The sequence below is a fragment of the Lactuca serriola genome, chromosome 1, assembly GCF_051521515.1.
Source record: "Lactuca serriola cultivar US96UC23 chromosome 1, Lser_US96UC23_V15, whole genome shotgun sequence".
Classification (NCBI taxonomy): domain Eukaryota; kingdom Viridiplantae; phylum Streptophyta; class Magnoliopsida; order Asterales; family Asteraceae; genus Lactuca; species Lactuca serriola.
This window is the reverse complement of record NC_136408.1, coordinates 241,552,833-241,624,921: the sequence shown is the minus strand read 5'-3', so window position 1 is coordinate 241,624,921 and position 72,089 is coordinate 241,552,833. Positions and strand designations below refer to the sequence as shown.

The 72,089-nt window shown below is 36.4% G+C and overlaps 2 protein-coding genes across 2 annotated transcripts; one reads left to right on the top strand and one right to left on the bottom strand.

Moving 5' to 3' along the window:
- The first annotated feature begins 39,835 nt into the window (after positions 1–39,835).
- On the top strand, positions 39,836–42,754 carry XTH8 (xyloglucan endotransglucosylase/hydrolase 8). The gene is made up of 4 exons (XM_078998440.1): positions 39,836–40,113; positions 40,961–41,061; positions 41,737–41,939; positions 42,203–42,754. Exons 1-4 carry the CDS (start codon positions 39,864–39,866, stop codon positions 42,603–42,605), a joined length of 957 nt encoding a protein of 318 aa, XP_078854566.1. The 5' UTR covers positions 39,836–39,863; the 3' UTR covers positions 42,606–42,754.
- A 610-nt stretch (positions 42,755–43,364) lies between these two features.
- On the bottom strand, positions 43,365–46,340 carry LOC145050136 (protein translation factor SUI1 homolog). Its single transcript, XM_078998435.1, has 5 exons — positions 46,184–46,340; positions 45,695–45,816; positions 44,264–44,469; positions 43,705–43,758; positions 43,365–43,602 (listed from the first exon to the last, which is right to left on the bottom strand). The coding sequence occupies exons 2-5, from the start codon at positions 45,729–45,731 to the stop codon at positions 43,558–43,560; spliced, it is 342 nt and encodes a 113-aa protein (XP_078854561.1). The 5' UTR covers positions 45,732–45,816; positions 46,184–46,340; the 3' UTR covers positions 43,365–43,557.
- Positions 46,341–72,089: the final 25,749 nt, after the last annotated feature.

Here is a 72,089-nt window from a genome sequence, read left to right as displayed (position 1 = left end):
ATGTTGTTTCTTGTTTACTATTATTAATTGTTTGTGATACTGTAGATGACGTCCTCCGCCCTAGAATGTTTCCGCCATTCATGGTTTTGGGGTGTGACAGCAGTCTCTAAGCCATACCCCCAAAATGAGATTGGAAGTGAAGCTCGACTCATTATGGAACGAACCAAGTCCAACAAGATTCAATTATGCCTCTCAGCCACACCATTCAGTTGTGGTGTTGATGAGTGTAAAATGCACTGGTTTTATTCCTACTTTGAAAATATAGATTTAGCACACAAAGGCAGTGAACCTATCTTTTAGTGGTATAGTTGGATAAGTAGGGTGTCGAACTCAGGGAACGGAGATTAAACTAATAACTAATTTTAACTAAACAAATAATAAAAGTAAAGGGTTTTTCTCTAGTTTTACAAGACTAGAAACTTAAACACACCACCTAACAAGTAATTAACTAATCAACTAAAACAAGTAAAAATTCACCAAATTTAATAAAGGGTTTCTATTTAGGTCCAACCAATTCACTCTTATGGTTAATTTTATGATAAAGTGATAAATTAATTGTTATTGGTTACCAACTATAGTGGTTAGATTCGCATTCACTATTACTAACCCTTAGAAAATTAATCAATTCAAGTAGTGGCCAATTGTTTAAACTAATTAACTCCCTAGTTCAATTATTTGGATTAAATAAGATTTGTAATTGGTTAATCAAATTAGTAATTCAACTAACCTCTTGTTTGTTGGTTTCTCAAACAAGCTCACACATTAATTTACCTATTCTCTAGTTAATCCTAGTTTCATATTCACTAATCCTAGGCATATAATGAAGTGTGCACATAAATCATATGAGGTTAACAATTAAGAGATGTTCATGCAGCCTAATTGTCTTCCAATTGAAAGATAATAGTTATGGTTAATGCATAAGGTTATTTAACAAACTTAAGTTAATAAAATTACCAATAATCAATCAATAAAAGTATAAATCAAACCATAGGAGTAACTTGGTTTTTCCTAAACAGAAACTACGAAAATTCTGCTCATGATTACAGTAAGAACAAGCTCAAAAGCGAATTTAGTTAATCTAAACATGATTCACTTCTAAGATTAAGTGGAAAATTTAACCTAATTCGCATTGAGTCTTCAAAAGATCAAAGATTAGGGTTCTTCAGGTCTCCAAAGGTTTCTTTAATCGCAGGTTATACTCCCAAAAAGCTAGAAAAGTCCCCCAATTCGGAATAAGATCCTTTATTTATACTTATCTCAAAACAGGGGCAACTCGGCGAGTAGCTCTCCAACACGCCGAGTACCTTTGTTAAATCCATGTGCGGTAAGGATTCTGGACATTACTTCGTGAACATTCTTTGGAACTCGCCGAGTATCTCCTGGTTTTCTCTTCTTTCTTCATTCTCCAGCTTCTAATTGTTGGATAAGGTGTCTAAGTCCATAACTTATTTGGTATATACTTGACCTGACCCGGCATGGTCCATTTGGGTTGCATTTCATCCAAACTATTTGTGGATAATTTTATGAGAGTTATACACATATGATTATTAATATACTATAAGTTATAATATATTAATATGAAGTCATGTTATTTAATTAGTCTTAGTCTTAAATTAATTATGAATTAATTTAGAGATTAAAAGGAAGACTAATTAAATTGTGGGCTATTGTTTTATATGGTGTGGGCTAATACTCATTTGTTAATGGGCTAGGCTTATATGGAAGTCCATGGATGATCCATGGAGCTTTTAACCCATGGATCCTTGGAAAAGGAAAGGTCATGGGTTATTAGGGTTTCACCCTAATCATGTACACTATATAAGCATGCTTATGTTGCATGAAATGGCCACTAGTGTGACTAGTGTGTGTGTTTTGTGTGTGACCGATTTTATGTGTGTGTATACACTCTCTCTAAAGTTTTTCAAGAGTTTGTGGTGATTTGTGATTCCATTTGAGGCATTCACACTATTGGTGCTTGGCCCTCAAACTCCTTAGGAATTGAACTCATCATCAAAAGGTATGTAATCTCATCTAATTCTTTTATGTTTAAAAGTACCCCATGCCATGTTAGATAGGTTATGAACCTTGGAAAAATTATTATTTTGCATGTATTTAGACAAACATAGATCCAAGGTTTATTAGGGTTGCATGCACACTTAGGAAGTGTTAGATTGCTCAAAACCCAACAGTGGTATCAGAGCCTAGGCTTGCTTGTTTGAATACTTGACGCAAATTGCTGAAAATCGAAGATTTTATGCTGTCTGCACAGCTGACTCGCCGAGTCCATGAAGGGACTCGACGAGTCCAAGGCAAAACTCATCCAACTCGGCGAGTTGGTTCATGCACTCGACGAGTTGGACCCCCAGACAGCATATCTTCGAGTTTTGGTGCTGGAATTGGTCTAGAATCATTACCTTAAACTGTTTTGGACTCATAAAACCTGTTTTTGATGTGGTGATGATGATGGTGGACCAATTTCAAAGTTATAATCAAAATTCCATGATTTTATGTGTTCATATAATTCTTGAAATTTTGATGATCATGTTCATGTTCTTATGAATTTAGAAGATGATAGGAATTATTTGCTTAATTGTTTAGAATTAATTCTTGATCATTTATGTGTTTTAATGGAGTCCATAATTTGTCCTCAAGTTATGGATATCCAAAGGTCACTTTTATTTAACACACACTTAAAACACATAAGTTACATGAAAATGAAGAGTCTTCATTTTTATGAACCTTTAATTCATAAGTTATGAAATGAAAAGTCTTGGATGGTTACAAAAGATGAAGAGTCTTGTCCTTAAGTTATGGAGGTTCAAGAGTCACTTCATTAATAAATATATAAATAAAGTGTAACCTTAATTAATTCCATAAGTTATAAAAATAAAGAAAAGTAATTCTTTTATTAGTTTAAAGTCTTCCATAACTTGTCCTCAAGTTATGGAACTTGAAGAGTTTTTGGATTAAAACTACTTTAAACACATAAATCATGGAATTAATTAGTTTTGAATAGTTTCAAAACTTGCCCTCAAGTTTTGGAATTTGGAAAAGTTTCACACACTTTAATAAACTTTAATTCCAACACTTAGAATTTTAAAAGTTAAAATTCAACACTTATACTATTTATAACATTAATGGTTAATTATTATATATATGTATAAGAACAAGTCGTTTTACCGTTAGTAGGCCTCATTCACGAAGCCGGTCTATAAGGTGGGTATAAGGTTGTTGCCTATAAAATGGCGACTTAATGGGTGTCCACTCTCACCCACCGCTTGCTTGATCGGTGGAGGGTCGTTAGCCGAACGGGTAGGACAATGACTTTAAATTCTCATTAAAAGTATAATGATTATTATAAAGTAACTAAATATTTTTTATTTAATTCCCAATCTTAGTTACTTTAGGAAAAATGTGAATTTGGTGCTAGCCCATGGAATTCACACTTTGTACCTTACCAAGTCGTTGGTGGAGCGTCTGTGGTTAACCGGCACACTAACTTGGACTAGTAAGGATCACGAAGGGTGACTTAATGTTTGTCATAGATCAATGGAGCGTGTGTGGTTAACCGGCACATTGATTAGGTGATAATATTAAGGGTACCAAGTGAATTGGTATGGTTATTCACACCTTGTTTTGTGATCCTCGGCATCCCAGTCACAAAATTTGAGATGGCACACTCGAGATTGAAACATGCCATTGAAAATTTCAATGAATCTCAAAAGATCTAGGAATTTCAACGCCAATTAAAACCTAATAAATTATTTCGTTTTTCATGGTGGAAATTGGTGAATCGTCATTCGCCTACCTTCAAATATTTTATAGCTTGGATTACGGCATCCCTCTTCCAAATTATAAAATATTGTGTTGGGTCCTAGCCTTAATATTTCATATTGGGTGTTATATTAAGGATTTTGAATCAACTAACTTGATTTTCTCCCATTATAGATGTCTGGTTCAGACAACTATGATCTTCCCAAAACTCTTGAAGATGGTGTCCCTCAACATCATGCTTCACTTCCTCCACCTCCTCCAATTATTCTCCCTCACCCACAAGTTCTTGAAAAGTTTAAAGTCACTCAAAACTATTGGCAAGCATAGTCTATGTGTGCTCACATCTTGGAGATAAAGTCACATATTGACAAGCCGGGAGAGTTGGGTGTCAAAGTCTCGTGAAAGTTGGATGTTCAATCACTTTCTTAGCAACATAGTGAGTCTCTTTGGGACTACTATGAGACAGACTATGACATGACCCTTAATGATGTTATCTATTTGCTTGGTGTTGTGGAATCAGCAATGATTTGGAACACCAGTAAAGCAAATTCGATTAAAAGAACAACTTCCCAAGTCTTAAATGGACAATGGAAAGGGATCGGCCATAGTCAACTCGGTTGACCAAATGGTAAAGAGAAAGGCTAAGTCTGAGATATTCTCATGTTCCATTACCAAAGGGTCCATGTGTTTTGTTGCCAAAGGAAGGGGCATTGGTTGCGAAGCTGCCCTATTCACCTGAAAGGTCATAAGGTTGATCAAGTCAAGAGGTTTGACTCTACTTCGGGTAAAGTCCACTGTCTAACTCTATTAAGTTCCTATTTGGAGATTCTTATTACATAATGTGAATGGGTCACATGCTGATGTTTTAAGAATCAATGAAAAGATAGGAAGCTTAAAGTAAGTATATGTTGATTCTGATTGCGAAGGTCGGTTTCAATCGCATGGTTCTGCAATCAAAATTTTGAGATGTTGCTTAAAAGTTATAATATATTGCTTATGAATAGATAACAACAAGGTTTTCATGTGGATTGTAAGGATAAGTTTTTCCGCAAAGTTTTAAAATAAAAGAAAAAAAGGGTTTTAATTTTATTTATTTTAAAAATATCCTGACAATGGCATCTGTGGAAAATTGTTGCTTATATGTTTCCAGTAATAGCAATATTGGAAAGTGGATTTGATTCTTTCATTTGTGGTAGTGTCTGAATTTACCAAATGAAGAAAGTTTTTCATCACCCAAGTTTCAATTGGATAAAAACTTGGAATCATACAAGTTGTATTGTATGATGAATGAGAATTTTCATCTTTGAAAATTAAGACTAATTCTTTGATCACATGTATATGTGAGTCAATTGAAGGACTAAGGAATTAGGTACACTGGGTGTGCGCTGGTCAAGGTCCACCACAAAGATTGATTTGTCATGATTTACTAAAGATTAGTAAATATCATTATACTTATGAGGTTAAGTATAATTCTGTAACATTGGAAAGGTTACAATGTATGACAAAACAAATGAGAAGAATCAAATTAGGCAGAAAGATAAAAGTTTCTCAAATCTGAAAGGATGGGAGAGTACTTTAGTATCGTATTTCATGATCATCTTAATGATTATGAAACCATATCACAAATTCATACTCTAAGGACGTCTTAGTGCATTGTTATGGCTAAGAAGAGAGGTCATGAATTGTTGGATTGGTTAAGATCGAGAAGATGAGTCATACTTCGTTCCAAAACAATTCTTAGAGTCATACTCCAAGATTGTAACCTGCAGTGGCATAAAGTAAGGTTTAAAACACTTATCAAATGTAGTGTAGAATGTTTCTACCCTTGTACATTTGAGATTAGTAAGTTGTGATGTCTTGAATGAGACAAAGACCAACTAAGACCAATTGTGTGAAGTGTTAGTCTTGATAAGAATCCGCACTATCCCTTGAATATTTGTTTTGTCAAGGAATGGTTCTTGACTGGGGAAACTTATATGTCAAGGGGACAGTGGAAGCCTTAAAGATCCTGAAAAAGCTTCAAGATTTAATCAAGAGTAAAACCTGTAATTTATCACTAGCACACAACTTAAGGTTTGCAACCTATCGTGTTGACATAATTCTTATTTCTGTACCTACTTCAAATAAGTTGAATTTGCATGTGAGTTATCAGAGTTCAACTTGGAAGCATTGGTGGGCCTTGTGCTACCAAGGTGACAAGAAACTAAGATTGAACAAGTTTAATCCATGTAAGGCTGAATTTGTCACTAATCTTATCTTGTGATTATGGTTTTGACAAATTCACATGGATAGGAACTCATACACTATAAAATCTAAGTGTCATAAGGTTTCTCTCCGATTCATGAAAATGATGGTGAGGAAACCCTTTCACTAAGTAGATTTTACGTAGATATCAATTGTGTTATTTGCATTTTCAAAAGTCGTTAGTGGAGCGCGTGTGGTTCACCGGCACACTAACATGGACTTGTGAGAAATGGCAACCATCTAAACAATTAAGACTATGATTACGGTATCCCTTTTTCATAGTTCTGAAAATTATTTAGACACACATGTGAGCTATCTAAGAAAGGGTGTATGAATCTAAATTTCAGAAGTCCAGCAGATTTCTGGAAATATGTCAGAGCTAGTGGGAGCATAAGTGTTATGCTGATACTCATCATGTTAGTGGGAGCATGATTATTACGTTTAGTGTTGCAAGTTAGAAATGTTAATTATAGAAAACAAAGTTTCAATTCATGAAGTTGCAGGGGTTGAAAAGTTGTTTTGCTATAATTAAGGGAGAGGAAATTATACTTCATTTCAATTCTAAAGCTTAGATTGAGATTTTAATCATCTTTAGTGAAGAATATATATATATATATATATATATATATATATATATATATATATATATATATATATATATATGAATTTTATGTTGGAATGGTTCAACTTGTATGTTGGAATGGTTCAACTTGAAGAAATTCTATATATACTGCGTTTTCAAATTTTGATTATGATTACGGCATCCCTCTTCATAGTTAAATTTTGAAAACATGGCAAATAAAAAAAATATATTGTAGCAAAAGACTGGTCTAGTATCTTGTCTTTATGTCAAACATCATGAATCGTGTCCCATATGCTTCGGATATAGGATCGATTGCATGTGCTATAATATTCATCTTTTCTAAATTTTCCAAATGCTTAAGGCATTGAGAAGGGAAAAGTCTAGAACTGGATATGACTAAAGTGATTAAGCAATTGTCGAGGACAAATCTGAGGTTCGCCAAAGATTGGTTGCTCAGGGACAGTTGGAAGTATGATGTAAATTGTCGGAAAGGACCGTATTGACATGTTCTGAAAAGAAGTAACTCTTGTTCGGAAGTGATAGTCAAAATGGGACTATGGAAATGTCTCCATAAGTGGAAGTTATTCAATCTATGTAAGATTAGAAAACCTTAATGCAAGAAGGATGTTCAAAGCAATCTACTTTGAAAATGAGACTTCCATTCCATAGAAGTTGACCTTCTTTGGAATACTCTGTAATGACTGGTGACAAGGTTTTGGTGACTTTGTGCATAATCATTACAAGGGGAACATTGCATAAAAGTTTAAAATCTAACAGATTTTTTTGGTAAATGATAGGAATCGGAGATTCTCACATTTACAATAAGGATTTGGGATTATGAAATGAGTATCATTGGAATCATGTTCAATTGATCTACATCACAATGTAAGGATCATAGACAAACATAGTGTGCATACTTGGAGTATGGCATAACTATTGTTTAGAAAAACAAAGTGTACATGCTAGGAGCATGGGACGACTGTTGTTTTTTATTCAAGTCTTAAGTTGATTGTTTGAAACATTATACAATGAATAATGTGTAATCAATATGGTGATAAATAAAAGGTGGTTCTATTTATATTCAAAACGGTTCTGAGACCATATTGGATTCGATTATTATTGTGTTTCACTTTGCATGTTTTGAGTTCCAGAATAGCTAGGTTATTCTTTCCGAATGACTAAGTTATTTAAACACTCCACAGTCGTTCATATGTTGGAAGTAGGTATGAATCAAGACTGTCATGAATCGAGTTTGTAGATGGCTAAATGGGTTTAGTCATAGCAATGGTTGCTACAACATTCATGAGTGCTCATAAGTTATGAGTATTGGAATAAACTCACGCTCACTTGTATCACTTCATGGAATTTATCTCGAGTGATCGTGAGACGGTAATATCATATAATTCTTCAAACCTAGAGATATGAGTTGTTACCTATGAGTTGGTTGTGCATTGATTGCACGTAAACGCATCAGTAACTTGATGTTATAAAACGTGCCTTTGTGTACAATTCAACAAGTAGTAGAATAAGCATATGAGTCAAAGTTTATCTTTTCCTTCTAGAAATAGAAGCGATATCTGGGCCCCTCGATGATTTTGTTGTGACCTATGTACCGGCCGGTCAGAACTAAAATTGATGTGTTCGATTAAGTTCTTTGTCAAACGAATCGGAAATCGGGAAACAAACTGCTGGATAATAAGTACGACGTTGTTCCATGTATTTGTCCGGCTGATATCATGAGAACAGATGATTTTAAGATCACTTATCTAAAATGGCGCTTCATAGTTCAACAGAGTTTTCGAGAGCTACGATTGCTGGTTGGTTCCTGAAGTAACATACGCAAATATAGTTATTAGACTTATCCAAGTGGGAGTCTGTTGGATAAGGTGTCTAAGTCCATAACTTATTTGGTATATACTTGACCCGACCCGGCATGGTCCATTTGGGTTGCATTTCATACAAACTATTTATGGATAATTTTATGAGAGTTATACACATATGATTATTAATATACTATAAGTTATAATATATTAATATGAAGTCATGTTATTTAATTAGTCTTAGTCTTAAATTAATTATGAATTAATTTAGAGATTAAAAGGAAGACTAATTAAATTGTGGGCTATTGTTTTATATGGTGTGGGCTAATACTCATTTGTTAATAGGCTAGGCTTATATGGAAGTCCATGGATGATCCATGGAGCTTTTAACCCATGGATCCTTGGAAAAGGAAAGGTCATGGGTTATTAGGGTTTCACCCTAATCATGTACACTATATAAGCATGCTTATGTTGCATGAAATGGCCACTAGTGTGACTAGTGTGTGTGTTTTGTGTGTGACCGATTTTATGTGTGTGTATACACTCTCTTTAAAGTTTTCCAAGAGTTTGTGGTGATTTGTGATTCCATTTGAGGCATTCACACTATTGGTGCTTGGCCCTCAAACTCCTTAGGAGTTGAACTCATCATCAAAAGGTATGTAATCTCATCTAATTCTTTTATGTATAAAAGTACCCCATGCCATGTTAGATAGGTTATGAACCTTGGAAAAATTATTATTTTGCATGTATTTAGACAAACATAGATCCAAGGTTTATTAGGGTTGCATGCACACTTAGGAAGTGTTAGATTGCTCAAAACCCAACACTAATTGCTTCTCCTTCTTCCCTTTTGCTTCCAAGCATGTCTTCTGGACTGAAAATATAATTTAGACCTTATTAAGTACCTTTTGTCCATATTATGCAAATAATTAGCTAATAATTGATAAAAATCTATACTAAACATATGGCTAATTATGCACATATCAGGTGTCCTAGGATGAGCTTAAAAGGGAAAAATTCTAGCAAAAAATTCAATCTCACGATGTGAGCCTCGAGATTTTAGAAGATAAAATTTGGAGGTCGGAGTTCGTGTTCGAACGGATAACAACCAACTTACGATGTGAGATGCCATATATCACGACGTGAGAAGCATAATTACCAAAAACTATATATTACCCTTAGCACTTACGAATTAAAAGAGACTGGGAAGTAACTAATTTAGCTGTTTGATACGGAATTTAGTTGTTTCTGTTTAGCCAGTTGAAGTAACTAATTTAATTGTGCTGGAGAACATAAACTGTGACCACAATCATGTTTATTTTGATCAATCTTACATAGTCTACAACTTATAATTGATTATGTGTTACTAATGTATGACCATATATAGTTTAAATGAATTAGACTAAACATTAGTAAATTTGCACTTGAATTTCTAATGACATTATAATTGACAACCAACATTAATAATCCATAATTAATAGCTAACCAATGAGGAAAACTAGATTCAAAATAAATGCAAGTGTCTCTAGTAATTGATTGAATTCGTAGTTAGGTGATTAATTTTGTCTGAATTTGTAAAATCAGATAAAAACCAAATTAACTTTTGCTTGTTTTAGATTAATTTGTAGTGATAAGGTTAATTAATTAAATTTGTTCCTTGAGTTCGATACCCGACTGTTTGTGCTATACTATTTGCGAAAATGTCCACTACCTTTAATCGAGTAGCTAGTTAGATAGTTGGTAAAACTAGTAGGTGTAGTGATATCAATTCGACACATCAAGTTTTTGGCACTGTTTCCAGGGAACATCTATTTGTTGGAATAGTGTCTAAGGCTATAACTATATTTGGCAAGTATTTGACCCGATTGAGCATGGTCCTTTTGGGTTGCCTTCACCATAGCAACTTGACAGGATGATTTATAATGAGAGAAGAAATATTATTAATATATTATGAGAATAATATAAGGAATAATAATATTGTTATTTGATTAATATAATTCATAAATTAATTAGGAATTAATTTGGTGACTTAAAGAGGTTAATTGAATAAAAGGGCATAAACTGTCAAATGTGTGATAGTTGTATTTTGGGCTATGAATCTCTATGGATAAGAGGGTGGACGATTTTAGGGTTTGGAGAAACCTAGAAATCGTCCAAGGCCTAGTCTATAGGGATTATTGGATTGCTTAGGGCCTAAGTTATTCAATTAGGGTTTAAGGTGTAACCCTAGTAGCCAATAGTATATATAGACCCTTAGGGTGGAGGAAATCGAAACTCTTGCATCTCAAGAAACCCTAGAGCCGTTTTTCTCACCCTCCTCTCTCTCTATTATCATCCACTTGCTATTTGGTGTTTGTAAGCCATTAGAGGAGTGACAATTGTGACTCTAAGCTCCAAAGACAAGAAGATTCAAGCAAGCAATTCAAGGTATTCCTTTAGATCTAATTTCATATGTTATGATTTGAATGTTTACACTAGATCTATAAATAAAAGTCTTGGATACATTGCATGTTCAATTAGAGAAACCTAGATCCAAGCATTAGGGTTTGCATGTGCACATAGGAAAGTTCTTATGGCTCAAACCCATCAGTGGTATCAGAGCCTTGATTGGTTTCTATTGAATTGATGCATTAATTGATTGCTTGTTGATTGCCAAATTCGATTTTTGTCCTTCTGCCTGATGAACTCGGCGAGTTCCATAGTGGACTCGGCGAGTAGGCCTCAACTCGTCGAGTCCATTGTGGTACTCAACGAGTTCGAGCATCAGAAGGAACCAGTTTCGGGATTTCTTGCTGTTTTTCTTATGGAAACTTGCCTTAATCTTTATGGGTCAATAAAATTCGAATTTTAACATATATGCGAGTATATTCTTGAACTAACAAAAGATATTTACCAATTAGTTGAATAATAATTTCCTTATATGATATTAATTGATTATTTTAATTAAATTGGTAAATTGTTTTGCAAGAAACATTTAAATAAATCAAATATGGATAATTATGAGATTAAATGGTTAATTTAAATTATTTGTTATTTGATCCCTTATGTTTTGAAAAGTTTAAAACTTGTCCTCAAGTTTTTGAAATTTAAGTTTTGTGATTAAAAGATTAATTTAGACAATTTAAATTTCAAACCCTAGAATTTAACAAGTTTAAAATTCAACCCTATACTACTATATGATTACAAGCTTAATATATATATATATATATATATATATATATATATATATATATATATATATATATATATATGTATGTATAATTAAAATGCTAGTCTTACCGTTAGTAGGCCTCATTCACGAATCCGGTCTATAAGGTGGGTATAAGGTTGCTGCCTATAAAATGGCGCTTAATGGGTGTACACTCACACCCACCACTTGCTTGATCGGTGGAGGGTCGTTAGTCGAACGGGTAGGATAGGGCAACCCTATCTCCTCATTAAAAGTATAATATTAAAATACAAAGTAACTACATGTTTTTCAAATTCCCAATCCTAGTTACTTTAGGAAAAGTGAATTGATGCAAACCCATGAAATTACACTTTGCACCCTTACTAAGAAGTTAGTGGAGCGTGTGTGGTTTACCGGCACACTAATTGGTTCTAAGAAATGGTGGCAAAGGGTGATTTATTGTTTATCATAGTTCGGTGGAGCGTGTGTGGTTTACCAGCACATCGAATAGCTGATTGTAACAATGAAGGCACCGTGTAGATTTGCATGGTTATTCACACCCACTTTGTGATCCTCAGCATCCCAGTCACAAACGAGAGGGGCATATCAAGATTTAAACATGCCATTGAAAAGTTCAATGAATCTCATAGAAATCTAGGAATTCTAAATACATTTAAAACTTAAGGTTATGTTTTCATGGTGGAGAATTAGTGAATCGTCATTCACTTACCTTCAAATTGTTTGCATGTAGGATCACGGCATCCCTTTTCTAATATGTAAATAATGTTGTTGGATCCTAGACCTAATTTTTCATATTGGGTGATAATTAGGGATTCAATTCTAATCAAACTTTGTCTTTTCTACTTGTAGATGTCGAATGCAAACAACGCTGCTGCTAGCTCGTTCACGTTAATGAGCCTTTACCAAAAGGTAACTTTCGATGGAACGAACTTTAGCGAATGGATAAGATACATTCACACAATTGCTCGCTATGAGGACAAGGAGTATGTCCTTGACGAGAAGCTCGAAAAGATCAATCCAGAAATCGATACTCCGGCTGAAATGACTGCTTTTGAGACTCATGAGCGTGATGCAACGAAGGTTCATTGCATCATGATAGCCACAATGAACGCCAAATTCCAAAAGTCCTATGAGGACATGTATCCGTACGAGCTGCATCAAGACTTATTGGAGAGATACCATCAAAACGCGAGGCAGGAACATTACGAGATCTTCACTAACAGGATCACTACTAAAATGGGTAATGGAGAATCTCTAACCGTTAACTTGCGAAAGATGCAAATGTATGTCGATCGTCTTCGCAAGTTTAATGTCGACTTTGGGGAAGACTTGGCTATCGACATGGTCCTTCACTCCTTGCCTCCGTGTTACAACCAATTTAGGATGACCTACCACATGAACAAGGAAGAGGTCACCCTAAGTAAGCTCCAAGGGCACCTAAGGGTTGCTGAGAGCAACCTTAAGGACAAGTATGTTGCACAAACTCCCAATCCATCCGCTGCTCCTGTTTTGGCTATAGGGCAGGGAAGGGGCAAAAAGAGGAAGGCTCCGTCAAAGAGCCACCGTAAGGGAAATTCCCGAGATGGTTCCTCTTCTAGTGGGACCAAGGTTGATCCTGCTAAACCCAACCCTAACCCGAAGGAGGTAGAGTGCCACCATTGCCACAAAATAGGGCATTGGAAGAGAAGTTGCCCAGAATATCTGCAAGCCATCAAGTATGGAAAGATCAAGCCGCCTTTCACAGCTATTTACACAATTAAATCTAATGATTCATCTCATGCTATTTCTTGGGTTCTTGATACCGGGTGTGGTTACCACATTTGTTCTGAATTGCAGGGACTAAGAAGAAATAGGGATGTGGAGCATGGAATAATAAATCTAATCAAGGGAAACAGAAGATCGTCGCCTGTGACCAAGATTGGAGTGTATTCTTTAGTGCTTAGTAATGGATTAAGTTTAGATTTAAATAACTGTTGCTACTCGCCAGATATGGCAAGAAACATGATTTCATTTCATGGTTTGTTTAGACAAGGATTTAGATACTCGTTTAATAATGAGAATGGTTAGATTTATGCTTATCTAAATGGTGTTTTATATTTTGAAGCAATGCCTTGTAATGGAATTTATGAGACTGTTATGATTGTAGATAACTTAGGAAATGATGTTTTATGCATGGATTCTTCCAATGGTATGGATAAAGCATGTTTGTGGCATTGTCATCTTGTACACGTCAATAAGAAGCACATAGCCCAACTCCAAAAGGATGGAGTGTTGGAGTCATTCGACCTTAGGGAAGATGACACGTGTGAGTCTTGTTTTCTTGGAAAGATGACCAAGTCACCCTTCAATGGTACTTGTGAGAGGGGTGAGGGTTTATTGGATCTCATACATACCGATGTATGTGGACCATTTAGATCCACCACAAAGGATGCGAACCGCTTTTATGTGACTTTCATCGATGATTATAGTAGATATGGGTATATTTACTAATCAAGCACAAGTCAGAAACATTTGAAAAGTTCAGAGAATTCAAACATGAAGTAGAGAATCAATTGGGTAGGAAAATCAAGATGCTTCGATCCGATCGAGGAGGAGAGTACCTAAGTCTTGAATTCCACGACTATCTCAAAGAATGCGGAATAATTTCGCAATTGACGCCACCTAGGACACCGCAGTTCAATAGTGTGGCAGAAAGGCATAATCGAACCTTGTTAGACATGGTTCGTTCTATGATGAGTCGTGCTTCACTACCTATCTCATTCTGGGGGTATGCCTTAGAGACTGCCGCCCATATCCTTAACCGAGCCCCTACTAAGAAGGTTGCCAAAACACCTCACGAGATGTAGACAGGGAAAGCTCCCTCGTTAGCACATATCAAGGTTTGGGGTTGCGAGGCTTTCGTAAGACGAGATACTCACGACAAGCTCGAACCTCGTAGTGAGCGATGTATTTTCATCGGCTACCCACAGAAATCCTTTGGATATCTCTTCTATAGATCGAATGACAATGTTGTCTTCGTTGCGAGGAGAGGGGTTTTCTGAGAGCGAGAACTCATAAGCCAAGGAGACAGTGGGAGGCAGATCGAACTTGAAGAGATTCAAGAATCGAGTGATGAAGGAACCTCTACCGTTGGCGCTTAACCAGAGGAGGAAACTCCGGTTGAACCAATTGACGAGTCCTTACCTCTTAGACGTTCCGAAAGAGTTAGAGTTCAACCCCAGTTTTATGGTTTTCATATTACTACCGAAGGGGACACGTATATTAGTGATGGTATACTAATAAATCTAGATGAACCTAATAGCTATAAGGAAGCCATAGCAGGCCCGGAGTCTGTAAAATGGAAAGAGGCAATGGACAGCGAGATTCAATCCATGTATGACAACCAAGTTTGGAATTTCGTTGATAATGTACCCGGACGTAAGACCGTCGGGTGCAAATGGATCTTCAAGAAGAAGACCGATGTGGATGGGAATGTACACACATATAAGGCGCGATTGGTTGTGAAGGGCTTTACTCAAACTCCCGGAGTTGACTATGATGAGACCTTCACACCAGTTGCGAAAATAAAGTCTATTAGGGTGATGCTAGCCATAGCTGCAATTCATGATTATGAGATATGGCAAATGGATGTCAAGACCGCTTTCCTTAATGGGAAGTTGGTTGAGGATGTTAACATCGCTCAGCTAGAGGGTTTTGTCAATACAAAGCATCCAAATAGAGTGTGAAAGCTTGAGAAGTCCATTTATGGGCTTAAGCAAGCGTCTCGCAGATGGAATCTTTGCTTCGATGAGAAAGTCAAAGAATTTGGATTTGTACGAAGGGAAGATGAATCATGTGTATATGTCAAAGCCAGTGGGAGTATAGTCAGCTTCCTCATTTTGTATGTTGATGACATACTACTCATAGGAAACGACGTCCCGACACTGCAAGAGGTTAAGTCCTGGCTCGGGAAGTGCTTCGCTATGAAGGACCTCGGAGAGGCTTCCTATATCTTGGGAATAAGGATAGTGAGAGAACGAAGTAAGAGACTAATAGGACTTAGTCAGAACACTTACTTAGATAAAGTACTAAAACGTTTTAGTATGGAGAATTCGAAGAAGGGAGAATTACAGATACAAAGTAATGCCAAGTTGAGTAAGACTCAAAGTCCGAGTACCGAAGCCGAGATAGCAGAGATGATTCGAGTACCTTACGCTTCCACAATTGGCTCAATCATGTATGCTATGACTTGTACTCACCCTGATGTAGCCTTTGCTTTGAGCATGGTCAGTAGATATCAAGGGAACCCTGGCAGAGCCCATTGGATTGCGGTCAAGAATATCCTTAAGTACCTTCGGAGGACCAAGGAATGGTTTTTAGTCCTCGGAGGGAGTGATGACTTAAATGTGCGAGGTTATAGTGACGCCAGCTTTCAGACCGATAGGGACAACTACCGTTCGCAGTCGGGCTAGGTCTTTACCCTTAATGGAGGAGCAGTAACTTGGAAACTTTCCAAGCAAGAAACCGTAGCTGATTCAACGTGCGAATCAGAGTACATTGCAGCGAGCGAAGCGTCGAAGGAGGCAATATGGTTGAAGAACTTCATTGGTGATCTTGGAGTTGTGCCTGCCATAAAGGAGCCTATGGAAATTTTCTGTGATAATGAAGGAGCGGTTGCCTTGACCAAGGAACCAAGGGATCATGGCAGATCTCATCATATCGACAGAAAATATCATTTCATTAGACATCGAGTAGAAGAAGGACACCTCTTGGTCAGGAGGATATCATCAGAAGATAACCTAGTGTGGTAATAGAGTTATGTGACAGAGTACTATAGAGTTATATGCCAGTGTATTTGCATGTTATTTATATGTTGTGATTTATTGTGATATGTGATATGCATGATCCAGAGTTATAGATTTGGGACTTTCGGGTCCCTAGAGTTAGGGCCAGAGAGCCAACAGAGAGTTGGGGCTGGAGGGCCCCACTGAGACACATTGACCAGAGGGTCGACAGAGTTACAGCCTCGAGTGGCTATTATGTGTTAGAGTGGTATTTTGGGGAACTTACTAAGCTTATCCTTACAAGTTACGTGTTATGTGTTTCAGGTACCAGTGATGACCGCGGGAAGGCGCCGATATGATTCGTACACACACATGGGATTTTATGTATTTTGATCTTGGGAGATATTTTGTGAGACAAAGACATGATACTATGACATTTTATGAATGAATGAGTTTGTAAAGATGTGTTTGAAAATGCGAAAAATTGTTTTAATTTTTACGGTGTTACAAGTTGGTATCAGAGCCTTGGTTTGAGGGATTCGGGTGCACTTTCGGGTGTATCTGAACTCAAATTGAGGATTTGATGAAATTTTGATAATAAAATAAGTTTTTAAAAAAAACAAACTTACGAGACAAACAGATCAGAGTCGTGTGTACGAACAGCCAACGCCCGAACGGTGATTTCCCAAAATACCATTACGATAAGTGTTATAAGATATGATGTGATATGTTATATGATGAGCTATGCTATGCATGCTAGAGTAGACTATGTATTCTTATTAGGACTGGAGTGGCCTGATATGTGATGCTTGAGTCTAGGAGTATTGCTGCTAGGAATACTTCGGAGTGTTTAAGTAGCAGCGAGGAGGTTATGAGAGATCTGCTAGCGAGTATCATATGATTAGAGAGAGTAGAGTACTTGTGATTTGGGACTCTGGGAGGAGGACTTGGGGTGAATGTTGATGCGGTGTGGACGGTAGTATTGGGCCCGTACTACTGAAGACACCGGGTCGGTGCACAGTCCAAGTAAGAATCCTAGGAGTACCAAGGGACAAGTAGGGTGGAGTAATCAAGTGTGAGCATACTCGAGCGAGTCCCTGATATTTATTCTTGTGTTGTATTTCAGAGAGAGGGAGATCATGGTTGGGACGCGCCACACACCAGGGACCAGCGGTACGAGTGATGAGGAGATCCGTAGGATCATCCAGGAGGAGGTGGCTGCGGCCATCAGGGTAGAGATACCAGAGATGTTCGGGTCTATCAAGACCACGTTGATAGAGACATTTGATGAGAAGTACGCTGCTCTTTCTGAGGCTGCTGTTGCTGCGGCCACTGCACCTATAGCTGCGACTAAGCCGCAGGGTGGTGATGCGTTGCTGTTCAGAGAGTTCAACAACACAAAACCACCGGAGTTTGATGGGACCCAGGATCCGATTGCGGCGATGAGGTGGATTTCAGACATAGAGGGGTGTTTCTTTACTTGCTCATCTCCAGAGCATTTGAGAGTTCGGTTCGCGTTGAACCAGCCTCGCTTGGGAGTGAAGGATTGGTGGAAGTTTGTGACGGCACACTATACGCCTGTTGAGCTTGCTGCAGTGATCTGGGAGAGGTTCATTGATATGTTCCGAGATGAGTACGTTCCCCAGGTGGAGAGGGAGCGTTTGGCCCAGGAGTTTCTGACCCTCAAGCAAGGTACTGAGTCTGTTACGGTGATTACGAGGATGTTTCATGAGCGGGCGATGTTCTGCCCAGAGCACGTATCCTCCGAGCAGGCACGTATGAGCTGATATCTGAGCATTTTGAGGAGGGATATACGAGAGTTCGTGGCGAAATAGACATACCGGACATTTGCCGAGCTTTAGGCAAATGCCCGAAAGAGGGAGAGGTTCACTGCTATGTTCCGAGATGAGTACGTTCCCCAGGTGGAGAGGGAGCGTTTGGCCCATGAGTTTCTGACCCTCAAGCAGGGTACTGAGTCTGTTACGGTGATTACGAGGATGTTTCATGAGCGGGCGATGTTCTGCCCAGAGCACGTGTCCTCCGAGCAGGCACGTATGAGCTGATATCTGAGCATTTTGAGGAGGGATATACGAGAGTTCGTGGCGAAATCGACGTACCGGACATTTGCCAAGCTTTAGGCAAATTCCCGGAAGAGGGAGATAGAGCTGGAGACCTAAGCTAGGGAGGAGGCTAAGTCTCAAGGGAGGGATCGGCGACCGGTACAGTCTCAGCCGGTAGCCAAGCGGGCTAAGCCCGCTGATTCGAGATCAGGGAACCAGAGGGGTCGCACTTGTGGCAAGTGCGGCAAGAGCCACGATGGGGTATGCAAAGCAGGGTCTTGCTACAAATGTGGCAAGGAGGGGCATATGGCCAAGGATTGCCCCAAGGGGTTTGCAATATCTTTTCACTGCAACCAGACCGGACATCGGAAGGCAGAGTGTCCACAGCTGCGGGGATCAGCACAGGGAGCATCTCGGGGATCTGCCCCTGCTGCCATCAGAGCTACTGAGAGCCGGCCAGTGAAGGCCGAGCCACCGAAGGCATGAGGGAGAGCCTTTCAGTTGACCGCGGAGGAGGTCCGCGCAGCGCCCGATGTCGTGGCTGGTATGTATTCTTTCGTGTCTTTATTTTGATGTTGAGATATTCTGCTTATATTATGTTATGCGTAGGTACTTTTCTTGTGAATTTTGTACCTGCCTTGGTGTTATTTGACTCGGGTGCGAGTCGGTCTTTTGTATCTTTGGCTTTTAGTCAGCACATCAGTGTTAGTCGTGAGGCGTTAAGTCGACCTCTGAGAGTTTCCATAGCTGACGAGAGGGCGGTATATGCCACAGAGGTGATCCGATGGTGTGTACTCGAGATTTTCGGTGTTGGGTTCCCGATTGATTTAGTTCCTATTGCGATGGGAGATGTCTGTGTCATCGTGGGCATGGACTGGTTGAGCAGAATCGGATCGGTTATCGACTGCGAGCGACAGCTGGTGACCATACGATACCCTAGTGGGGGAGTTCTTACGGTGTACGGAGAGGGTACACGTTCTGGGTCAGCATTTTGTTCGGCCGCTAGGGCAAGGCAGTGTCTACAGTAGGGCTTTAGGGGTTTTGTAGCGTATGTGATGGATACGCGGGATGATTCAGAGAGACCGAGGTTAGTTGATGAGGTTCCGATAGTGCGTGAGTTCCCGGACGTATTTCCAGAATAGTTGCCTGGCGTGCCTCCCGTGAGGCAAGTGGAGTTGAGTATCGATTTGGTTCCGGGGGTCGCGCCTATCACCAAGGTGCCCTATCGCCTTGCACCTCCAGAGATGCAGGAGTTATCCTCACAGCTTCAGGAGTTGCTGGGAAAGGGGTTTATTCGGTTGAGCAGCTTGCCGTGGGGAACGCCTATCCTTTTTCTCAAGAAGAAGGATGGTTCACACCGGATGTGCATTGATTACCGGGAGTTGAACAAGCTGACGGTCTATATATTACGGTCTAGCGTTATCGTCGTTGTGGCGCTTGCCGTAGTGGTTGTTGCTAGTAGTTAGGACCACTACGAGTATCGATGATTTGTTCGATCAGTTGTAGGGAGCATCTTGGTTCTCCAAGATCGATTTGAGGTCTGGGTATCATCACGTAAGGGTGTGAGATGAGGACATCCAAAAGACAGCGTTCAAGACTCGTTATGGGCATTACGAGTTTGTGGTGATGCCCTTCGGACTCACCAATGCCCCGGCAGTGTTCATGGATCTCATGAACAGAGTGCGCAGGCCGATGTTGGATCGCTCGGTGATCATATTCATCGATGACATTTTGGTGTATTCGAGATCTAGAGAGCAGCATGAGGAGCATTTGAGGGAGATCCTCGGAGTTCTGAGATCGGAGAGGCTTTATACCAAATTCTCCAAGTGTGATTTCTGGTTGCGAGAGGTCCAATTCCTAGGGCACCTCGTTAACCAGAAAGGGATATTGGTCGACCCGGCCAAAGTTGAGGCAGTGATGAGTTGGGAGGTGCCGAGGTCACCCACCGAGATCAGGAGTTTCCTAGGGCTGGCAGGCTATTATCGGAGATTTATCAGGGATTTCTCCAACATCATCGTGCCACTCACCAGGTTGACCCGGAAGGGTGTCGCTTTTTCATGGAGCCCAGAGCAGCAGGCCTCCTTCAAGACACTTCGCCAGAGGCTATGCGAAGTCCCGGTGTTAGCCCTCCCAGAGGGAATGGAGGACTTTGTGGTGTATTGTGATGCGTCGATCTTGGGGTTGGGAGCGGTGCTGATGTAGAGAGGGCATGTGATAGCATACGCATCGAGGCAGCTGAAGCCTCATGAGACGAGGTATCCCACCCACGATCTAGAGTTAGGGGCAGTGGTGTTCGCCCTCAAGATCTGGCGTCACTACCTGTATGGGGTTCGGTGTACCATATACACAGACCACAAGAGCTTGAAGTACTTGATGGATTAGCCCAACCTGAATATGCGCCAGAGGAGATGGTTGGATGTGGTAAAAGATTACGACTGCGAGATCCTATACCACCCGGGTAAGGCTAATGTTGTAGCCGATGCACTGAGCCAAAGGGCGGAGAGCGCCCCGATGCGAGATGTTTGTTTGAGATTGACCGTGATGGCTCCAGTGTTGGACACCATTCGTGGGGCCCAGGCTGAGGTCGTGAGATCAGAAAACCAGAAGAGAGAGCGAGTTATCGGGTTGGTATCGGAGTTCGTTACCGATGGTCGGGGGCTTATGACATTTCAGGGTCGTATCTGGGTACCGTTTGTGGGTGGGACGCGTACCATTTTGATGGAAGAGACTCATCGGTAGAAGTTCTCGATCCATCCTGGGGCCACTAAGATGTATTTAGATCTGAAGAGGGAGTATTGGTGGCCCTGTATGAAGAGGGATGTCGTGTGGTTTGTTGAGAGGTGCTTAACCTGTCATAGGGTTAAGGCCGAGCACCAGAGACCGCATGGTAATTTGCAGCCGTTGGAGGTTCCCGAGTGGAAGTGGGAACACATTACCATGGATTTTGTCACCAAATTGCCAAGGACTGCTAGGGGAGTCGATGCAATTTGGGTGATTGCGGACAGGTTGAAAAAGAGCGCCCACATCCTTGCTATCAGTGAGAGCTCTTCCGCAGAAAAGTTGGCAGAGATGTACGTGAGGGAAGTGGTATCACGTCATGGAGTGTCGATCTCGATTGTCTCATACCGAGATGTGCATTTCACTTCCAGATTCTGGAAGAAATTTCATGAGGAATTGGGTACTAGGCTGCACTTTAGTACCGCATACCACCCCCAGACTGACGGACAGAGCGAGCGGACGATTCAGACGCTCGAGGATATGCTCTGGGCATGTGTGTTGAATTTCGGTGGGAGTTAGGACACGTATTTTCCCTTGGCAAAGTTTTCCTACAACAACAGCCATCATTCGAGCATTGGTATGCCACCCTTTGAGCTGTTGTCTGGGAGAAAGTGTCGGACCCCCATTTGCTGGGGAGAGGTCGGGAAGCATGTTATGGGTAGTACCGAGATCGTGCTTCAGACGACTGAGCAGATACAGCAGGTCAGGCAGAGGTTATTGACTGCTCAGAGTCGTCAAAAGAGTTATGCGGACAGGCGTCGGTCCGAGCTCGAGTTCCAGGTCGGCGACTTTATACTCCGGAAGGTCTCTCCTTGGAAAGGAGTGATCCGATTCAAGAAGAGGGGCAAGTTGCGGCCCCGATATATCGGTCCTTTTCGGGTGATCGCGAGGGTAGGCAGGGTAGCCTACCGGTTGGAGCTACCTGCAGAGCTAGGTTAGATTCATGACACTTTCCATGTGTCCCAGTTGCGAAACTGTATAGCCGATGAGTCGACAGTAGTGCCATTAGAGGATATTCAGGTGGATGTGGGCCTGAACTACGTTGAGAAACCGGTGGCTATTCGGGATCGAAAGATCAAGGTTCGGAGGAACAAAGAGGTGCCTCTGGTGCAGGTCCAGTGGCAACACCGGAAAGGGTCAAAGCTTACTTGGGAGCCGGAGCGCGAGATGCGTGAGCAGCATCCGAAGTTGATTCCAGAGTGAGACTTCGAGGGCAAAGTCTGATTCTAGTGGTGGAGAATTGTAACATCCTGATTTCCCTGGTATATTATTCTATTTAATTATTTTGGAGTTTGTGGAGGAACTCGGCGAGTTGGAGCCAAGACTCGCCGAGTAGGGTCGCGGATGTTCATCCGGGTTCACGTTTGGACTCGACGAGTCCATTAGTGGACTCAGCGAGTCCACGCTGTTTAATGAAACCCTAATCCCCCGGGTTTGGAGCCTATTTAAGGGCACTTATAGCCTCCCATTGCGGCTACTAGTCCCTTGAGAGAACCCTAAGTGAGCCAAATCGTTGTGAGGGAGAAGAAGTCACTTTTTGATCCTTGTACCTTTGGTTTAGCAAGAAGAAGGTGACAAGAGCAAAGAGGAGGTGCGATTCAAGCAGTTCTAGAGTTCAGAGACTTCATTTTGAGGTAATAGTTCGAACCTCCTTCATTTTTGGTGTTGCTCATTAGAGTTAGGGTTTTCTAACCCCTTTAGAGAGTGATTATGTGGAGCAAATGGTCCCTCTTCGAGTTTGTGCCTTGGATCTGGACTCAAAGAGGTCCAGAGACCTTAACCCTTGGAGCTTTATGGATCAGTTTGGGGTTATTGGACTTAGGTTGCCATTTTTGGGACTAAATCTCCTTTTGATGCCTTGTTGTGTTTATACAAGCATCAAGTTTCGAACTTTACGTGACATTCATGCTTGGGGCCGCCAGATCTATGGTTTAGGGAAACAGATCTAACCTCAGGAGGTCAGTAGAGTATATGTATGGCACGAACTCGCCGAGTTGTTCTTGAGACTCGGCGAGTAGGGTTAGGGTTTCACGTAAATTGCTCAGTGAGTAGACTTGCCGAGTCGGGGGACGACTCAGTGATTCAGGAGGGGGTTAGAGGACTAGAGTTCAAGTCGGGGTGGCCCCGCGATTCATGCCTGGTATGACTCATCGAGCATAGGGAGGGACTTGGCGTGTCAAGCGGGACAAAGAGTTAGAGGAAATGTGTGAACTCACCGAGTCACCAGGGTGCACTCAGCGAGTAGGCTCAAAGTGTGACCGTTGACTTTTGTTGACTTTTAGGGTTTGGTCATCAATGGAGTCCTTGTGGCAAGAGGGGGGTAAAATAGTCTTTTACCCTTCTGAGGGTGCCAATGGCAGGTTGAGACTAGTCTCGAGAGTTATATTTATAAGAGTATCTATTTATGTGAATAGGCGGAGGCTAGGCAATATTTTCCATCGAGTCAGAGATTTACTGAGACGCCTGAGGTGAGTCTTCTCACTATACTTTACCTAGTGTGGTAACAGAGTTATGTGATAGAGTACTATAGAGTTATATGCCAGTGTATTTGCATGTTATTTATATGTTGTGATTTATTGTGATATGTGATATGCATGATCCAGAGTTACAGAGTTGGGACTTTTGGGTCCCTAGAGTTAGGGCCAGAGGGCCCATAGAGAGTTGGGGCTGGAGGGCCCCACTGAGACACATTGACCAGAGGGTCGACAGAGTTACAGCCTCGAGTGGCTATTATGTGTTAGAGTGGTATTTTGGGGAACTCACTAAGCTTATGCTTACAATGTTACGTGTTATGTGTTTCAGGTACCAGTGATGACCGCGGGAAGGCACCGGCTTGATTCGTACACACACATGGGATTTTATGTATTTTGATCTTGGGAGATATTTTGTGAGACAAAGACATGATACTATGACATTTTATGAATGAATGAGTTTGTAAAGATGTGTTTGAAAATGCGAAAAATTGTTTTAATTTTTACGGTGTTACAACATGGCTAATCGTTCAGTGACTCGTCCTCGAGGAATAATTGAGGACATATTGGTGAAAATTGGAAATTTTTTGTTTCCAATTGATTTTTTCATGTTAGATGTGAAGGAGGATAAAAACATCCCCATTATGCTTGGGCATCCTTTGCTCAATACCACTCGAGCCTTGGTCGACATTCGCGGGTCTAAACTTATATTGCGAGTGGGAGATGAAGAGATTACTTTTGGAGTGCAAGATGGATTCAAGGAAGTCTATGCTCGAAGAGAAGTATTCAACATTAATAACGAAAATGAGCGTTTGGAATTGGAGAAATTAATGGAAGAAGAAATTCAAGTCATTAAAGAAGTCACGTATACAAAGCCTAAAGCATCAATTCCTATGGTTTTTAGAGTATTTGCTTACAAAACTCCAAGTTCTTTAGTTAGCAAGGAAAGTGAAGACAATTTGATGTCAAGTGATGAAGAAGAAGAAGTTACTTCAGAATTAAAACAACTAACTTTGGAAAAGAAGAATTTAGAGGTGAAGGAGATACAAAAAGAAGAAAGAAAATTTGAACTACTAGTTGTGAAAAATAAGGGCGTTAAATGAAAGCATGAAGAAGGCGATGCTAAGGTTAAAAAAGAGAATTCTAAAAAGGATTAACCTAGATGAGTGCAAGCATACAAGAAATGGTGGAAGGTTCCAAAGGTGTGAATGGTGATTGAAACTCCTAAAGATTCAACGTAAGGCGGCACGGAGTCCGGATCATGACTCCAACAAAAAGAAGCGCTTCCCGGGAGGCAACCCGAGTTCGGTTTAAGTTTTTTTCATTTTCTTTGCATTTTTCATTTTGCTGTTTTAGTTGTATTTTAGGATAAATAATCATCAAAGTCATCAAAACAACATAAATCAAGTGTGGGGTTCATAATTATAGAGCGGTTAAGTTTTTTGAAAAAAAATTGAAATTTTTGGATAAAAACCTCGATAACACATCATGGTTATAAGCCCACCTCATGGTCAAACTAATTTTCTTGTTTTTTTAGCCAATTTATGAACTCACGACGTGAGCTTTAAAAGTCACGGAGGGGGACCACTTCATATATACTTCCACTTTTGACCTATTATTCTAAACACATGCCACTTACGCACAAACGCACTAGGAGCAGCCCCCACTTCAAACTTTTGCATCGAATTTCTTCCATATTTTCTTGATTTCAAGTTTCATATCCATTTCCGATAAGCTTTCCATCTATTGTTCTTGTTAATCTCTTCAATTTTTATGAAGTAGAGTTAAGGTTTGTGTTTGCACCTAAATGTCAAAATCGAGTCAATTATATGCGTACTTTAGGTTGCATGTTGGATATATGATCTTAGAATCAATGTCTAAGTAAACCCCATTTGTGATCTGGGTCGATTGGTACGAATTGTTGGTTCGATTTCGCCTGCTAACTCCGAACTCACGATATGAGCTTAGGGTTCACAACGTGAGACTTGTGTTCACGCAATTTCTGTTGTTGATTCATTTAATTGATGGTATTTCCTTTTGGTTTCTTCTTGTTTATTTTGTAGGAAATAGCTTCCAGGAGAACTAATGTGCAGTTCCAAGGGAATGTCTTTAACCGCCACCCGTTGTACCAACTTCCGATCAGCATGCCTCAAAACGTGGTGACAAACTTTTCAAACAAGTTGGGTTGGCTACATAGTAGGGAATTCGCTGTCTCTCCTAGAATTGATTGGGTGAAACTAGGGGAAGTGGGACTTACGGAAAAGATGGCCCCTTATTTGACAAATACGTTTACGATGGATGGTTTTTCTTTCATTTGCAATGGGTGGAAGAATTTATTTGAAATAAGCGAGCTTGTTTTTAAATAGCTTTGTGTAGAATTTTTCTCATATGTATCATTCGAGGATGCCACTGTGGACCCATAATTTGTGCAGGCTTTAGTTTTTCACCTCTAGGGCGAATACAAGGAGTGCAATCTGGTGGAGTTTTCTTGGCGAATGGGAATTTATGATGAGAGTGAGACGCAAACTCCAGCTTTTGATATCTTCTTTAGGACAATTGTTCGGGAGTATTTACCGTTAGTTATTGGCTATGATTTTTGGGCAACTATTGCAAATGGGGCATTCCATTGGAGTGTCTTGCAAGAAAGCCATATTTGGTCCCCGATTTATAGACTTCTCCATCAGTTGGTGACTTTTTCTATCAACCACAAGAAGCATGGAGACAAAGTGACAAGTTAAAATTTATTCTTCTTGTGGTCAATTATTGCACCAGTGGTTTTTTGTAATATACCTTATCATCTTGCTAGCTACTTGGGTAGCAAGGCAGCCATCTCTCTAGCATGAATCCCTATCAATGGAGGACATTTTGTTACTCGCTTGGCGAGATCCTATGGTATTTTGACACCTCGGTTGACTAGGAATTTAATATGCAAGGAGGGGGATGATATTTCTATGGGATACTTGGAGTCTATATATGTTGTTGTCAATATGGGCTCGCACTAGAGTGTTCCTTTTGACAATGATTTGGAATAACATGATCATCCTGAGCAGCAGCCACATCCAAGGGGAAGGAGAAATGTTCGGGGTCATGGTGATAGAGGTCGGCCGATGCACCAAAATGCACCAATGGGAGGAGGACCTTTTAGCGAGGAGACGATGGCTAGGTATTTTGATCAAATGAGCTTGGGTGTGAATTGGATCAGTGGGACGATGGATAATATGATCCGACACTTCAACGTTACACAACCACCTCATTTGGGAGACCATTATCCAGTTTGTCCGACATAGAGCGAATATAGGACGCGACCCGGAGATGGATCTGGGACGAGTGGGACACACGAAGATGACGATGATTAATGATTTTAAACTTTTATTAGCCTTTTTATTGTTATTTTTGGTGTGTTTATTTCATTTTTTAGATTGTGTAAAAATACTTTGTGATGATTGTGTTGCTCCTTTCCACATTTTGGTTGCTTTAATGCAGAAAATCGTCAGAGAATAGAGATATTAGAAATAAGAGTGTATAAGAGTGAAGTTGTGATGCTTAGAGACAAGAGTCAAGACCCATAATTTTTAATAAGTGTAAGGTTAATTTCGTGAGAAATACAAGACTAGCAATGATGAAAGAGTCAATAAAATATAGAGTCTTCGAAGGATCTTAATGAATTAAGACATTCAATTGCATTATATTTTGGTAGAAGAAATTTCTACACAATTGCTACCTGAAGACCCAGTTCTCACGACGTGATCCTTGATTCCTCACATCTTGAGCCCGATGCCAATAATATTCAGAAGTCGATTTGATACGATGTCACGTCATGAGTTTCTTTCTCATGTCTTGAGAACTAAGAATTGGCATTTATTTGTTTTTCCACCTTGGCAATGTGGCGTATGCTTTCCCACATTGAGATACTATGCTTTAAATACCTTATGCACCACATTTGTTGAAAATTTAAGTTCCCGATTCACATTTTGCCGGCACTTACATTTATCTCAAAAGATTCAAGTTCCAGTCACATATTCAAGATGTTCAAGTGTCCACACACGTTCTGAATAGATCTCGCCACCACTACCCCAGGGGAGTCTATTCCTTTTTCTCCCTTCTATTGTTTTTAAATTTTTTTATGCATAAAATGAGGGTGTTTTATGTACTAAGTGTGGGGTAGGGGTCGAAAAAGTAAATTGCTAGAAAATTTAGAAAATCTAGAAATTTTAGAAAATCTAAAAATTTTAGAAATAGATAATAATATAATAATTGAATATAGTAATAATAGTTTAAACTTAAGTTGCTATTTTTATATGGGATGATCTGATGCGAGTTCAAATGTTTAATTGAGCCAACATATGTTATAGTATATTTGTGGCTTCCCAAGTCTTAGTGAAAAGTCATGAGATATGAAAGGTAATTTGGTAGTTTATATGGCATAATATGTTTTGCAGCCTAAACCTTAAATCTATCCAGGAGAGCTTATGTAGTCATTTCACTTAGACAAATGCCATTAACGAATAAAGTATGAAGTTAAGCACCCTTGCTTAAGCATGTAGGATTTGAGCAAAAATATTGAGATATATTTAAGAGAGAGAGAGAGAGAGAGAGAGAGAGAGAGAAAATTACCAAAATTTTGAAAGAATTTTGGAGCAGTCAAAGTACGAAGATTAAAACTGTGAAGAATCAAAAATTGAAGATACCAACAATCAAACAAAAAATGTGTTTAATTCAAAGAAATCAAAGATCAATTATTCAAGAAGTGAAGAATTCCAAGACCTCCATTGTGGTATCTAAAGTTGTAATTTTTCTAGCTTATGTATGCTTGGGCAACTTCACCAAAAATACCTTGAGGTTAAAAAAGATTTATGAGGATTGAATCGGAGGGTTATAGAAATGAGTGTTGTATAAACTAAAGGGTTAAGGTTCATAAGGATTGTGAGTATTTAGGATTGGGAAGTTGTTAGGATTTTAGACACAAATATACGCATTAAGGTCTTGATATAATGGGTGAGTTCGAAATGGATTGTGTTATGTGATATTGGTGATGAAAGTTTGACCTAAAATTAATTAGCTTTGCTTGAGGGCAAGAAAAGGATAAGTGTGGGGTATCTGATATTTTCATATTTATACACATTTTTAGGCAATATTTTAATACATTTTTATTAATATTTTGGTTATTTGCAAAGACATATGATACTTATGATATTGAATTTTATTTTGCAGTCAAAAGGAACACGCTTGAAGATAAAGGACCAAAAGGGACAAGAATTGGAACTTTGGAGGGTTAGAGCTTAAAAGGAAAAGATTCTAGCTAAAAAGTCAATCTGACGACGTGAGGAATCACTTCTCACGATGTGAGCCTCAAGATTCTAGAATATAAACATTCGGAGGTCAGAGTCTATGTTCGATACGGATAACAACAAAGCCCACGAAGTGAGATGCCATATCTCACGACATGAGAAGCATAATTACAAAAAACTATATATAACCCTTAGAACTTACGAATTAAAAGAGACTGGGAGGTTTAGAGAGAGAATTCTGGAGGAAATTTAATCAGAGAAACCAAGCATTCAAGGAAGGAGAGTTGATCAAGAGATTAAAGAACATAATTGTTACTTTGGTTTGGTACAATTTGATTATGTCTTTATTTATTGGATTTATATGTGTGTTATCAGCCATAAGTAGCTGAATTTAGCTTCTTCTGTTTAGCTAGATGAAGCTCAACTCTATGGTTTAGCTATTTGATTTATGGATTTTAAGTGTTGGTTATGGGCTTGTGTTTGATTGTCTTTACCTAGGATATTAATATTTGATATTTTAATTGTTTGAATTCATTTTCTGTGTAGCTTAGTGAACATTAAATTACATGAACTTGAAACCTATTGATTAAGTGACCATTGAATTTCTAGAGCTAGGATTGACCAAATTCTAGATAAGTAATTGAAGTAACTAATTTAATTGTGATGGAGAACATAAATTGTGACCACAATATCAATCTTACATAGCTTGTCTACAACTTATAATTGATTATGTGTTGCTAATGTATGACCATTCATAGTTTACTTGAATTAGAATAAACATTAGTAAATTTGGACCTGAATTGCTAATGAAATTATAATTGAAAACCAACATTAATAATCCATAATTAATAGCTAACCAATGAGGAAAAGTGGATTTGAACTAAATGGAAGTGTCTCTATTAATTGATTGAATTCGTAGTTAATTGATTAAGTTTGTCTGAACTTGTAAAATCAGATAAAAACCAAATTAACTTTTGCTTGTTTCAGATTAATTTGTAGTGATTAGGTTAATTAATTAAATTTATTCCATGAGTTCGATACCCAACTGTTTGTGCAGTACTATTTGCAAAAAGGTTCACTGCCTTTAGTTGAGTAGCTAGTTAGATAGTTGGTAAAACTAGTAGGTGTAGCAATATCATTTCGACACATCAATATCTAATCTCAAAACATCAATTTAAGACATAAAGTTTCCACCTTTATTACTTTCCATGGTTAGAAAAGGTCGAAAAGCTAAAACCCTAACTTATTTATCCAGTAAGACATCTTAACTCTTGCATGGAAGGGATAGGAGATCCAAGATCACATTTTTATGGTTCCTAATAACTCCATAATGGATAAAGTTTCCAACTTTATCCTTTAGAATGGTCCAAACAACAAAGATCTAGTCTTTAAGTCTCCAAGAGACCAAAAGTGCATCTTTTTCAACTAAATCCATTAAGTCCACGTCTCCAACCTTCATATTTCAATCAATATGATGTTTAGATGGAAAAAGTTTCCAACTTTATCCATAACAAGGTCACAAACTTTCAAGATATAAAGTTTATGAACTAAAGTGACCAACAGCTCATAACACCCAAAACTAGCTAGATTTAACAAATGGATCATCAAGATTCAAGCTTTATACCTCTAGAAGAAAGATCAAGGTGAAAAAATTCTGGATCTACAAGCTCCAATGCAACAAAAACTTATCCAATGAGCTCCTTCTTCTTCAATATGCACCAAGAACACTCCAAAGCACTTAAAAACACCTTCTTTTTCGTCACAAGGCTCAGCTAAAGTTAGGGTTTCAAGGGAGGGTGTAGGAGAGGTGGAGGTTGAGAATGGAATGGGTTTGTGGAAGCTAAGGAGCTTAAATAGGGCTCAAACCATGAAAGTAAGGTTTGGGCACTGTGTAACGCCCATAGATTCGGACTAGTCAATTTAGAGACAATAGGTGTCGATAACGACATTCTGATAAAAGAGTATTTAGAATAAATAATATTAACTAAGTTGTAGTATATGTCACAAAGGTTTCGTACATACAAGGAACGTTGAAATCCGAGTTATAACAAAGAAGTTATGACTTGTCGAAGTTTCGCGACAAAATCGGTATAACGTTATGTGATGTAAAAAGTGAATTTAAGATAAAGTTATTTCTAGCCTTAGTGATCCAAACGAAAGTCGTAGTATTCATTAAACCAAGAACATACATAAAAAGAACACCCAAATTTGACTTCGTATGAGGAAGTTATGATTTTTCCAAGTTTCGGTATAGTAATATGCAGCCTGACGTTCGAATATTAGATCGACCGATTTTTTTTCCGACACAACCGAAACGAGAATTGAATATCTCATTAATAGGATCTCAACAGTAAAAAGACAAATGAAAACGGATGTCGGATGACGAAGTTATGAAATTTTAACGAACTTTCCTGTCCCGACCTGTTAAAAATATAATTTTAAAAATAAAGTCAAAATTAGCCGAATGGGTCTAAACGAAAGTTGTAGAGTACGTCTCCACATATGCGTGGATATAAAGAACATAAAAAATAGAGCTCGTATGCGAAGTGGTGATATGACATGATCTGGACCCTTGCTTGCTCCCTACGGTCCTCGCATCGGATGCTGACAACTGGACTTCTTACGCCCAGTGTAACCCTTTAGATTCCCTGTGTACCAAGTACACGCAGCATACACCGAAGGTACCCCCTGCAGTCTCGTGTTGCACGGTTCCAGCTGCTCCACATCGTTCCACCGAAGCTCACCACTTACCCCCCCCCCCCTCATACGCAGAGCGTCGCTTCGTACGCCATGCGTAGTGAGTACGCACAGTGTACTCTGAGGAGTACGCCCAATGTAATACCACAGCTCCAGATGTAAATAACATGCTAAGACTGCCCCATTCATCACACCATTCACATATTATTTCTCTCTCTACTCTCTCTCTCTAACCCCCCCCCCCCCCCCCCCGCGCCCCTAAAGCCCTAGTAACCTCGAGGTGCTAGAGGAAAGCCTCGAAGCGCCCGAAGGCTCTGAGAAAAAGAGCTTTTCGGCTCGGGAATCTTTGCCCCCCGTAGAGCCCTGTTTTTAATAAAACTCGTTGTAAGTGAGTTATGCTTACCCTACTTTAAGTGTACCTTATATTTAATTTTAGTAATGTTATTATGAACTTATAATAAATATTTGGGATATTATTATGAATTATATAAGTGTCATTATAATATCTTTTTAACTACTTGTGGTACAGGGAATTTGGTTTGAAGGGTCGTCTGGGTTGTTGGATTTCAAAATGGCTTAATTGCTAAAATGCTCATGCACTCCAGTGTTTCATGTATGGCCCCTATCTGTACATAGTGGTCGAGAAGTATTGTTTAAATGCTTATATAATAATAATAATAATAATAATAATAATAATAATAATAATAATAATAATAATACTAAGACTAATAATTAGTCACGATAAATAATAGACTAAAATCTAATGGTAATAATACTAGGTTTCGTCGAAGGAAATTGTATTGTTAAGAAGCGGAGCGCTGTCCAAGTTTGGAGTTATCACTTTAACATGAGAGTGCATAGTTACTTTCATCTTACACATAGATATGAAGTATTTGATATAAATTACGTGTTATGTGTGTATACTATCTGTGTTCTTGATATCTATGATGGATGAACAATTTATACATGTTTTAAATGATTTAAACTGTATATGTATTTTATATCTACGAATATGTTGGGTAAAACATGGGTAGATGAATTATGAGGGATGAAAGCTGATATAGAGGAACATTGGTAGCTATGGATTTAGTGCCCTTTAGGTGAACATTAGCAGCAATGGACTTAGTACCCTATAGATGTGCATTGTTAGTTGCGCCTCAACCTATAAATGTTTTTGAACTACAGTATACTCTAAACATCTTAGCAGCTGCGCTTAAAGGATAGTATCGGCAGTTGCGCCTAATAGACAATATCATAATCCTAGCAGTTGCGCCTAAAGGATAATGTCGGCAGCTGCGCCTAATAGGAAATGTCATAATCTTGGCAGTTGTGCCTAGTAGATAACCTCGACAACTGTGTCATTAGCAACGATGGACTTCGTGCCTATTCCTTAGGACAACCCTTAGGAATGAATGAGTGAATGACAAATGATTCTTAGGGTAGATCCTTAAGAAATAAAAAAGACAATGGGGATGGGTAATTCGGTTGATTGTTTGATAATAAAACATAATAATATTATTATTGTGGGTTGAAAACCCTATGTACACACCAGGTTTCCCAACCTAACCCACTCAAGTTTATTTGTATCATAGGTGTTGATATGAAGCTACTTTACACTGGTAGATTAAGGAGATGTAGATCACTAGTGTAAAGGAATGTAAGGTCTGTTTATGCTTATGTTTCTGTATTCACGATGACATCCCAATGTTTTAAAATGAATTAAATACATTTCTTCAGAAATTCTTTGATAGCGTATTTATCATGTTTTTCTGGGAACAAACTCTGCAACATTTTTCTTTAAAAGGATACTCTGATTTTCAAACAAAGCATAAAAAATCGGTCTTTTTCTGGCCGTGATATTAGGGATATCACACACTGATCGCATACGCCCAATGTACTCCTGGTATGCCCAGCGTACTCAAGGATACCCTAGTACGCCCTATGTACTTCCCCGTACACCCACCGTATGCGGCTTAACCCAAAATCGTCCTAACTTCAAACGGTCATAACTTCTTTGATTCAACTCCGATTTTGATGATCTTTATATCCACGGAAAGGTTTTAAGCAGCTCTATAACCCTATTACTTTTAACTCAAAACACATCGAACTAAAATCCATAATTCAAAAAAAAAAAAAAAAAAAAGTCTAAAACACCACTTTTCCTGCTATACCCTTGGGCTCCAAAGCACAAACCAAACTCTTGGATCACATAATCTACATTACCTACATCCAAATTGCAGCCAAAACCACATCGTAGCCAAAACCACATCGTAGCATGAAGGTTTGCCATACCATGGCCTACTATTGACAGGTTTATTTTTTGTTATTCAGGTATTGATTTCCAGCTTCATAATATGCACAAATAACAGAAAACCCTAGGCTCTAATACCACTGATGGGTTTTCTTGGTTACAACAAAAATATTTGCATAGAGGATTTTACACATAAACACTTATAGGCACATGCAACCTAGAACTCTATGGAATTTTCTATTAGTTATAGCGACATACTTTATGAAACAACATCTAACCTACAAAATCAAAATTTACTAGGCTAGAATCATACCTTTTGCAGGAATTGAATGATGCAAGAAACTCTCTTGTAGATCTCCTTGGAAAGCTGGCTCTAATAATGTGGTAGCCTCTAATGTGTTACACCCAAGCCCTAGGATAGAAAATATTGAGAGAGGGAGAGTGAAAAATCTGATTTCTTCTTGAATAGGGTTAAGGATCGGTTTTGCGAAGGGTTATGTTCCTTTATATAGTTGTCATATAACCTAGAAAACCTAGATTTGAATATTAAAATAATAGTATTTTAATTTAATTCAACTATTGTTTCCTTATCTGATTAAGGAGGCTTCTAGAATCCCTTTAGACGTGCTCAAAACCGTCCAGGACAGGAAGGTTTTGGTATTGCCTTCATTACTCAACTATTGAACAATTGCAATTCAACCATTGCACCTTAAATTATTTATAATGAATCCAAATTTAATTTCCAATTAATGTTGATTAGTTCCTAATTAATTATTAACTATTAATATATTAATCATATAAAATATTAAAAAAATCATTTTATCTTTCTCTTAATATCAATCCTAGTTATTTTCTAGGTTATGAGCACAACCTAAAATGGACTTATTTTATTCACTATGATTATACCAATTTAGTTAAGACTTTAGACACTTAATCCAACAGGTCTCGGGTCGGTTCTCTAGTTTCTTTCAATTGGGCTCTCCTTGTCAAATGGATATAGAGGTATAAAGTGGATCCAAATTCCTTATGGCGATGAGTCATTTGTGGGACCCATAATCGTTCCAGAAAGCCGGATTTGGCTATGGTTAAAAAAATCCCTCTCAGGCGTTTGGTACAACATTGTAAATGTTCTCCCCATCCTAGAAAAAATTGGAATCAAGTTTTTCTCCTTGTTCGAAACTCTTATTAGACCTGGTACAAATACCTTGTTTTGGCTTGAGGATTGGACTGGAAATGGCAATTTTGCTTCAAGGTTTCTGCATGTTTTCGATTTAGACATGAAAAAGTCTTGTTTTATTGTTGAAAGGATTTGTCCAGTTAACAAAGGTTTGGCTTGGAAAAAGGCTCCTAATAACCTTTTAAAGACTTCGGAGTCGAACTCTTTAAACAGAATTATCGCTTCGACTTCCCTATGTGGCAAATTCTGGGAGGTCTAATCTTTCTTCCAATGGCAAATACTATGTGCAAGATCTCAAATCCTTAATTGATTCCTATATGACAACTTCGGTGATTAATCCTACAATTTGGATTAAATTGGTAGCTCTAAAGATCATTGGTTTTGTGTGGCGTTCTTGCATGGACCGAATCCCCACTGTGATAACTCTTTCTCGAAGGGGAATCGCAATCTCTTCCTCTTCCTACCATTAGTGCACAAGGTGATTAGATAAGGCAGATCACATTCTTGTTGGATGTACATTTGTGTGGGACACTCTATGATGGATTTTGAAGTGGTGCAACATTTTATTTCAATGGTTCTCGTCAGTTAGTGAATTTGTCAATTTTGTTGCACATTAGGGAACTTGCCCAAAAAACGTAAGATTTTAGTAGCCATCGTGTATAGCTATCTTTGGTGCATTTGGAGAGCTAGAAATGACATTATTTTTAGCAGGTTTGTGTCTCTCTCTCAAAAAAGGCAGATAATGTGCTTTCAATGGTTTTTAGTTGGGTTAAGCATAAAGGGAATTTTGGGACTTGTAAATAGGCTTATTGGTGTTGTTCTCCCTTTAACATTATGTAATTTTCTTTGTTTTCCTTTTTTGCCTTGTTGCTTTATAGGCAATGGTTTTTTTATAAACGATGTCGTTTCCAAAGAAAAAAAAAGGTTAAATACATGTACCGGAAAACAAAGTTTTTGTTTAATGAAAACGTTTTATCAAAAACCAAAAACTTGAAACTCCAAAATATTTGTTACCAAACACGACCCTTGTGTAGTGAAGTTCTCCCTAGGAACCCTATTGAGGGATGACATCGAACTCGGGACGTCTCCTGAAATATGAAGGGGTAGCTTCCGTTGCACCATCCGCCGTTTCCAAAAAACCAAACACGACCTTAAGGTTGTAAAAAAGAATGCTAATGCTATAAGTACCCACCTTCTTTTCCAATTACACCCCCCGATTTGATTTTTTTTTGTCTTTTTTTGTTTTTTTTTCTATTTTGTTTTTTGTTGTTTTCAATTTTTTTTTATTTTTTATTTTAATCTTATTATTATTATTATTATTATTATTATTATTATTATTATTATTATAAATTTCGATAACACATAAAATTTGGACAACATTATAAAATTCGAATGATTATATAAAACGGAACAAAAGCAAAGTTTGTATTTATTTATCATGAATATTAATTAGTTCGATATTACATTTGTGTGGTGCGTTATGCAGATTGAAATCATTTAATTGTATTGCATTTGTGTGGTGCGTTATGCGGATCGAAAGCATTTAATTGAGCAATTGTATATCCAGGATGCTGAATATTCTAATTTGTATATACGGAGAAGACTTGAAAAAACATCAAGCATTGGATACGCTCATTGTAAATCAATCATTATATAATTGTTATGGTAAATTGCAATTTATCAATAGACGATAATAATATCGGTTTGTTTCTAAAATAAAAACAAACTTTGCTTTTGTTTCATTTTATATAGTCGTTCGAATTTTATAATTTCGTCCGAATTTTAAAATGTTTTCCAAATTTTATATGGTTATCGAAATTTATAATAATAATAATAATAATAATAATAATAATAATAATAATAAAACAAAACAAAAAAAACAAAAACAAAAATGGAAAGAAACAAAATAACAAAACACAAAAAGAAAAAAAAAATGATGTTAAATCAAAATTATATGATTGATTAAATTGATAATGGGGGATAAAACTGATGTTTTCTTTAGTTTACTTTTTGGTTGATTTGGAAGACGAGGAATGCGTGGATTTTCAAAAATGAGAGGTTTTAATTAGATTAAAAATCGGTCCAATTGTAATTCTTTAAGTTACATGTTTGGAACTCCTCACCTATTTTAGGGGTTGTTTGTTTACCTCTTAATTGTAAAATTAAGAGGCAATGTCTTAAAGATTCAGATTCAGATAGTTTGTTTAAGTCTTATTTTTTACCTTTTAAAATTAAAAATACCTCTTAATTTTTCAGAGATGGAACAAAGTCTGAATTAAAAAAAAAAAAAAAAAAAAAAAAAAAAAAACATGCGTTTCTTTTTTTTGCCCTAACACATAATCGCACACTCGCCTCCTCCTGCGTCTTCTTCCCACGATGCGGCTTCTTCCCCCTTCGCGTCTGCTTCCCTTCCCAGCTACATACTCCGACGAAGCCGTTGAACGACGCCGCCCAACCAAGCAACGTCGACGGCGGTGCAATCGAAGAAGGACGACGCTGTTGCACCTTCTCGCTGCTGCAAATCGACAGGTTTGTTGCTCCTTCTGAAAATCGATTGTTGTTCTTTGTTTCTTCCTTCTTTCCCCCCAAAGTCGAAAATCAAAAAATCGAAATAAGTGGTTATGTTATGCTAATCAGATTTGTTCAATCATAATCTATAGTTGATGTTATGCTTTGATTTTGATGTTTTATGCTTGATTTTGATGGTATACGATCGAATTTGAATGTGTTAAAAGGGATATGATGAAATGTTGCTGTTGAATTTTTGATGTTATGCTTTATTTTTTATACTCAAGTTTTTATGTTCAATGTTCTTCTGTGTGCTTATTAGGCTGAAATGCAGTTGCAGAAATCATATTTGTGTTTGATTTGGATGAAGCATTAAACACAGAAGAAGCCTCTGATTCATTGCAAGAATTATGAGTATTTGACATTGATGTAGAAAATGATGAAGCAGATGTCATTCATGGTGAAATGTGGACAGAAGATGAAGATCTTGATGAAAAATATTGATGTTTGATTTGGATTTGTGTTTAATTTTGATTTATGCTAAATTTGGATTTTATATGGTGTTTATATATTTTTTTAATACATATTTAAGAAATTTATTAAGTTATTTTCTAAATAAATAGTTGAATTCAATAAAAAAAATAAAACAGAAAGGTAAAATTGTTATTTTAATAATTCAGCACAACAATTCAGATGTCCCAACCAAACAGCATGTTAAAAATTCAGCTATTAAAATTTCAGACCCTCTTAGAAATTCAGATCTCTTAAAAATTTAAAACTTAAAAATTCAGATCCTAACAAACAGCCCCTTAAACTATTTCTTGTAATTAGGCTCGAGTTTCTTGTTGTTTGTGTCTCTCTATTTTTTTCTTTTATTTTAATAATGGGAACTGATTCGTACACAATATTTTTTCTCTGTACACAAAAATTTGTGTTTTAAAGTGTTGTATTGTACAACTTTATAATGCATAAATTGTTGTGTATAGTAAAAAAAAACTGTTATATACAAATAACTTCCCTTTAATAATCGTTTGACGTTAAAAAAAAAAACTTAATTCGCAACTCAAAAAGAAATATCTGTGAATAATAAATTGACATATTTTATAAAGAAATAAAAATCCAACAATCTCACGTTCTTTCATGTAACATGATGACCCGTTACTTCCACTCAGAGGCAGCCTGGATCTTCTATCATCCTCTGTCACTTTCATCTCACTAATTATGTATAAACTGGTTCATATTATATTATTTTTCACTACATAAATTATTTGTTTATCTACAAATATAAATAAAATAATCATTCTCTTTGTGATAAAGACTATTTATTGAAATTTAAGAACAACAAAATGTAGATCTGATCCACATAAATAAAAATTTTGTGTAAATTGTATTAAATGATTTATTCTGTTTTTTTCTTTTTGGAAATCGCAATTTATTCTTGTAAATAAACAATCGAAAAATGTCAATGTTGACATCATAGAAATAAAAAATGATTTGTAAATCAAATATTAAATACTTATTTGTTTTAATTTATTACTCAACCTAATTAACCCATAAATGTTACGTCAACATCAGGGCAGACGTAAGACGTTTATGTGGTAATTAACCGGTGTTATCTCTCAGATTTTTGGGTACAATATAAATTATTTGGAACGTTTTTCATTTTAATGTAAATTTTTCGTAATGCTATATTTATAATCTTTATTCTTATTCTAATAAAAAAATAATTTTACTCTCTTTTTAACATATGTCACCCTATAAGGCTTTCTAATTAATAAATGTTTTATTCTCATTTTGTTATGTGTCACCCTATTATGTTTGTTAATTAATACATGCTACTTGTCAACCTATTAGTTATCCATTTCAAATTTTAAATTTTTCATTCTAATTACATTAAATTAATAATATTAAACTAAAAATAAAAATAAAATTAATACAAATTATAAAGTGATATAGTTTCACATATTTATTTAAATTAATGATTACAATTTATATAACTAAAAAAATCTTTTAATTAATAATTTATTTAAAATAACTTATTAATAATTTTAAGTTTTTTCTATAAAAATTTGATTAATTTTATTATCATAGTTCCACGGTTATAACTAAATCATTTATATGTTACAACGACTAACTTTACAATTACCTTCACATATCAAAGCTTCTACTTTTTTTCAAAATTGTCGTCAAAATTGTTCTCTCTCTCTCTCTCTCTCTCTCTCTCTATATATATATATATATATATATATATATATAGTCATGAGAGAAGATCTCACTTGTTTACAAGGCTTGATCTCCACCAAAACGATGGAGAAGAAAGCTTCAAGTTCTTCAATGGCAGTGGCTGCGATCTGGTGCTTCGTTGCTTATGTGACAATCGCTACAATGTCTTCCTCGGCTGCATCGAAGCCTTCATTTGATGATAATTTCAGCATCATGTGGTCTGAGAATCATTTCAAAACTTCTGAAGATGGTCAGACCTGGTTTCTCTCCCTGGATAATGACACAGGTAATCATCCAACCCACTGAGTCAACCCGGTCATTTTTGTAGCAGATCAGATGGATAAATAAGTAGAAATGAAGTTGTAATTACGTATTTACGCTTTCTTATAATGGATTTGTTGTATAAAATGAAAATACAATATAGTTATTCTGCAAATATAGGAGTAATTCAAATTGGGTAATGATGATGTCATTCAAAAGCGACTGAACATGATAATCAAAGAACTTTTCTTTCCAAGAGATCTAAAGTTGAATTGCATATTTGACCTTCATTGTTCTTGAGTTGACGATAATTTGATGATAATAGCTTGAATTGTATCATTCTGCCCTTCTTTTTTCCTCCTATAATAACATTCTATCTTGAAAAGTTCTTTCCAATTATCTTGATTAAAAAAAGTTGAAAAATACAGTATTATAATTGAGTATTTTTTTTAAAAGTACAATGTTTGAAAATAACTGTTATAAAAAAAATGGATATAGTATATGAATAAATAAAACTAAAAGTACTGGTCAATAGTTTTGAACACTTTTGTTTATTAAAATCTTCCTTTTATATTTTTTTATATAAAATGATTGAAGGCAATTTATATCATAATTCTAAGATCATGTTTTCTTAGGACAATCCATATCAAATTATAATATCACCAAATGATCTTGATAACCCCAACCTAATTAAGTTCACAAGATCATATCATTAATGACCGTAAAAGTCAACTTTTTTACTTCAAATATATGTTAAAGTCAAACTCCATGCTAAAAAAAAGTCAAACATTTGTCTTATGAAATCTCTAATCCACATGAAAATTTTTATTTGTTCAAATTTTAACATTGGTTTAATGGATTTGTACGAACAGGATGTGGGTTCCAAACAAAAGAGAAATATCGATTCGGTTGGTTTAGTATGAAGCTGAAGTTGGTCGGAGGTGATTCTGCTGGAGTCGTCACCGCTTACTATGTGAGTTTTTTTTTTTTCCCATCAAATTATTAATCTTTTGAGATCAAAATCAGTTATTAATATATAGTTTTAATAACAAATATTTTCTAAACAAGTCCAAAAAGGCTTTAGCATTTGTTGCTGGAAAATTAATAGTTATATTTTGTTGCATAAGAAACTTTTTGAGTTAGATTATCACAAATCTTAAAACATATCGGCTAGATTTGTCTTTTTTTTTTCAGTAAATTACACGAATGGTCCTTATGGTTTGGGCTAATTTGTATTTTTGGTCCCTAACTTATTTTTTTAATTTGGAAGGTTCTTATTGTTTGTTTTTGTTGCCTCTAAAAAGACTATTTTACCCTTGATTTTTTTTTATTTAAATAAGGTGTGATAAGTAAAGTAAGGTAAGATTAAGAGGAGGTGGGGTTGGGTTGGGTTGGGTGTGTGTTTGTTTAAATAAATTAAAAAATCAAGGGTAAAATAGTTTTTTTATGTAAGACAAAGACCATACACGCAACAAAAACAATCAGTAGGGACTTTCTGAGTTAAACAAATAAGTTAGGGACCAAACATGTAAATTACTCAAAACCATAGGGACCATTCGTGTAATTTACTCTTTTTTTTAACTACTAATATATGTAGATTAAAATAAGTTATTATTTTATAATAATATGTACATATTTATTTAAACAGATGTGTACAGAGGATGGTGCGGGGCCCACAAGAGATGAGCTGGACTTCGAGTTTTTAGGTAACCGAACCGGTGAACCATACTTGATCCAGACCAATGTTTACAAAAATGGAACCGGAAACCGGGAGATGAGGCACAAGCTTTGGTTTGACCCGACTCTTGATTACCACACTTATTCCATTTTATGGAATTCTCACCAAATCATGTAACCCTTCTTTCCACTTTAAATCATATATTACATTTAATTAAGGGGTTGGTTAAAAAGACATCTTATTTTACCATATAAACACCCTAAATGATTTTTGAAATATTTTTATTGGTTGAAATTTATTGTTTTCCGAAAAAGTTGATTATAGGTTGATTTTTTATAAAAGTAATAATAGGGTGTCTCAATTCATACAACTTTCTATTTATACAAAGTCAAAATTGTCATTTTTTTTATGTCTAATTATATATGATTTTGAACAGATTCTTTGTGGATAGAGTTCCAGTAAGAGTATACAAAAACGCCGACTACGAGAACAATTTCTTCCCAAATCAGAAACCGATGTATTTGTTTTCAAGCATATGGAATGCTGATGATTGGGCAACACGAGGGGGTCTTGAGAAAACAGACTGGAAAAAGGCACCATTTGTTTCTTCTTACAGAGATTTTACAGTCGATGGTTGTCAATGGAAAGACCCTTATCCTGATTGTGTTTCATCTACTACACAACATTGGTGGGATCAATACGAAGCATGGCATCTTACAAAAGATCAGAAGTTGGATTTTGCTTGGGTTCAAAGGAATTTAGTGATATATGATTATTGCAAAGATACTGAGAGGTTTCCTACATTGCCTGAGGAATGCTCATTGAGTCCTTGGGATTAGGGTTCGGATCTGGTTAACAATGTTTATTCAATCCGGTCTCTTTATATATCGGTTTCTTTTTGGCATTAGATGATTCCATTTTTTACGTTTATAAAATGTATTCCATTTTTGTTTTTTCATTCCTTAATATAAATATATTTTTTTGTTAAGTTTTCAAAAATTGTATGTGGGGGAGGTAACTGTCTATTTAGATTATTTTAAAATGGAAAATCTGTTGAGTTGTTTTATCATTGGTCATATAGGTAAAACTGAAAATTTTGTTAAAAAAGGAAATATATAAATGAAAATTCATAAATATAACCATATTGTTGGAAGATGGAATTCCACAAACTAATCACCTATTCTGCAATGGGTTATACGGAGTTAGGGAAAATTTGAAGCTTCTAAAATGAGAGAAAATTAAAAATAAAATAATCATTTTTGGTAAAAACAAATCTAATTGCACTTAACTGATCAATGAAAAAGGGTTGTCGGCCTTATGTTGTGTTTGACAGATTAAACTAAAAATTGACAGATTAAACTAAAATTAGTATATAAAAGTATATATGAAAAACTTGTTAACTTATGAGCTTATCAATAAGTTGTCTTGAATAGTTTTTTTTTCAATAGTTAGCTTGTAGCCTACATTAATGGTCTCACTAAATACTATATTGCAACAAGCTGGCTTATGAGCACCAAAATGATCTAAAACTGACTTCGATGAGCACCAAAATGATCTAAAAATGATCTAAAAACTGAGTTCGATGACAGAGATAAGACTTCAAAAACACCAATAAATTATTACTAGCAACCATGGAAATGGAAATCATGAGATTACAATTTTATAACTCTTGGAAACAAACATAAATATTAAAACACGACAAATAAAAGGAGCGAATATAGTAAGGGAAAATAAAGTGAAGAAAAGTGGAAACAATTAGAAAAACAAATAAATCACGACCACAAATGCCATTTAAAAACCATGAATCTTTATACGCTCTTTCTTCACTATGCCGGCCTGTTTTCACAAAAACAGAAACCCAAAAATAAATAATATGAGAAAAACAAACCGAAAATGAAAATTCATATAAAAAAGTTTAATAGTTAAAAATAAAATTACTTGAACAAGGAAGGTCGAAACGTTTTTCCTCTGATCACCTTGAAGTTGGATCACCTAAATTATGTTACAATACACCTTCGTTAATTCGTTAATAAACACAAAACATGACATGACAGAGCAAAACAAATTGGACCGTGAAATTCGTTAATAAACACAGCACATGACATAACAGAACAAAACAGATTGGACTGTGATATTCGTTAATTAACACAGAACAAAACAGATTGGACTGTGAAATTCGTTAATAAACACACAACATGACATAACAGAACAAAACAGATTGAACCGTGAAATTCGTTAATAAACACAACACATGACAGAACAAAACAGATTGGACTGTGAAATTCGTTAATAAACACACAACATGACATAACAGAACAAAACAGATTGGACTGAAATTCGTTAATAAACACAGAACATGACAGAACAAAACAGATTGACCGTGAAATTTGTTAATAAACACAGCACATGACATGACAGATTGGACCATGAAATTCGTTAATAAACACAGCACATGACATGACAGAACAAAACAGATTGGACTATGTGAAATGATTACCTGACCAAGCTCAGGGTCTTGAACAACTGTACCATTACAGCAGAAGTCCTTTTTAAGGTCTTTGAGAATCTTATTGTAACTAAACTCTTTTTTCAAACCTTGAACAGTTGTCAGACTTTTTCTACCATTTCTTTGTTGTATACGTATATGAACGTATTCTTTTGAACCAGCACCCGAGTCCTCAGCATTTGCCTCAGCGAATGGATCTGTCCCCAATCCAAATTCATATCAAAATATGTATATATCAAACATAACATAATCCGATTTTATTATAGATGGAAAAAAAAGTAATTTTAGACATCATAAAATAACAGAACAATAAATGCCAAATGAACTTATAAATGTTATGCCTTTGGATGAAAATAATGGAATGAGTCATTAGATTATATTCCATGATTATGTTTTGTTGGCGAATGAATTTTCTTATGTTATATGTACAATTGTAACTCTACTATATACATTAATTAGTTACAATTAGTGAATTTTAATTTATAGAATTTTAATTTATAAAAACGAGAATTAAACGCTCAAGGAAAACCCAGATCTCTATTCTAATAAAAGAATAGGTTTAATCTCATATTGACAAGTGTCATATAATTAGAGTTCCTCATTAATGTTATACATCACCAATTATGCCATTTGTCAACCAATTAATTATCCATTTCAAATTTCAAATTTTAAATTTCTACTATAATTACATTAAATTAATTAATAATTGATTATCCATTTTAAATTTTAAATTTTAAATTTTAAATATTCCACTCTAATTATATTAAATTAATAATTGATTCTTCATTTTTAATTTCAAATTTTAAATTTTCTCACTGTAATTATGTTAAATTCATAACATTAGATTGAAAAATAAAATAAAATTAATACAAATTATAAGGTGATATAACTTCAAATAATTATTTAAATCAACAATTATAATTTTATATAACTAAAAAATATCTTTTAAGTAATAATTTTTTTTAAAATAATTGATTAATAATTTTAATTTTTTAATATGAATTTTTAATTAATTTTATAACCGTGTTTCTCACGGGTTATAAACTAGTAAGATTATAATATAAAATATATTTCTAAAATTTTTAAAAAGTTAAAACTGAAATTTATTTAAAAACATAAAAATTTAAATAATGTCAGTATGTCACTAAAGCAACATATATGAAAATAGCTTATAATGTATTTTTCTCATTCCATTTCAAAATTTTTCTTAAAACTTTTTTCTTAAAAGCTAAAAGCTTTAGAACCCAATAGCTTAACAGGCCCATAGTCATAAAACAAATAGCTTTTTCCATTCCAATGAGAGGAGCAATTCGATTCCTTCCCTAATTCGATCATACCACACAAAGTGCAAATGTCTGATGCAACAGTAAATCGGAAGAATTGCTAAAAGTTTAAGATTAGAAAGATGAGGGACAAACATACCGAAGGCAGTTGGAATCTGGACGTCGATGTCAGACATGAAACTTGAGTACTAGGATTGGAAGCAACGAACAAACAAAGCTAAAATATTCTTCTTCGTCAATCGTCAGTCAGAAAAGTGCAAACTGTAATGGAAGTTACAGTATCATCAGTTTCTGGTTGATATAACCAAAACTAAATCGCATACAAATCCATTAACAACGAATAAAGGAAAACGACCCAATAAAATAAGAAAGTCTGAAAAACAATAATCAAAGAATCACCATAACTGATCAATTTGATTCGCTGTAATAAATGGCTTATCGTCAACCGAATTTATCGTATTACAACATTAATTGCACATAGATATAAACATACCCTCAATCGGTATTCGATTCGATCGTATTAAAAAAAAAGGTAAACGATTTCATCACCAAATTGTCGAATTGAAAAAACTAAAGAGAACGCAGATCGAAAACGAATACAATGAGATCAAAGAAAAAGAAAGATCACCTGATTGGAATGATAATCAAATCTAGAGCCAGATGGATGTGTATTTGGGGGATAAGGGTGGGAGACAGATAGTTAGGACTTGAGAGTTGAGAAGCGTTATATATACGCCAAACTTTCTTAATAGCTTACGCCTGTTTTGCACGCCAAAGGCTCATTATGGTAGAGCCCACTTCACAGTTGTTACCCACTTTGTCGCAGCAAAAATTGATGTATTTTAGATTTTAGCAACGATTTTAAGTTCAACCCATATTTTCAATACAATATCGTTATTAAATCATTTTTGTCGAACTTTAACAAAAAGAATATATATCAGAAATACAGCAAAAATACGAACGCGAATTAGTGGGAAATGTGTGACGTAAAGCAAACCGATAAAAGTTATTCGCTTACGAATAACTTTTGTTCTTTGCGTATACAATTTCCGGTAGATCATCGGTCTTTATTTAATAGGACTTGATAAAGATTCGCAGCCCAACTTTTTCTCTATAAGTATTAATGGTTTGCTTGTGACATACATACATTCACTCATAAAAGTTTATCGTTGAATAGTCACAACGGACATATTTCCGTCTATATAATGATTTGGAGTGTTACCACTTAAGTGTCTCTACTACTTACAATGAGATTTTTGGCTTTTTTGGAATTGTTGGTCGGTTATTATGATCACAAAGTAATTGCGACATGGTTAGGCAGAAGACCATCAATCGGTATGAATTAAGGAACGACATGATTAGGCAGAGGACCATCAATCGGTATGGATTAAGGAACGACATACTCATGTGTTATTGTATGGAATCACAATCGAAAAAGAAGTTTTGTCACTAAACTTTTCAAGATGGCAAAATTAATTTTTTTTTAAAGTTACATCCATAGATCTAAGGTTATAACATTACTATATATAACGTTCTGATTAAAAATTTTCTTTTAAAACAAGTAATATAGAAAAATCATTAATAAAAGCAAATAAATTTGAAAAGAATATATTTAAAGTCATAGTTTTCAATGTCCAGTATAGCAAAATTAATTGTGGAAGATAGCTTTCTTAATATCAAAAATTTTAAAACATCATTTTGTTAAAACCTTTAAAACAAGTTATCAGAGTTACTAAAAACGTTTCTTAAAATAGAACACAGAAGTCCAAATTACATATTACATTTCAAAATATCATAAAAGTAATAATACTGAAAATGATGGGTTTTATAAGTTACAAAATCTATGTGTTTGCGGAAAATCTCTTAACACTTAAAGGCATATGTAACCTAAAGGATATATGTCATAACACTTTGAAGGTAATCGAAATTACAAGAATTATGGTTACACACCTTTGAATTATTGAAGTAAACAATTCTCTTCAATTCACTGTGGTTAATCTTGAAAAGTCTAGCACTAAAATGATGATGTCTCTAATGGCTCATATCTAATCGCTAGAAATAAAAGACAAGAGAGGAGAGAGGAAGACCAAGCAGAAAATTGGATTTCTCTATTGAGAATGATGCATGCTGAAAATCAAAAGGTTACAACCATTTATATAGTTGCTAGAAAACCCTAGAAACCCTAAATTTGAACATAAAGTAATATTATTTAAAATCTAGTAATTATCTAGTTTCCAAATATCAAACTGAGGCTCCCTGAAACCCTACAATAGGGCACCTAAACCGTCCATACGATGGAAGGTTTTGGATCTACTCATTTGTTCAACCATTGAACAATTACAACTCAGCCTTACACCTTTAATTAATTCTAGTTAACCTAGAATTATTTTCCAAATTAATTATGATTAATTCTAAAATAATTCTTATTGATTTTTGATTAATTTATTAATCATATAAATTAACAAATCAATTATTTAACTATTGATCTCATATTAATTTATTAATCACATAGTAGATTAACAAATCAATTATCTATTTCATTATTCGGGGTTGCAGCCCAATCATCGGTTGTCATGAGATTTAGGGCCTTGGGGAGTAAAGATTTGGCCCTTTTCGAATGTGGATGTTATAGTTTAAGTGATCCAAGTGTTTAATGTTGTTTTCGGAGCCCAAGGGTATAATCGTAATTTGATAACTCGATCGTTTATGATTTTTTTAGGTTTTGTTCAGGAAGTTTTAAGGCTATGGTAAGCTGTTAGGAGTGTAGGGTTTCTCGCCACCTTTCCGTGGGTATAAGGTTTGTTGGAAACGGACCAAGGACGAGGAAGTTATGGCAATTTGAATTATTGGCAGAAATGGCCCCTAATGGAAAAGAATGGAAAATCGGTCCCATGCGTGCATGGTAAGTGGCGTGTGCCTGGGTGACTACGCCTAATGTAAGATGGGGTATGCCAACGTAATGAGCAGAGTGCCAAACCCTAATTTTTAGGGTTTAGGCACTATTTAAGCATCCTTATAAGCTCAAGGCTCTTTCATTTCTCAGCCTCCATTGGTTTCTAGCCTCATTTCGGAAACCCTAACCTATCATTGAGTGTTTGTGAGATCTAAGTGTACACTTTGGTGTGATTTTGATCATTTTCAAGGAAAGGATGATTGGTGCTAGCTTGTGGTTCAAAGGAAGACTTATAGATCCAGACTCTTGGCTTCATTTTCAGCTCATTTGAGGTATCAAGTTCATACATTGGCTTCTTGTTATGTTTTATGGGTTTAGGGCTAGATTTTTGCTTATATTTGGGTTTTGAATCCTCATTGTGAGTTTGAGCCACTCCATGAGCTAAGATTGCTAGATCTTGCCATTTCTGAGTTTATAAGTCCGTAAAAATGGTGTCTTGATCCTTGCTTTTGGTTCATGCAAGTTCTCGTTGGATTAGAATGCGTCTTAATGGATTAAGATGGTTGTTGGGTCCCATTAAGTCATGCAAATTCATAAAGGTGCTGACTTTATGCATTAATAGCTTTATTTTAAGGTTCTCTGAAGTTTGGAAAATATTGGGATGAATGTTGCTTGGTTTTATCTGTTGCTTTTGTACTTGATCCTAGGTACAAAATGAGTTTGGTCGAGTATTACTACAATAAGATCTGTTATTCTCTTGTTGCTCCATATATTGAAAATGTTCGCGATGTTGTCTTTGATCTATTTAATATGTACGAAGATTGTTTATCTCATTCAAAAGTAGAATCTGATAGGTTTCGAGCAATACATTATTCCTATAGTGTACATGCAAACCCTAATAGCTTTGGATCTAGTTTGTCTAATGAGCATGCAATTGATTATCCAAAGCCATAAACCCTAGATCTAGCATACAATTAATCATATTAACATAAAATAGGGTTTAGATCTAACCTTGGATTGTTATATAGCAATAACAATCAATCCTTGGCTTCAGAAAGCTTAGTGCCTCAAGTGCTGCACCTCTAATGGAGTCACAAACACCACTAAGCAACATGGATGAAGAGGGAAGAGAAGGGAGGCACCAAAAAACGGTTGGAAACCCTAAAGGAAGTGTTAGCCATGTTTTTGGTGCCTAAGGGCTCCTTATATATTTAGGCTATTAAGGTTATCAAGCTAGGAAACCCTAATTTGACTGCTTAAGCCCTAAGCAGCCCATGGACTCCTTCTTTATAAGCCTTGGACGATTTCTAATGGGTTTCCCCATAGAATTCGTCCATGCCTCCTTCTATGGAGTCCATAAGCCCATCTATGTAATTATCTTATAATTACACAATAAGTCCCTTAAGTTTAATTAATCTCTTTTAGCCACAAAATTAATTCTTGACTAATATTAATTAAACAATATGATTTCTCCTTTAATATATTATTTGTATAATATATTAATTAATCATAATTAAACCTTTCTCTCTTTAATTCATCCTACATATTGCTATGGTGAAGGCAACCCAAAAGCACCATGCTCATAATCAGGTCAAGTACATTCAAAATAGTTATGGGCTTAGACACTAATCCAACAGTCTCCCACTTGGATAAGTCTAATAACTATTTTCCGTATGACTTCAGAACCTGATAAGCAATCGTAGCTTTCATAAGCTGCTGTCAATTCTGATATTATCAGATACACGTGTGATAGTTTGTTTTATTTACTACTTTTTATAGTTTTTAAGCACATTTCATTCGCATTTTAGTTAATTCCCATGCATATTTTCCTTTTTGTTATTTTTATGACCATTTCGGGTACTTTCTAGTTTCTTGAGCATTATTGCAGATTTTTTTGGAGACTAGCGGAGCGGGACTTTTGGGGGGCGATTGGACTTGAAGAGCAATGGGGATTTCGTGCTTGATGGTTGTGGAGGTGATTCAGGGAGTAGGCTTGTCGATTGTTTAAAAGGGCGCGGGAGAATTCTTGAGTGTGCAAGATCGATGTCTAAGAGTTTGCGGAAGTTTTGAGTGATGTGGAAAGACAAATTGGGCTCTAATTGAAGAAATATTGAAGAAAAAAGGGCTAGAAGCTGATTGGATTCGAACTGGGCCAATGGATTAGCTGTGGGGGCCCAAGACTTGAAGAAGCCCAAAAACCCGTTGCAGTCACGCGGCCCGCGTAAGATTCCCCGCGGCCCGCGTGGATTCCTGACAAGGACAATTTCGAGATTTTACTTAGAGCTCTATATTGGGAAGGTTGGTGTGCCTCTTTAGCCTTATCTTGGAGGTCCGATTTTGATACTTTCTCTCTGGAGTTTGGAGCACTTTTGGAGGCCAAGAACACTTGAAGAATATCTTATTTTCATCTCTTGATTCTTGTCAAATGTTTGGTACAATCTTAACTAACTTTGTTACATTGAGTTTAGTTATGCTTGGCTTAACTAATCTTGGTTGACTTTTTGTTGAATCCTTTGAACTTTTGTTGGATGTTGAAGAATCCATGAACTTGTTCTTAAATCTTTATGGAAATGTTTTGTGTTTTATCTTATTATCACTACTAGTATGTTTTTATTCATGAGTTTAAATATGTTTGTGGTGATTAGTTGGCTAATTTCTTGATTAAGTAAAGGATCCTCAAATTAGCAAGCAACAAATGATTGTGTTGTTTTTGCTTCACACAATCATAAAAACATTTCCTCCAACATGGTGGTGAAAGCATTTGACCCCTCTTGGATTTGGTGACTTTTTGGTTCTTAATGCTAGTTGATTTTCACTAATTACATGTTATTTGGAATTGGTGACTTTGACTAAGGAAATTGTTATGAGCTTCTCTAGCCATTTCAACAATTAGGAAAAGTCTAGGTAATCTCAAGCTCCTTGGATCACTATAGCCAAATTAAGGATTTAAATCAAAGTATTACACCCTTGGATTCTAATGATATGTTCATCAAAAGTCAAAGTGAGGAAACTTTAAGTCAACCATCTCTCCCTTATTGATTTTACATCAAACCCTTATTTTTGTTGAAATTGTCTATTTAAATCATAGTTAATTCTAGTTTGTTTCAATTATTTCAAAACACCAAATCCCCCCCCCATTTTATTTTTATTGTTATTTTACAAGTATTTTTACTAAGAGATTTTTCATTGAGTTACAAATTAAACTAATCTTTGTGGATTCGACCCCTTTACCACTATACACTATTTTAATGTGTAATATTTAGGGTTATTATTTGTGTTGGCCTCGACAACCACCAAATTTTTGGCGCCATTGTCGGGGATTGGTTTATATTTAATCAGTTTGTTTCTCTATGCCTAGATCTCATTGTGCAGATACTCTAGTTTAAAATAAAAAAAAATGAAAAAAAAATATTATGGTTCATAAATGAACACTCCTTGCATTGAAGATAAACTTTCTGAGCTAGCTTAGTTAGTTATGATGATTGAAAGTGACCAAAGTGTGCAACCCTCGCCTCTTCTTTGCGATAATTGCGCCCAAAACGGACATTATTCTGATATGTGTCCATATTTACAAGGAGAGTGGGAAGAAGTGCTAGAAAGGGGAAGCTACTACTAGTCAAACCAATGGAGTTATGATCAACCTCAAAATGATCAATGGTGGGACAACAACCAAGCTTGGGGATACAATCAATACCAAAGCCCATACCAAGCTTGGAGAAATGACCAATACCAACCAACTCCACAATTCTAACATCCATATCCTCCACTTCCTCAACAACTTGAAATGCCAAGCATGTCCTAAAAGGAGATTGTGAAAAGCATTGCCATATCTACCCAAACTTTCCAAGAAACAACCCAAGCTAGCCTCAAAAGCTTAGAGAAACAAATAACACAACTTTCTCAAGCAATAAGTATAATGGAAGCTCAAGACAAACTACCATCTGAAGAGAGCCCATGTCATAGCACATGTGTCATTCCTTTGAAAGATGAGAAAATTTTTGATGGCCCAAGAGTGTTATGTGAAGAAGAGGAAGAAGGAGCAGATGTGGAAGAGGCTATCAAGGAGGAAGAAGAAATTGAGAAAGATGTCAATGAAACTATAGAGGACATGTTGGGGGTTAACGAAAGAGAGTTTGAGCCCACCACTACCATTGAGAAACTAACTCCAGTGGTAGACGAACCAAAAGAGCTGAAAACGATAAAGTTGTCAGACCTTTTAATTGATACATATCCCGAGAAGGAAGACACCCAACCGGTCACCAACTCGACCACCATGTCAAAGAGGGAAAAGTTGGTCACCTTACTGAAAAAGTATAAGGAAGAATTTGGTTGGATGATCGCTATTATCCAAGGTCTAAGTCCGGTATGGTTCTCCCGTAAAAAGAAAGTCAAATACAAGAAAAGAGTCCCAATGGAGGTTTGGAAATTAAAAAATGTTGACACGGGGCAAGTTTTCAAGGTTAATGGACATCGTTTGAAGTCATTCTATGAAGGTTTTAATTCAAATATCCAAGATGTCGTCCATTTGGACGCCCCAAAGTGTTAAAGTGAAGTTTGGAGGCGTCTCGCCAAAGACGTTAAAGAAGGGGATTTTTGGGAAGCATTGTGCTTTCGTCTTTTATAAACCGAATAAAATGATTTTGAATTTTTTTTTGTTTTGAAAATGTTCATTTTTGAAAAATTTCAAGCTTTATTCTCACCTTTGGTCCAAACGTTTTGTTGTGTTTTGGAAACCAGAACTTTACGAGAATCGTTTTGGCCAAAAATCAAGTTTTTAGAAAAATTTCAAATTTTGAGGTGCAGGAAGTCACGCGGCCCGCGTGAAAATCCACGCGGCCCGCGTAAGGTCATGTGCAGCTTATGTGCGGCCCATTCCTTGCCCGCGTAAAACAATCACCTCTAGCCCTGTTCAGCACACGCGGCCAGCGTGCGGGTTCCACGTGGCCCGCGGGGCTGGTTTCAACACTTAGTATTTTTTGAGCTTCAGTTCATGTGGCCTTTACGCGGCCCGCATGTTTCGACCCAAAATTCTTTTGAACCTTCTGTGAACTCAAGAGGAAACCAAGAATGTTACACGCGTCCTCTACGCGGCCCGCGCCCCGCCCACGTTCCACACAAAAGCTCGATTTCCCGGAGATCTACCGGTCGGAATCCCATGAGACCACCACCATTATTCACCATTTTTCCTCCTCTACAAACCCCTATGCTCTACCCAACCCTCCGATTATGGTCATTTATGCCCTTTCCGTAAGCATTGAGGACAATGCTTGTTCTTAAGCTTGGGGTGGGGCATTTCCCTTTCTTTTAATTTTTCATGCATTTTTTTTGTTAGGTTGCATATCATATTAATTTAAGTTAATTTGCATTCATTTTTTTTAAATTTCAAAAAAGATTTTATTTTCTTCTTTTCCACTTTCTATTTTTGCATAACATTTAGCTTAAGGCATTAGCATTCATGCATTTTTGTTGTCTGTTTAATCTCACCTCCTTGGATACCATGGAACAGGTTCACAGTTATTATATCATTATTGGTCCGGGATCTTGTTGTTATCTCACCCATCGAACCGGGACCATTGGCTGCAGTTTGGGATTTCATACTTGGGATCAGATGCTGGAAGCTTATAGGGGTAAGTGATCATGACCAGGTAGTTTCATGAAGAATTATGCATACAATACTAACAACTGTAGGATATACTATAGCAATGGATGTTCTTAGTCTTGAGGTCACTACCACTAAGAGGATCACACTTGATCATGTTTGAACTGTTAGGATGAAGCATTGGTGCTTGTCCCCGAGTAGAATCCATATCCGGTCTCTTTACATCACCATACCTTTTTGCGATTTTCTTAGAATTTTAGATAGTCTTTTAGTCCACACTTGGACATTTTCATCATCTTTGAAAAACCACAAGTATGAAAAGGAGCTTACATTACATCTTTATGCTCCACACATGGTCATTTTCACACTTAGGCCATTCGGATTATATCATTACCCTTTCGGTTCCACTTACACACTTTTGGGAACCAAATTTTGAGTCAAAGGGTTTTCTTGTTAAAAATTTCGATTGTTAATACATTACCTTCAAGTATGGTAAAAAAAAAAAAAAAAAAAAAAAAACCCGAAAATGGCAGGCAAATTTCTAGTTGCAACTATCTGAGAAGGGTGACCGGTTCAATTATTGAACAAATTTTCCAACATTTTGGTCACCCGACGTTTGATATTCATTTGTATAGGATTGTTTTATTGTATATAGATCGAGTTGTTTTTCGCAAATTGGTGATGTTAGGGAGACTGTCGAGTCGGATACTACGGGAGGTTTGGGCCAACACTAAGTGAATCAATTCCTACAATGGTGCCCGAGCGATTAAATCCAATTACACATGAGAGTAGTCGGCAGACCTGAGATCAGAGTGTACACTTAAAAGAAGGGCTCCACACGAGCCCATCTAACTGCTTTCTCCCTACTACATATGTTATTCATTGTATGCATGTTTCATTGGGGTTGCGACTGCTCATCCCTCCTTACTCACCAAAAGGAGTTTGTCCTGGCTGTGGTTTATGGTTCCTTTGTCATCGGATGAAAAAGTAATGAGATAATAGCAAGATCATTTCTGAACATGTTGACTAACGGTGATCAGGTTCCGCGGTTCTATCCATTCTTTTTATTTACCTTAGGATAGTTAATCCCAAGTTCATTTTAGTATTGTCTTACATGAGGACAAGTAAGGTTTAAGCTTGGGGTGATTTGATAGTTTGTTTTATTTACTACTTTTTATAGTTTTTTTAGCACATTTCATTTGCATTTTAGTTAATTCTCATGCATATTTTCCTTTTTGTTATTTTTATGACCATTTCGGGTACTTTCTAGTTTCTTGAGCATTATTGCAGATTTTTTTGGAGACTAGCGGAGCGGGACTTTTGGGAGGCGATTAGACTTTAAGAGCAATGGGGATTTCGTGCTTGATGGCGGTGGAGGTGATTCAGGGAGTAGGCTTGTCGATTGTTTGAAAGGACGCAGGAGAATTCTTGAGTGTGCAAGATCGATGTCTAAGAGTTTGCGGAAGTTTTGAGTGATGTGGAAAGAAAAATTGGGCTCTAATTGAAGAAATATTGAAGAGAAATGGGCTAGAAGCTAATTGGATTCGAACTGGGCCAATGGATTAGTTGTGGGGGCCTAAGACTTGAAAAAGCCCAAAAACCTGTTGCAGTCACGCGACCCGCGTAAGATTCCCCGCGGCCCGCGTGGATTCCTGACAAGGGCATTTCGAGATTTTACTTAGAGCTCTATATTGGGAAGGTTGGTGTGCCTCTTCAGCCTTATCTTGGAGGTCTGATTTTGATACTTTCTCTCTGGAGTTTGGAGCACTTTTGGAGGCCAAGAACACTTGAAGAATATCTTCTTTTCATCTCTTGATTCTTGTCAAATGTTTGGTACAATCTTAACTAACTTTGTTTCTTTGAGTTTAGTCATGCTTGGCTAAACTAATCTTGGTTGACTTTTTGTTGAATCCTTTGAACTTTTGTTGGATGTTGAAGAATCCATGAACTTGTTCTTAAATCTTTATGGAAATGTTTTGTGTTTTATCTTATTATCACTACTAGTATGTTTTTATTCACGAGTTTAAATATGTTTGTGGTGATTAGTTGGCTAATTTCTTGATTAAGTAAATGATCCTCAAATTAGCAAGCAACAAATGATTTTTGTGTTGTTTTTACTTCACACAATCATAAAAACATTTCCTCCAACATGGTGGTGAAAGCATTTGACCCCTCTTGGATTTGGTGACTTTTTGGTTCTTAATACTAGTTGATTTTCACTAATTACATGTTATTTGGAATTGGTGACTTTGACTAAGGAAATTGTTATGAGCTTCTCTAGCCATTTCAACAATTAAGAAAAGTCTAGGTAATCTCAAGCTCCTTGGATCACTATAGCCAAATTAAGGATTTAAATCAAAGTATTACACCCTTGGATTCTAATGATATGTTCATCAAAAGTCAAAGTGAGGAAACTTTAAGTCAACCATCTCTCCCTTATTGATTTTACATCAAACCCTTATTTTTGTTGAAATTGTCTATTTAAATCATAGTTAATTCTAGTTTGTTTCAATTATTTCAAAACACCAAGTCCCCCCATTTTATTTTTATTGTTATTTTACAAGTATTTTTACTAAGAGATTTTTCATTGAGTTACAAATTAAACCAATCTCTGTGGATTCAACCCCTTTACCACTATACACTATTTTAATGTGTAATATTTAGGGTTATTATTTGTGTTGGCCTCGACAACCACCAACTTGTCCTTTAGGTAATGGATCATATATTCCTCCATTCTCAATATATCGTACAGACACAAGACATGAATTTCAGTCATTCTCTCTATACTGTTTCCCGACTTCCGATTTGTGAAGACTGACAATAGATTACAATTGAACACATCAACTTAGTCTCGGCTTGGCCAAGCGCTTAGGTGTCATCACTAAATCATCGAGGGGCCCACAAATATCGCTTTTATCCTACTTTGGGTAAAAGGAATGGATAAACTTTGACTCAAATGCTCGCTTGTACTCACTCATCGAATCACACACAACAATAAGTTTTATAACACCAAGTTACTGGTGCGTTTACTTATCATCAATGTGCAGCTGACCAGAAAATAACAACTCACACGTCTCGGTTTCAAGAATATACAATATTATTGACTCATAATCACTCGTGATGAAATCCATGAAGTGATTCTTGTGAGCGTGGGTTTAATCCAATACTCTAATCTTATTAAAGTACTCATGAACTCTACAGCAAACTTGTGCTATGTCTAAACTCTTTAGACAATCTACAGACTCTTCATGACAGTCTTCTTTCATACCTACTTCCAACGTATGACCGACTGTGGATGTTCGAATAACCCAGTTATTTTGGAAGTCCATGCAAACTGAAACACAACAATAATACTTAATCCTATATGGCCCCAAACTTATGGGAGTAAATAAAACACTTTTGTTTAAACTTTGATTACTCATTATTCATCATTTACTGTTTCAGAAAATCAACTTATTACTCAAATTACAACAATAGCTGTCCCATGCACAAAGCATGCACACTATGTTTCCTATGGTCCTTACTTTGTGAAATAGATCAATTGAAAAACTTTTCCAATGATGCTCATTTCACAATTCCCAATCCTTATCATTAGTGGTTAGAACACAAGGTTCTTACCACTACTAGAATATGTTAGATTCTAACATTTTATGCAACGATCCTTTCGCAAATTCATAGCACAAAAGTCACCAAGACTTGGCCAATGAAATTACAAAGTACTCTATCGGAAATTGTTACAAGACAATTCCATAGACGTGAAGTCTCACATTCAAAGTACATTACTTTGAACATCCTTCTTGCATTAAATTTTCTAATCTAGACATAGACTCTCAATATCCAACTCCCAATATGGAAACATTTCCATATTTGCCATATGACAACTCATTCTTAATAGAATCTTATATATTCATAATAATGTCGATATGGTCCATCCAATATCATACTTCCAACTACTCACAAGCGACCAATCCTCAACGAACATTGGATTGTCCTTTGATAGTTGTTTAATTATTTTAGTCAAAACCGATTCTAGTCATTTTTTCCCTCTTAATGCGCTAGACATTTGGAAAATTTTAGAATGGTCAAATATTATAGCATTTGCAATCAATCCTATACCCGAAGCGTATGGGACACGATGCATAATGTCTTACATAAAGATATGATACTTTATCAATCTTCTACCATGATATTTTATGTGTCACGTTCTCACAATTCGAACTATGAAGAGGGATGTCGTAATCATAATCGAAATTTAAGAACACACTATGTATCCTTTGACTAAATTTATGAAAATTTCTCAATCTAAGCTTTAGAATTTGAAACGAAGTATAATATTCTCTCCCTTAATTATAGCAAAAACAATTTTTCAACCCATGCAACTTTGCAAATTGAATCTTTGTTTTTATATAATTAATATTGCTAACTTGAAATACTTGTGACAATAATCATACAAACATAACACTTATGCTCCCACTATCATGATGATTATTATCACATAAGCATAACACTTATGTTCCCACTAGCTTTGACATGTATTCAGAAAACAGCTGAACTTCCAGAAAACAATGCCTATTGAATTTCTGAAGTTCATATTTCTAATACCAGATGCTTCGATAAGCCTTTATCTAAGCTTCTTAAACTTATACACCTTTGCCCTTAGATAGCTCATATGTGTGTGTAAACAATTCAGAACTTATATCAATAAGTCCTAAATGTTAGACTAATTTCCAAATCTCACAGTTCGAACTATGGAAAGAGACGTCATAACCATAATTGAATTTGAGAATACAAATTTTCAAAATTGCTATCTTCTTAAAATCTCTCTTAGTGAAAGCATTTCTTCACATACATTTTCATGAAGGAGGGAATCTTATGACACTTAGATTTTATGGTGTATGAGTTCCTATCTATGTGAATTTGCCAAAACCAAGTTTGCGACAAATCCAAACTCATATGGATTGAAATTTTTTGATTTCTAACCTTATGGTAACACAAGTGCCCACCATGTCTTCCAAGTAGTTTAGCAACTTATCCTTACATATCAATGTACTTTCCATCGATCAAGGCCCTTTGTCTTTATGCATTCAAATGAGAACTCATAGAAGTCACATACATAATTAACTCAATTGGAATGGCACAGAAACAAAATAATGTCAACACGATAGGTTGTAAACCTCAAGTCGTGTGCTAGTGATGATCGATAAGGGCACAGAAACAAAATAATGTCAACACGATAGGTTGTAAACCTCAAGTCGTGTGCTAGTGATGATTGATAAGGTTTATTCTTGATTTGTTCTTGAAACCTTTTTCAAGATCATTAAAACTTCCACTGGCCTCTTGTCATATATGATTCTCTTGTTAGGAAACTTTCCTAGACAAAACAAATATTCAAGAGTTAGTGTAGTTCTTATCAATACAAAACACTTCACATAATTAGTTCTAGTTGGTCTTTGTCTTATCGGAGATAACACAACTTACCAATTTCAAATGTGCAAGAATAAGAAAACTTTTCCAAATTCCACATTTATTGAGTGTTATAAACCTACTAAAGACGTGTCACTCAATTTGCAATCTTGGAGTATGACTCTAAGATTCAATATTGGAACGAAGTATGATTGACTTCTTGATTTAACCATTTCCACAATTCCTGATTCCTCTTCTTAGACATACAAATGTACTAAGACTCACTTAGAGGACCAATTGAGATATGATTCTTAATCATTAAGACTTTATCATAAAACAAAATATAAGGTACTCTCCCTTCTTCTTAGAACAGAGAAAATTTTATCTTTCTGCCTTCTTGATTCTTCTTATTCGTTCTGCCATTCATTGAAACATTTTCAATTAAATCAGAGTTACACTTAATCTTATAAGTATAATCATATTTACTAAACTTCACTAAATCATGACGAATATCTTTATCACTCTTGTGGTGGACTTGATTGATGCACAACATTGTGAACTTGATCTCCTAGTCCTTCACTTGACTCTTTGTCAATGAATTAGTCTTGAATTTCCAATTATAAAGTTTCTCATTCATCACACAACCAAGTTGTATGATTCCAAGTTTCTGTCCAACTAAAACTTGGGCGATGATAAACTCTCCCTATTTGGCAAATTCTCGACATTTCCACAAATAACATAATTAAGAATCAAACCCATTATTGCTAATAATAGAAACCTTCAAACATCAATTTTTCATACATGCCATTGCGAGGATAAATAAATAAGATAAAATCAAAATTTATTTTATTGCGGAAAAACTTGTCCTTACAATGCAATTCAACTGAAAAACTATGTTATTACATATTTCTTAGCAATCTACCCTAACTCTAAAGTAGCAGCTCAAAAATCCGATCTTTGAATCCATGCGATCGAAATCCATTTCTTCGTGATCAGATTCAGCACGCTTCTTCCTTAAGCTTCCTTTCTTTTCTTCGATCCCGAAGTAGAGCCATACATCTTGACTCTCCCATCTCTTAGATCTCTTAGGTAAACAGGGCAGCTTCGTCTCCAATGCCCCTTCTCTTGGCAATAAAAGCAAATGGACTCCCTTGGCACATTACATGTGACAATCTCATGCTCAGTCCTTTCTGGACTTTCAATGTTGCCAGTGTCCAATGAAGTATGGGAGTTTGATTGACCAATCAAGTTTGCTTGACCATTGAGCCAAATCATTGTTGATTCAGCAGCAATAAGCAAATAGGTCAAATCAATGAGGGTCACGTCGTGAACCAGCGTATAGTACTCTCTTAAGAACTCACTATACGAATCAGGAAGTGAATGAAGAACCCAGTCAACAGCCAACATCTCTGAGATATCGACACCCAACATCCTTAACCTATCAATGTGTGACTTCATCTCTAAGACGTGTGCACACACAGGTTTCCCATCTTCGTGTTTACTTGCCAAAAGGGCTTGAGTGAGCTTGAACTTTTCAAGTCTTTGAACTTGTGGGTCAGGGAGAACAATTAGAGGAGGTGGAGGTAGTGAAGCATGACTCTCATTTCCTTGATCGTATCTCGGAACGTCATCTTCAGTTGGAAAGCTTATTCCAAAGGATTTAGGAAAACCAGTGTAAGATTCAGACATCTACAAACGGGAGAAAATTCAAGTCAGTTGTTAAGAATCCTTGATATAACACCCAAAATGAAACATCAAGGCTAGGATCCAACACAATACTCTACAACCTAGAAGAGGGATGCTGTAATCTAGTTGCAGAATATTTGAAGGTAGGTAAATTATGATTTACCAATTTCCACCATGAAAAACGAAAATGAAGTTTAAGTTTTAAATGAATTGAAACTCCTAGATCTTTTGAGATTCATTGAACTTTTCAATGGCATGTTTAATCTCGATTATGCCCTTCAAGTTTGCGACTGGGATGTCGAGGATCACAAACAAGGTGTGAATAACCATATGAATCTACGTGGTGCACTCAATGCTACTATCGCCTAATCAATGTGCCGATTAGCCACACACGCTCCATTGATCTATGACAAACATCGAGTCACCCTTCGCTACTAATGCCAAACCCAAATTAGTGTGCCGATTAACCACACACGCTCCACTAACGTCTCGGCAAGGGTGCAAAGTGTCATTCCATGGATTAGCATATAATTTCACATTTTGCCTAAAGTAACTATGATTTGGGAATTTAAAAAACATTTAGTTACTTTGCACTTCATTATACTTATAATGGAGGGTTTCGTCCTATCCTACCCGTTCGGATAATGACCCTCCACTAGTCAAGAGTGCGGCAGGTAAGAGTGGATACTCATTCAATCGCCATTTTATAGGCAATTTCCTTAAACACCCTTATAGACCAGCTTCGTGAATGAGGCCTAGTAACGGTAAGACTGACTTTTTACTCATACATATATATAATATTAGACTTCTAATGTTATATATAGTATATGGTGTATTTTACACTTTTTAAAATACTAGGTGGTCAAATTTAATAAATTATACTTTTAATTTAATTAAATGTAAGCCAAAACTTTATGGGTTTATTAAATCTCTTTTAATTATACACCTTAATTAATTAATAAAACCATAAGGGTGTAATTTGAACTTTTCAAAATACTTGGGTTTTAGAATTTAAAATTTTCAAATTAAGACTTTTAATTAAATTTTAAAATCGAAAACTTGAGGGCAAGTTTTGAAACTTTTCAAAACATTAGGGTTTAACTTATTTAAATTTCAAAAACAAAACTTTTAAGTTCAAATTTAAACTATAAAACCTAAAGGGAGTAATTTGAAACTTTTTCAAACTTTTTCAAGAACATTCTAGATCAAAAATTCAAATAAGGCAATTAACAATTAATTGGTGGTTATCTAATTTTGACCTAATCCAATTTCTTGCAAGATGATTCACCAAATAATTCAAATAATTAAATTTAATCATATAAGGAAGTAATTATTAAATTAATATGAAGATATCTTTTATTTTAGCAAGGATAATCACCCAATATCATAAAAATTCGATTTTTATCAATCAAAAACGTTTTGGTAATTATTCCACAGTAAAAAAGGCAAGAAAATCGCGAAATATAGTTGTCAAACTCGCTTACTCGTCGAGTCAGCACTAGACTCGTCGAGTACCCAGTGGACTCGGCGAGTCCAGCCCCAAAAAGTTTAAAATTTTCGATTTTTCATTCAAATAAGCGTCAAATTCACTAATAAACAGCCCTAGGCACTGATACCACTGATGGGTTTCGAGCAATACGTCATTCCTATGGTGTACATGCAAACCCTAATAGCTTTGGATCTAGTTTGTCTAATAAACATGCAATTGATTATCCAAAGCCATAAACCCTAGATCTAGCATACAATTAATCATATTAACATAAAATAGGGTTTAGATCTAACCTTGGATTGTTATATAGCAATAACAATCAATCCTTGGCTTCAGAAAGCTTAGTGCCTCAAGTGCTGCACCTCTAATGGAGTCATAAACACCACTAAGCAACAAGGATGAAGAGGGAAGAGAAGGGAGGCACCAAAAACGACTGGAAACCCTAAAGGAAGTGTTAGCCACGTTTTTGGTGCCTAAGGGCTCCTTATATATTTAGGCTATTAGGGTTATCAAGCTAGGAAACCCTAATTTGATTGCTTAAGCCCTAAGCAGCCCATGAATTCCTTCTTTAGAAGCCTTGGACAATTTCTAATGGGTTTCCCCATAGAATTCGTCCATGCCTCCTTCTATGGAGTCCATAAGCCCATCTATGTAATTATCTTATAATTACACAATAAGTCCCTTAAGTTTAATTAATCTCTTTTAGCCACAAAATTAATCCTTAATTAATTCTTGACTAATATTAATTAAACAATATGATTTCTCCTTTAATATATTATTCTTATAATATATTAATAAATCATAATTAAACCTTTCTCTCCTTAATTCATCCTACATATTGCTATGGTGAAGGCAACCCAAAATGACCATGCTCATAATCAAGTCAAGTACATACCAAAATAGTTATGGACTTAGACACTAATCCAACAGAGTCAAGCCAAGAAGTTCATGGTTCTTCAAATGAGGTACATTCCAATGTGATGAATTAAGTGGGCTTGATTCTTGGTATGAGAAGAAATCGAATTTAGTTGCTACATATAAAGCCAAGTTAGAGAGGTATTTAGAAGACCCTCTCATTCCAAGAAGCGAGTCATTTAATATTCTAAATTGGTGGAAAGCTAATAGCGCCAAGCATCCTACTTTAACTAAGATTGCACGAGATAGTTTAGCTATTCCAACAACTAGTGTTGCATATGAAGCTGCATTTAGTGTTGGAGGAAGAATAATTGATGAATGTCATTCGTCCATGCTACCTGAAACTATAGAGGCTTTGGTGATTACACAAGATTGGCTACCAACAAGGAAACAAAAAAGTATTTAACTCGATGTCTAAGTAAAATGTAATTCGCATTGTATTTTATTTGAAGTATTAAGTATTGTTTGTTGTACTGGATTTTGAGTTTTAGTATTGTAATTCTTGTTTTAGTAGACATTTTATCTTTTTTATTGAAAACTATAATTTTATGACATACATCAAAATTACGTAATGTTATTATTGTAAAAGGATCGAGTTAATGGGTCGGGTATTCATTGATTCGTGTATTGATTTGATTATTTAAAACCCTGAGGGTTAATGGATCGGGGCAGATCATGTTTTCAAAATTTTAAAAGGGTTTGGATCAATGGTGATTCGCTCCAAACCCGCCCCATTGACAGGTCTACTGTACAGTAGAGCAGTAAGTACGTATAAAATTGATTATACAAGCATAAATGAACATTAAACTCGATTATACAATTACATTGACAATTCAATGAAGTACAAATTGAATTCAGATGGTAATTGTTTACGGGATGGAAGAAAATTAATCAATTGAAGAAATTTTACCTTCGGTGCCATACCTTCAACCGGAATGTCGTTGTGAGCTAATTCCTTCTCCATGACTGATTAACGGATTGTGAGATTTCAGGCAATTGATGGAACAAAAATTACTTTCAAATCGACTCCTTATATAGGCATAATGGTTAAATACTTCTAGCAAATGTTTAAGGATAAAGAAGTGGACATTGAAGGCATACTTAGAATCATTGGTTGAGGAGACAACCGGTGTTGTTGAGAACGTGAGGGAGGGAGGCACAATCAGCCTGAATACGGTAAATATCGATTTTATGCAGCCATGATTGCATCTAATGGCTGATGTTGGGGAGACAGTTATCCACTCCCCGGCGTTAGTAATATTAATTAGTAATTACACATCAATTTCCTTTTGAAAGTGTAAATGCATGAATTATATATATCTCTTATGATGTGTTGGTTCGAGAACCCCGGAATCCAAGAGCCAGAAGGGCATTAGACAACCTATGAAATCAGGCCATTGGAGCTTGTTTCGGTCCATATAGTGGCTTGTGTATAAGACAAACTTGATTTGGTTTTGTGGGATCAACAAATCCTGGTAGTTGCCGTAAATAAAATGTTTCTTTTAGATCCTCGTGTAAGAAAGCATTTACTACATCAAGTTGTCGTAACGGCCATTTTTGTGAGACCTCTAAGGAGAGAAAAACGCGAATAGTTATTGCTTTGACGACCGGACTAAATGTCTCATGATAATCATACTCGGTTGTTTTTTGAAACCCTTAGCAACTAGTCGTGTTTTGTATCATTTAATCGTACCTGTCTAATCCTTTTTTTAATTTATAGACCCATTTACACTACATGATATTTGTATTCTTTTGGCGTGGGACCAAAGACCACGTACCATTTCGCATTAAGGCGGAATACTCCTTGGACATCATTGAGCGCCATTGTAGATGTGCGTTGGCAATGGTAAAGTTGGGAGGTTCAATATGAGAGTAGTTGGTAGTAGTGTGGAACGAGGAGGGTGGGTAAGGTTTGGTTGGTTTTGGATTAGGTTGGAGATTAGACGGCCGGGAACATGAGAGATTAGAGGTGGTAGATGGTGTGGGAGTAGAGACAGGCGGCTGAGATGAGGTGGGGATGGCGGGTTCAGATTATGTTTGTGTAGTGGTGGAGGAGGTTGTTTGGCGTTGGCGTTGAAGATTATAGGTATGGATTAATGGAGGTGGAAAATTGGTTGAAGACATTGGAATTGTCAAATTAGGTGGAGACTGATCTGGTAGTGGTATAGGGTTAGGATATGATGATACATATGGATCAAGAACAGGTTGTTGTTGGTCATTATGATGAGGTTGGTTAGCTGTGGATTTATAAAAGGGAAAGGATGTTTCATTAAAACAGACATGACGGGCGATATAGATGTGTTCGGAAGATAGGTCAAAGCATCGGTAACCGTGATATGAGGGACTGTAGCCTAAAAAGACACACGGGGTGGAGCGAAAATCCATTTTAGGTTTGTTATATGGATGAAGGTGGGGATAACATTGACAACCGAATACTAGTAAAAAGGAGAAATCGGGTGTGTGATGAAAAAGGTGTTCGAAAGGTGAGGTATTTTTAGTGGTTCATGAGGGCATCTGATTTATAAGATGCACTGTTGTTTCAAAGGCAAAATGCCAAAACCGATTGAGAACGTGAGATAGGGCAAGTAAAGTCAGCCCAGTTTCAACGACATGGCGGTGTCATCGTTCTACAAAACCATTGTGTTCACTTGTATGTGGACATGATAGCTGATGAATGAAGCCAAGAGGAGAAAAGAATTAGGAGAGGTTCCAGAACTCCCTGCCCCAGTCGGTTTGAACGGATTTTAGTTTTGTTTGAAATTGGCGTTCAACCATAACAAGGAAGTGTTGAAAAATAGAAAAGACATCAGATTTTAATTTTTAAAGGGAAGAACAACATAAAACTAGAGTAGTGATCAGCACAAAGAAAAAAATAATTATGACCATCGCTAGAAGTAACAGGTGTTGGTCCCCACACATCACAAAACATAAGATCTAAAATATGTGAACTTTTGTAAGGAGAAGATGGCAAATGTAGCTTAGATGATTTTCCAACTAAACATGAGTCACAAACAGAAGTAGAACATTTTTTGTGATAAAGGTAAACAATATTTAGATAACATAGATTGTAAAAGTTGAGCATGTGGATGTCCAAGATGCTGATGCCAAAATTGGGATGAAGCACGAACAGTAGAAAATGCAACTTTTGGGAGTGGCTGGATCTGAGGAAGACAGATGGAGTATGTAACCCCCGACTCTCAGGTATTGACTTTATGGCTTTATTTTTCATAATTGCAAGGTCTACTCGACGAGTTGGATGCCCTGACTCGTTGAGTAGGAGCGGGTTTGCCTCATGTTTAAGTGACCAACTCGACGAGTAGGAAACGGAGGATAAAACCCTAATTTCTGGGGTTTTGCACCCTATTTAAAGGGTCGTTAGCCTCCCTTAGCCTCCTTTATAGCCTCTTGTGAGTCTAGAAACCCTAATTCGTGTGTGTGCTCCATTATTGGGTGATTTTTAAGATTGGAAGGTGCTTTGCAGGGAGAAGACTTGAAGTTTAAGAGGAGTAGTGAAAAAGGAGCTAGTGGATCTGACTCTTCTTTTTCTTGACATCAGTTTGAAGGCAACAAGTCGTTACGTTGACCTTCTTTCCTTCCAGATCTCATTTTGTTGAAGATTAGGGCATTTCTAGCATGTTTATGTATCCATTCTTGGGTATGGGCTAGGATCTGAAGTTGGAACTTCAGATCTAAGCTTACCTTGCTCTTTAATTCCATAAAGTCTCCAGCTTTAGAAAGTAATGTCACAACTAGCATTTTTCTAGGAAATTCTATTCTCATGTAACCATCATCTATTGTAAATTTTGTACTCTAAGTGAATATCATACTCTATGCTCATTTAAATACACTTCATATGTTCAACTCTGGATTGAAAACCCTAGAAATCCCGGTTCAAGTTCATTTTGGAACTAGGATCCTCTTATTGGGCCTTTCGGACCAATAAACTTTCAATTTGACTATTTGGGCTCAATAAACCCTATTCGGTTCTAACTTGACTTGGACCCAATTCATCAATTTATAATATTTTGGACCATTTGGGCCTAGAATGATTCATTCTACCTCCGTTGGGCCATAAATGAATTAATTAGCCCTAATAGGCCATAAACTCCTTCCTTTTACCATATTGGGTTGTGAACCTTCATGAAGGCCCAATGGGCCGAAAAATATTATTAGGCTTCTTAAAATTCAAACAAGCCAAGATTGGGACCAAATCATTTCATTCTCATCTCTTTAGCTCAAACCCCGACCTAATAGAAATATATATATATATATATATATATATATATATATATATATATATATGTATGTGTGTGTGTGTATGTGTGTGTGTGCATGTGTGTGTAAAAAAAGAGAAATGAAGGATTAATTGGCATTTTACACCTCATGTTTACATGGCGGGTATCCATGAAAACATCACCTCAAACTTCTTCTCCTCCCTTCTTATTACCCCTCGGCCGAAACCCCATCACCTCTCTCATTTTCACTCACAAACTCTTCCAAAAATCTCTCAAGAACCCTCCTTCCCCCTCTAAATTTTTGAGACTTTGTGTGTGTATTCAAGAGGATTTTTCATCAAGATCATCATCCTTGGTAAGATCTTTCAAACCCAAGTTGATTTACTACATCTTCAAACTTAAATCACTCCTCTTACACCCATGTATTTGTGGATCATGTTTCTTAGAACCTTCCAAGTTCGAAAACCTCCTCAAGAGGCTTCCTAAAGCCGAGATCTTCTCACCTCTTCATCAAAGATCAAAACTTCAAAGCAAGGTGAGTTCATACCCCCTTTGTTTTCGGTTTTCAATGATTTTTGGGGGAGAATACAAGTGTAGCACCTTGTTCCCGGTACGTATTTCTTGTAATCAATGATTCTAAATTCATGCATTTTTGCCTTGGACTCGGCGAGTTGAAGGACTGACTCGCCGAGTAGGAGCAGGATGAGAAACGAATTCTGAGCCTTGGACTCGGCGAGTCGGTTCCCCGACTCGGCGAGTAGGCCCTGTTGGGCAAAAATCCTAACCCGAGTGTTGGCGCCCTATTTAAGCACACTAACTCGGCCTCCTTTATCCCTAACACTTCCAGAGAGCTGTAGTGAGAGACCCTAGCCCCCATATTGTTCTTGTGAGTGATTTTTTACTTGGTGAAGGAAGTTTGGAGCTTAGAAGAAGAAGGAGGAGGTTGAAGAGTGCAAGGAAGGGAGTAGATCCGAAATCTACACTGTGAGAAGCTTCCATTCAGGTAGAAAAGTTCATACCTTGATCACTAGTTCATTAGATACCCGTTTTGTCCCAAATTGGTGGTTTTCAAGCCCTAAAACACCAAACTCCATGTGTTTGTGCTTAATGATCCGAAAGGACTTTAAATCTAGACCTTGTGGAAGTATTAGAAGCATAAAGTTCCTGTGGATGAAGTGATTGAGGTCCCCATTGAGTATATGACCTCATAAAGAGCTTGGATGTGCCTTTTGAAGCTTGTAGAGCCATGCATGCACGTAAAGTTTGCAACTTTATGTGATAAGCATGCCCTAGGAACATAGATCTATGGTTTTGAAGCGTTGCATGTCTTTGATTTGGTCTATATGGGAAATAGGTCAAGGGACTCGGTGAATCCCAAAGAGGAACTCGACGAGTTCTTTGAAGACGGCCTTAGATTCAGCGAGTTGGATGAACAACTCGGCGAGTCCTATGAAGATTGCCTGGTACTCGACGAGTTGTTCTTCAAACTCGACGATTCAGATGAACAGTTGCTGAGTAAGAGGGGTTTAGATGTTGAAGGTCCAACACTTCGTATTTACACGTGAAATTAGCAACCTAACGTGTTGCAATAGTCCCAGAAACCCAAATCCTCATAAGTGTAATAACGTAAATTTTCAAAACAATTTTTCATTTTTAAAACATTCATTCACTCATAAAATAATGTCAAAACACATTGTATCAAATGTTATCATCACAAAACATCTCTCCAGAATCTCAAACATAAACTCCAATGCGTATGTGTACGAATCATGTCGGCGCCTTCCCGCACTCATCACTAGTACCTGAAACACATAACACGACAACTGTAAGCATAAATGCTTAGTGAGTTCCTAAAATACCATATACAACACATACGCCACTCGAGGCTATAATACGACCCTCCGGTCGATGTGTCTCAGCGGGACCCTCCAGTCCTGTAGCTCGTTGGACCCTCTGGTCCGGTCATAGCTCATTGGACCCTCCGGTCCGGTCTATAACATCATACACGTACATATATCACATAGCACATAAACTCATATGTAACACATAAGACCCTCTGGTCAACACATAATACCACTCTAGGTAACGTATAGTGAGAAGACTCACCTCGGTGTCTCGGTAAGTATCTGTGTCACACCCTTAAACCAAGGATGGCGGAAACGTCTGGGGGTGGCGGACTTCATGTACAGTATCACAACAACGTGTATAATAGTTCTCAAAGTAAATACAACCATTATAAATATAATTGAAAAAGTTACACCAAAGTATATGTTTACATGTTTCAAAATCAATTACATTATTATGACAAAATAGATTGTTTGACGATTTACCGTCCCATCCTCAAAGCGCTGATGTTTTCCTGTTTCATTGATTTCCTGAGAATACAAGTAGTTTTGAAAAAGTGTCAACAATTAAGTTGGTGAGTTCATAAGAGTTTTGTTTTAGGAAGAATCCATTTTCCTTGTAAAAGCGATAGAGTTTGATTTCCAGAAAAATCCAATATTTTCCTCATTATGTATGAAATGAACGCTTCTATGTTATGCGATAATAAATCCTAGAAAGACCCATAGATTCCTTCTATAATCACTCAGCGTATATAAATTATATAAAAAAAATTAGATAAATAAACCGTTGAATATAACGGGTCTGCCCCAGGTCCATAACCAAACAAGGAACAAGAGATAAGGCGGGCCCACCAATTCTAAGTCGATTGTGACTAGATTCTTATATAACTCTCGCATATACACTTAGAAATTATAGCTAAAGTCTAACAATTCTAGATGAAGTATAGTTTTAATATCATAATAACTATTTTATGTGAACCTGGTACTTTGTATCTGTACCCCTTTTCGTATAAAAACCTGGTACTTTGTATCTATACCCCTTTTTATATAAAAACCTGGTACTTTGTATTTGTACCCCTTTTTGTATAAAACTGGTACTTTGTATTTGTACCCCTTTTCGTATGAAAACTTGGTACTTTGTATTTTTACCCCTTTTTTTTGTATAAAACCGGTACTTTGTATTTGTACCCCTTTTCGTACGAAAACCTGGTACTTTGTATCTGTACCCCTTTTTGTATAAAACCGGTACTTTGTATTTGTACCCCTTTTCGTATGAAAACCTTTTGTAATGTAAATGATCATAAACTACACCTATTATAGTTTATCAAAATGTTTGAAATGTACATGCAACCTAACTATACCTATTATAGTTTAGTATATTTATTTGTGGTGTATAAGAACCCTTTTCTATGTAAGTCAAATGTATAGCACAATATAGCTATATTTATCTTGCTTTGTTTTGTACTAATGGTAATGATGGAGGATTCTTACAAATTTAGTGAGTATTTTCTATTATATAATTATACCACTACGAGAAATACATGTAAAATATGAAGTCATCAAAGATTTAACACTTTGCGCAACATGTTACAAAGTGTTTTGAAAGTTATAAGCTGATAACTAGTTTTTAACCTTTCTGCGCTGTTTTAGAAAAGTCATAGAAAAATCATACGAAGTCGAAAACTAAATCCTTCTGAGAGTTCCTAAAAGGTGTCTAGTTTAGTCATAATTTTTATCATGATTTTTGGAAGCCTTTAACTTGTATTAAAATGCTCATATTCACATACTGGTTCGGATTTGTGTTTGAAAAGATAGGCTGTTTTGTAAAAATCACCTAAATTGTAGAAAAATCGTGTGGAGATGTGAAAGTAGTCACTTTAAAGCTAAGAACTGGAAATACTTGCACCTAAAACAGTTTTGAAAACTAAAATGTTTAATTTGTCCAAAACAGTCCGTGAATGGAGTCCAACTTTTCTGATGAAAGCTGTTAGAAATGTTCTTGGTGTTATAACTTGTATTCCCCCCCCCCCCCCCTAAAAACTTGAGAAAACATGAAAATGTAGGGGTATGAACTCACCTTATGTGATTTCAGTAGATGATTGTTGAAGAATGGAAGTGATCAACTCAAGAACACTTGAAGATGCTTTGAAGATTTTCGAGAATCTAACATCAAAGTGATGGAGTTTGTGTAAGCAATCAATGATTTGAGTAGAAGGAAGTGAAGTAATCATATGGAGGATGTTAATACTTACCAAAAGTAGAAGAAAAGCTTGGAGTATAGTCTTGAATCTCGAATTTTAGAGAGAGAAAATGAGAGGAAATGAAGTTTGTTCTTAATGGAGGAATGAGAGGAAATGAAAGAAATGTGAGGAGAGAGGAGGGTTTTCTAACCCTTGACCAAGTGTATGGTTGGAAAAAGGTGGGAAAAGTACAATGAAGTGACTATGTATGGGCTGATGGGGAATAGTGA

Bases quoted from the DNA above. Each gene is read 5' to 3' on its own strand.
- XTH8 (XM_078998440.1), top strand. From the start codon at position 39,864: ATGAGAGAAGATCTCACTTGTTTACAAGGCTTGATCTCCACCAAAACG. The intron at 40,114-40,960 runs GTAATCATCCAA...TTGTACGAACAG, and splicing joins CTCCCTGGATAATGACACAG to GATGTGGGTTCCAAACAAAA. The intron at 41,062-41,736 runs GTGAGTTTTTTT...TTATTTAAACAG, and splicing joins GAGTCGTCACCGCTTACTAT to ATGTGTACAGAGGATGGTGC.
- LOC145050136 (XM_078998435.1), bottom strand. From the start codon at position 45,731: ATGTCTGACATCGACGTCCAGATTCCAACTGCCTTCG. The intron at 43,759-44,263 runs GTAATCATTTCA...AACATAATTTAG, and splicing joins AAGACCCTGAGCTTGGTCAG to GTGATCCAACTTCAAGGTGA. The intron at 43,603-43,704 runs GTAATTTTATTT...TTGTGAAAACAG, and splicing joins TTTCGACCTTCCTTGTTCAA to GCCGGCATAGTGAAGAAAGA.